At 43.8% G+C, this 60,948-nt stretch overlaps 4 protein-coding genes across 5 annotated transcripts in view; 1 reads left to right on the top strand and 3 right to left on the bottom strand.

The window, feature by feature from the left end:
• The first annotated feature begins 1,055 nt into the window (after nt 1–1,055).
• LOC121607125 (L-serine dehydratase/L-threonine deaminase-like) lies at nt 1,056–3,378 on the top strand. The gene is made up of 8 exons (XM_041937813.1): nt 1,056–1,100; nt 1,181–1,337; nt 1,469–1,508; nt 1,603–1,742; nt 2,074–2,165; nt 2,665–2,892; nt 2,978–3,102; nt 3,185–3,378. Exons 2-8 carry the CDS (start codon nt 1,185–1,187, stop codon nt 3,376–3,378), a joined length of 972 nt encoding a protein of 323 aa, XP_041793747.1. The 5' UTR covers nt 1,056–1,100; nt 1,181–1,184.
• A 2,107-nt stretch (nt 3,379–5,485) lies between these two features.
• Nucleotides 5,486–43,075, bottom strand: LOC121606402 (probable E3 ubiquitin-protein ligase HECTD4). 2 transcript variants are annotated; one of them, XM_041936701.1, is made up of 76 exons: nt 42,518–43,075; nt 37,703–38,256; nt 35,743–35,832; nt 35,526–35,653; nt 34,743–34,851; nt 33,853–33,991; nt 33,335–33,505; nt 33,036–33,228; nt 32,755–32,916; nt 32,243–32,356; nt 31,988–32,128; nt 31,663–31,898; nt 31,417–31,559; nt 31,242–31,312; nt 31,024–31,129; nt 30,742–30,862; nt 30,506–30,634; nt 29,998–30,122; nt 29,413–29,566; nt 29,195–29,298; nt 28,780–28,978; nt 28,556–28,675; nt 28,361–28,465; nt 28,087–28,250; nt 27,675–27,920; nt 26,922–27,114; nt 26,332–26,436; nt 26,132–26,220; nt 25,860–26,032; nt 25,431–25,566; nt 25,202–25,346; nt 24,932–25,098; nt 24,694–24,840; nt 24,409–24,593; nt 24,031–24,184; nt 23,630–23,910; nt 23,359–23,545; nt 23,184–23,265; nt 22,874–23,076; nt 22,589–22,724; nt 22,231–22,413; nt 21,940–22,104; nt 21,669–21,838; nt 21,342–21,457; nt 21,112–21,215; nt 20,533–20,694; nt 20,257–20,405; nt 20,043–20,122; nt 19,587–19,750; nt 19,149–19,386; nt 18,873–19,009; nt 18,648–18,774; nt 18,064–18,201; nt 17,770–17,906; nt 16,956–17,116; nt 16,684–16,865; nt 16,377–16,582; nt 16,145–16,275; nt 15,827–16,032; nt 15,550–15,729; nt 13,730–15,129; nt 13,431–13,638; nt 13,119–13,342; nt 12,783–12,928; nt 12,589–12,692; nt 12,075–12,198; nt 10,996–11,186; nt 10,636–10,782; nt 10,371–10,490; nt 9,779–9,934; nt 9,564–9,667; nt 9,168–9,389; nt 8,912–9,078; nt 8,566–8,761; nt 8,072–8,294; nt 5,486–7,680 (listed from the first exon to the last, which is right to left on the bottom strand). In XM_041936701.1, the coding sequence occupies exons 1-76, from the start codon at nt 42,662–42,664 to the stop codon at nt 7,544–7,546; spliced, it is 13,359 nt and encodes a 4,452-aa protein (XP_041792635.1). In that variant the 5' UTR covers nt 42,665–43,075; the 3' UTR covers nt 5,486–7,543. The 2 variants fall into 2 exon arrangements, with proteins under 2 accessions (XP_041792635.1, XP_041792636.1); XM_041936702.1 differs by having other exon boundaries at nt 30,512–30,634.
• A 1,329-nt stretch (nt 43,076–44,404) lies between these two features.
• Nucleotides 44,405–51,478, bottom strand: LOC121607209 (group 3 secretory phospholipase A2-like). The gene is made up of 7 exons (XM_041937924.1): nt 50,875–51,478; nt 49,906–50,038; nt 49,118–49,252; nt 47,579–48,558; nt 46,980–47,109; nt 44,874–44,993; nt 44,405–44,715 (listed from the first exon to the last, which is right to left on the bottom strand). Exons 1-7 carry the CDS (start codon nt 51,380–51,382, stop codon nt 44,535–44,537), a joined length of 2,187 nt encoding a protein of 728 aa, XP_041793858.1. The 5' UTR covers nt 51,383–51,478; the 3' UTR covers nt 44,405–44,534.
• Nucleotides 51,479–54,075: 2,597 nt separating this feature from the next.
• Nucleotides 54,076–60,948, bottom strand: part of LOC121606888 (rabphilin-3A-like) — a 7,236-nt gene continuing 363 nt past the window's right edge. The window contains exons 3-17 of the mRNA XM_041937485.1: nt 60,780–60,905; nt 60,516–60,645; nt 60,286–60,369; nt 60,030–60,198; nt 58,472–58,663; nt 58,171–58,347; nt 56,198–56,277; nt 55,977–56,051; nt 55,396–55,505; nt 55,141–55,267; nt 54,993–55,049; nt 54,725–54,879; nt 54,559–54,640; nt 54,303–54,399; nt 54,076–54,206 (exon numbers count right to left, since the gene is read on the bottom strand). Of these exons, the coding sequence (XP_041793419.1) occupies nt 54,076–54,206; nt 54,303–54,399; nt 54,559–54,640; nt 54,725–54,879; nt 54,993–55,049; nt 55,141–55,267; nt 55,396–55,505; nt 55,977–56,051; nt 56,198–56,277; nt 58,171–58,347; nt 58,472–58,663; nt 60,030–60,198; nt 60,286–60,369; nt 60,516–60,645; nt 60,780–60,905 (1,792 nt within the window). The remainder of the gene's footprint in view (nt 54,207–54,302; nt 54,400–54,558; nt 54,641–54,724; nt 54,880–54,992; nt 55,050–55,140; nt 55,268–55,395; nt 55,506–55,976; nt 56,052–56,197; nt 56,278–58,170; nt 58,348–58,471; nt 58,664–60,029; nt 60,199–60,285; nt 60,370–60,515; nt 60,646–60,779; nt 60,906–60,948) is intronic.

Here is a 60,948-nt window from a genome sequence, read left to right as displayed (position 1 = left end):
GCAGCTTCCACTGTCAGACTGATCTACATTCAGTGGTGGAAGAAGTACTCAAGTAAAGTGTAGAGATACTCTATTACAAGTAAAAGTCCTGAATACAAAATCAATAAAGTGTGCAGCAGACAGGTACTGGTTTGTAATTGTTGAAGCTGGTGGGGCTCATTTTAATTTCTTTATATATTGTGTAACGTCATATTTCTAAATGAATTTCATTAAAATCTGCAATAACTCTAATGATGAGTGTAATGGAGTAAAAAAAAATCCACCTGCAATATTTCCGATGAAGAATCAGAAAACTGAAAGAATCGAGTTACTCACTGACGTTCCTTTGAGTAACGAGATACTCAGTTACATTCCACCACTTACAGGCTATTTCAGGGCTTTTGGTGGCTCATTTTGAACATATTCCCACTTCCACTGACAGACGGTAGCCTGGCCGTGCAGCTCCGGATCAGTCAGGTTTGAACCGTCCGCCGGAGGCTGCTGCTGAGCCCGCTTTTGGTATTTGGCCACCGGAGCGAAAATAGGAGCGACTCTTTTGGTAATGCCGGCGGGGTGAGACACTCCTTTAGAGGGGAGAGGAACACGCGACGGACAGCGTGTAAAAATGTCATGGAGGTCACAAAGGAGGCGAGAAGAGGGTGAAATTATGTAATGATGGCCGGGGAGACATGTCTTTACACGCTCTCTGTCGCATAAACATCAAAATATTCATTATTTATTACAACAGCAGCAGCTGGAAATCTTGTTTTTGTTTTTTTTTTCTCATTATGTCTCCCCATTTAGCTTCCAGTCCTTCCAGTCACACCAGTACAGACCCCAGTTCACATCAGACCCTGACTCATCCTTGAAATTTGTTTCCCTCTCAAAGAAAACGGGCTGAAATTCAATGGGAACCATTTGTTCATCCTCAAGCTGCTTCTTACTCACTGTCCCTGGGAGGGTCTGCTGCCTGGACGCCTCATGCTGATTGGCTGACAAGTGGGCCTCCTCTGACAAGCCCAGGGCACAAGGAGGTATATATGCACTTGAGATGCAACAGCCAGAGGAAAAAGGAAGTTTTGGATCATCCATATCCGTTATCCTGTCATCATCTGAGACCGGTAAGATGAAGCATAAAGTCACGTTTGACTTGAGAAGAGAGGAAACAGCCCATTAACGTTTCTTTACTGGTGTTCCACAGTGAGATGAAGACCCAGCAGACTCTTCATGTGGCCACTCCAGTGAGGCAGAGCCTTGCCCTGACTAAAGTAGCTGGGACCTCTGTTTACCTCAAGCTGGATTCATCCCAGCCCACAGGATCCTTCAAGATCCGGGGCATCGGACACCTCTGCAGAACTGTGAGTAATTCGGTCCTCTTCGGCTCTGGAATGATGTTGGCTGGGTTAGGGTTAGTTAGTGTGGTCTTGTTGGGATGATCTGCTGACATCCTGCAGCATTCTTTTCTCTAATGTCTGTTTTTTCCTTGTAGTGGGCAGAGCGAGGATGTGAGCGCTTTGTCTGCTGTTCAGGTGAGCGCTGGAGACAGTACCTCTGTTTGAGCATCGTCCCTGCCTCTGGTGGTGTGTCTGACTGTGCAATCTTTGATGCTTTTCCACCCAACAGGTGGAAACGCTGGAATGGCAGCGGCTTATTCTGCCCGTCAGCTTGGGGTGCCTGCAACCATCGTAGTTCCAAGTGTTACACCGAACCCAACAGTGGAGAGGCTGAAGGACGAAGGCGCCACTGTGGTCATTCATGGCAAGGTTGGTTCCTTTAACATGTTTCCTACATTCCTTTTTTTAGATTAAATGCTAATAAATGTAAGTAATGGTGGATTCTGGTTCAATTTTGTGCACAGTGAATGCAAAGTGATGAGAAGACACAAGCAGACAAGTGACAAATTAAAATGGTTTTATAGATTCATGCACGGAGGCAGAAATCTAACCCAAATAGAGAATAACTGATGAGTAATCTATGATCTGCTGAGAGAAGACACTGCAGCAGAAAGATGCACAACACGCTCTGACAGTTGTTGTTGCTTCAGATGATTTTGAACTCATCAGATGAAATGAAGTTGCGTCTGATCTTTTTCAGGCTCTGAATGAAAGCATCGAGTACGGACAGCAGCTTGTGGCAAACAACCCCGGCTGGATCTTCATCTCACCCTTTGATGATCCCCTCATCTGGTAAGAGAAGCAGTCTGTCCGTCCTGTGGCGGCAGTAACATTAGCATGCAGGCGAGTCAGTGCAGAAAGACGTGCAGCGTGGTCTATCTTCAGAAGATAGAGAGGGGGGGGGCGATAAGATTCCTCCTAAAGGAAATGAAATTGTTTCCAAATGTGCAAGTGACTGATGGCAACACCTGTCTTATCACGTGCTGTCGCTCACGCTTGGAGCTGCTCAGGGGCTGGACGAGCTGTTATGTCAGATACACGGCATCTTATCACAGTGCTAACTTTGAGAGGGTGTCAGATAATTCATTTACGCGTTGAACGTCACAGTCGAAGTGTTAAACACGGCCATAAATCACTGACATCATCAGCTGCGTGTGATATGATCAGCATTTTACTACATACTCACATTTATGGACGTGTTGTCTCAGTTTCCTTTTTCACATTGTGCTGAAATCAATTGAACTTCCAGGAAACTGACTCTGTGTGTGTGTGTGTGTGTGTGTGTGTGCAGGGAAGGTCACACGTCTCTGGTGAAAGAGCTGGAGCAAGACCTGAGGGAGAAGCCTGGAGCGGTAGTGCTGTCGGTGGGAGGCGGAGGCCTGCTGAACGGAGTGGTGGAGGGGCTGCGTCGTGCCGACTGGGCTGACGTGCCCATTGTAGCCATGGAAACCTTGGGAGCACATAGCCTCAGTGCAGCGATGAAGGCCGGGGAGCTGGTCACTTTACCTGAAATCACCAGGTACAAAAACCTCATGATGGATATTATACCAGGATAATATTAACCCGCATTTTTCTAAAGAGTGACTTTTCTTTTTGCTCTCTAGTGTTGCAACCACCCTGGGCCTGACAAGAGTGTCTGCACAGACTCTGAAACTGGTGAACGAGCACACGGTTTTCTCACAGGTCGTCACAGACCAGGAGGCCGTAAAAGCTGTGGAACGCTTTGTAGGTGAGTACGACCTGAGCGCTTGCACAACGGGGCTAAAATGGCACCGAATCAGCCGTGAGACTGATCTGTCGTCTCTGTGCAGATGATGAGAAGGTCCTGGTGGAGCCCGCCTGCGGCGCCGCCCTGGCAGCCATCTACAGCGGCATCATCAAAAGGCTGCAGGAAGAGGGCAAGCTGGCTCAGCGCCTGGGCCCGGTGGTCATCGTGGTGTGTGGCGGCAACAACATCAGCATGGAGCAGCTAAAGAGGCTGAAGAAGCAGCTCAGTATTATCTAGAGTGGCCGACCGCCTCGGCTCTGCCTGACCCTTCCTCCATCGGCTGGTCTCAACCCATGAACCCTGTCATTCATGTGCTTTATCGATCGAATCATTCCAGACTGTGAAACCCTCCTGAGCACTGAGACTAATGTGTGAGGGAGCTGCTGGAGGGACTTCTCTTCTTCTTGTGTAAACGTGATTGTGATGCTGCTCTGGCAGAGGTCGTTTTTGACTGGGTTGCATTTGCTTGCTTTGTAAAAGTGCTTATTGTTCCTCTGCTTTTGTACTTTGGGATGTATTTAAAAATGAATAAAGTATGTTTCTGAATATTGTGTCTGAAGAACTGCCTCCCTGTCTTGACAGTGTCTTATTCCTGCCTGCAGATGGGATGTAAATACAGATCAAACCACTTCCTCACAACATGAGCTTTAACCAACAGGCAAACAATACACGAATGGGCCTGTTTTCCTAAGAAATGTCTATAAGCATTGTTTTCATATTGATGCTAGAGTACTAAATAAGTCAGGCCAGCATTAGCTTATTGCAGATATATTATTATTGGTGCATCATTATCAGATTTCCTATCTAAATCGCCCCAATTATTGATAAGTTTGACCTCAAAAACTCCTGTTCTTGCTGTTTACATTCTGCAGTATATCTTTATAGATCTCACATATTGTATTTACATACCAAGTTTTTATTTTACTCTTCAAAACATGCATCCAAAGAAGAAATACTTCAGTGTATGTCTGTGCTGCATGTCTACATGCTGTATACTGTATTTGCTGTAAAGCCCTTTGATATAACTACTGATGAAGGGATGTTTAAACAGTGCTAATGTAAAGTTATTATTTGGGCTACGGCTTCACTAAAGTCTCTCCACTGCTATTAAACTATTCATTTTGCAACAATTCATTATTAGCCCTGTGATCTCAGTAGCTCACTGTCTAATTAAACTCCTCTCTCCTCAGTGAGTGCTTTGGAAAGATGCATTCAGAGTTTCATCCTCCAGCAGCTGCGATCCCTCGTGAATGAATGAGTCAATCACAAAGTTTTAAATTTGACCTACAATTCAAAGCAGTAAGTAAGTTCAGTGAACACAGGAAAACATGTTTTCATGCCCCGCACACTTCCCAGAAGGACTTGATTGAGCTCACACAGCAGCGATTTCCAGCCGGGTCAAGCGGCCTCACTGCCTCAAAGGTCTTTGGGTCAGTCGGCTGTCGCACGACCACAGCAGATGTCTCCACGCCTTTTGAACACGCTCAGCCTCCCGGCGTTCAATTGGCTGGATTGCTGGGGGATGTGGTGCCTTTCCTTGCTGCTCATTGGTCAGGGGAGGGTCATTAAAGCAAGGGCTGAGGGCCCTTATGTCAGAAAGAGGGCGGACAGTTGATTGGTTGCTTTGAAACCAAGCAGTCAACATGCTGCAGACATTCCTAGAATTCCTCCTGGGTAACCTTGTAGTTTTTTATATGAGAGATGGGAAATTTATATACAAACACAAGGAAAAGTCATCCGATAAAAGTGTTAGACTGATGTTCACTGCTGTTGTGACAGCATAGCTCAGCTCTGGGAGTGATATATCAATAATACTCTTATTAACTGAGTGGGCAGTGTAACACAGAAATAATCACAATTACTTCAGATTTTTGCTGATGCAACCTTTTTTTTTTTTTGCTTCTACGGTTGCAGATGGTTCCTTTTGAAAATAGCATACAATGAAGCTGAAGGGACAGTGACAGTGACCAGAGATCCAGCTGGAACTGGCCTGGCCCAGCACTCACTGCTTTGAAAAGGTGTCCGGTTTACAGGCCGTGGTGACATAACCAGTCGGTCGCGAGGCCTTGCATGAAAAGCATGTCCTAACACATAGCGAAAAAAAAAAAAGGGGGCTCACATGCATCATCCATCACCATCAGCAGTCATTATCATGTAGCAGGCATGTCTGCTTCTCCAAAACAACTACGACTACTCAGTCAGTTCGAGCGTGCGAATAGAAAACATCCATTTATGAAACATGTTTGCCCAACCAGGGTTTATCTGAGTAACATCTTACAGAAAAATCAACCGAAACACATAAAATACACGTAAAAGACAAACAATGAAACCGTTTGTACATGAAGACATTTCTTTATTGTGACACAGAAATCTCAAATGCCATCTGATTCTTTACATCTGTATAATCCATTTTAGATATGTTAAGTTTCTGATGTGCAGAGGTAAGACAGTAAAAGTTAAGTTAATGCAACCATAAATAATTGTAATAAATATCAAGTAAATGTACAGCACACATTTTTATCGCAACACCTCTTTGTATGGATATGTCCTTTTTATAACCTTGTCTACTCCCCCGGAGGAGCAGGAAGTAGAAGAGAGAGCGTCCCTGTTAGCAGCGGCATAATCACCCTTCAAAAGAACTGAACCGAAACTCGCAAGCAATTCAACAATCCAATCTGCGTCAAATATCAATCCCGTTGTGTTTTTCAGTTCTATCCAAGTAAAATGGCGATTTTACTCACACAAGAAAACATGTTTCACCATGAGTAGAAGAATCCATCTGAGTACAAGACGAAGGTGATAAGATTACTGGTATTTCCAAAATTCATAAAAAATAACAACACAACAAACCGGATATCCAACAGACATCACCTAGTTTGCTCATTTTAGAATCTTTTCTTGGAAGAGTAGTGCAAACCAAAAACAAAAATTATAAGGTGAAGTGAATTAGCAATTAATAAAAACTGCCATCAGACATAATGTCAGGCTATTTACACTTTTTTTACTATTTTGTTTTTACATAGCTAAACATTTGGTTATGGGTAAAATGAACAAAAAAAACAAAACAACAACAGCAGAATCCTGATCTTCTCTTATTAAAGAAAACTATGAAAAGGCAGAACTCAAGATAATCCGCCGCCCCTCCCCCAGTGTGTGTGTGTGTGTGTGTGTGTGGATTGTGTATGTTTGGGAGTGTGTGTGTGTGTGGGGGGGGGGTGTTGCACATTCAGTAGCAGTAGCACACAAACAATGTGGGAGAGCAGATCATGAGAACATCATCTCCTTCCCGTTTTCACAAAGCAACACAGGTTTCACCTTCCAAACCTGAAATGCAGTAAATCAGAATGTCTCCAATCTATCCGACCTACCATGCCGCCAAAGCTACTCGGAGATTCCAAAAATCACAGAGCAATTTCATAAACTAATAGATTAATATGACTTTTTACACGACTTAAATACCCTCTCTTCGGAGACTTGGATAAAATGTATTCAGTTTATATAGCCGTAAGTTAGTTTGTCCATTAGCGGTTCATATTTTTTAAACAGGCAGTAAACTACATAATATCCTGTACAGCACTTGTTCACATTTTCTGCCTGCTCATAGCTGACGTGGTCAAAAATAGGCAGCATCAAACATTTCCATTTTCTAGTAGTAGTCGTACCTCCGCCTCAAATGTAAGATTATGGAAATCATTTGAACACACAACCAGCATTGCCCTCCAGAGAGAGGCTCCTACAGCAAAGGCATGTTCCAGACCATCACCCCCACAGAGGGGAGGCAGAGGGAGGCAGCTAGGTTAAGCATTAGGACTTTTTTTTCCTTCACAGATATGCAAAGTTCAACAACTCTGAGCAGAGCTCGTGTTGCTGAGACCAAGCGTCCAATACTTAAAGTGTTACCGCAGACAGCGGGTTCAGAAATCCTGAACTGTACTCGCGACTGTAAAGTGCTGATCTGAAGTCATCCCATTAAATTGTTAGCTTCACAGAACTCGACTGAACCTCTTTAAACCCTCTGTCAAAGGTAGAAGAAGGGAAAAGGACGAAATACTGTGTCACAGTTGTTTCACCTCAGCCAGAACAGACACTCGTCACCGTTGTCGGCGCTAGTTCAGATTATCTTCCCTGAATTCCTCACAGAAATATGCATCAAACAAAATCATGTAATGGAGTTTTTGTGCAAATTGTGATACACAAAGCAGGGATAAACATGCAAAGCAGAAAAAAACTTAATTTAATTTATAGTTTTGTTGGAGCAGGGGAGCATAAAGGACTGTGGTCTGTCTCAGAGGAAGGTCCAGGAGTTTGTCGAGGGGGCTCGAGGGAGGCTGGGGTCAAAAGTAAAACTGGCAAGGGGGGTTCCAGGTATATGTGCTTGGGAACATTGGGTTGTCAAGACTTCTTAGCCGCTGAGAGGGTCCTCACGGTAGTGGATGGCGTATCGCAGTTTCTCCAGCATCACATCCAGGGAGGTGTACTGGGGCAGTTTCACCATGAACATGCAGGTCTCCACGCGAATGTAGCGTGAGTCTGGCTGACCTGGAGACAAGAAAGACAGGAGGGAGCATTAGAACAAAACCACACAAAACGTCTCTTACATAATGAGTTTTGTTACATAGGTTTACCACTGGAGCTTTTCATGGACCTGCAGAAGGCCAACGAGTTGCTGTGAAGCGTTGGCGATAATGAGCTTGGTGATAAAAGTGAGCGTTCATCTTATCTGTGACAAACCCGAGTGCACTGTCTGTTTTAGCCTGTGGTTTGAAATACTGACACAGGACATGTTCAAGTCTGTCTAAGGTTGCAAAACAGGACGAGCCGCTGTGGTCGTCACTATCAGTAGTTTCTGCACCGACAGCACTACGAAGACTGTCTCACAGAGATAGCAGCCCGGCTGTGTGCCCGGCTCTGAAACCTTGTTAGCCATTACCTGCAGCTCCGTCAGGAGGGGCGATCTTCATGGGGTATGGGGGAACGTGGGCGGTGTCGGGCCCGCCGTCCTTGCACGGGCAGGTGAACGGTATGCGCTCCTGGTTGCAGGCAAACTTGATGAACTTGCAGAGCTCCTCTTGAGTGAACATCTCCAGGGCGGTCCAGAAGAACTCGATGTGCTGGTCGGTCTCCATCAGACCCACCTGATACATGGTGTGAGCCTACAGAGGGAGGGAGCAGGGCAGAAATGATGAGATTCGATGAATACTAATCTGTAGGAACAAGTGCTTCTCAGAGAAACTGTTGAAGCACCTTTATAATGCATCTCTCTAATTCCTCTATCGACAGTAACAACACTGACAAGGCAGAGGGAGGTGTTACGATTGCAGCTGACACTGACATATGTGGGGGCATATGTGGGGGCCAGCCATTGCTTTGTAATGGAGCATAAACAGATTTCAACAGGCACTTTCACACAAACACATTTATCACCTTAAGGAACTCCAGGTTGATGTAAGGCAGGCCGCAGGTGCGCAGCTCCATCTCGAGGGGGATGAGCATGGTGAGCAGCTGCAGGGGAATGATGGAGCTGAGCCCTGCACGCACTGCTGTCATACACTCCACGTTCTGCAGCTCCCTCAGACGGAGGCTCCTCACCGCTCGCGCATACACGTCCTTATTCTCCCAGCTTAACATACAAACAAGCACAAGATATACAAACGAGGAAGACATCAGACTACACTGAGCTGGGTCTTACACATTAATGACTGCCGTTTAAAAGAGTTGATAATGACAAGAAACACCACACTGCATAGAGACATCTACAAGTTTGCTGTACCTGACAGTGAGGCTGCGACCTCCCGGACAAAGCTCCACCTCCTCGCCTGTCATTGTGACGTACGTGAAGGTGCAGCAGGGCCGGCTGGGGGAGTCGGGGCTTTCTCCCGAGTGGTGCTGGGAGGAGATCTCAGCACACAGGGCCTCCAGCTCCGTCTCATCACTCACCTGCAGGGTCATAGAACAGAGGTCTCGTTAAGGTCATGAGACACTGGGTAACAGATAAAGACATGAGATACACGCAGCTGGTCTCTTACATTTTCAAACTTCTTGACATAGTTGTAGGTGAGCACATCGGCTTCCTGCAGGTCCTGCTCTGGGTCGAGGGACTCACCCACCAGACCCTTCCAAAAGGAGCCCAGTAGGTCCAAAGGAAGTGGCACATCTGCGCGGATGGCTATGCCCAGAAGCTGACCAAAGAAGTGCAGCAACTGTTCCTCTGCATAGCTGATAGGGCAAGGTGTCAGGATGTACTTCCCCTGAGGAAAGCAACAAAACATCAATGATTCATGTAACAATATCTGTGATTAACTCTGTTGTGCCAGATATGATTCTTAGAGCCGATCCAGACTGGGATAAATATGCCTCGCTGGGAAGAACAAGTGTCAAAAACAGGACATACTGAGAGCATGTCAGATACTGAAAAAGCTTACCTTGTTACGGTTGGCTGCAGCACTGGGACAGGGGAGCAGCAGGGAGAGAGCAGAGCTCTGTAACTCCTTACACACCTGCCATAAGAAATGTCTGAAGGAGCCACCTGGAGACAGATTCAACAAAGCAGTTACAGTTAGCTTTGGAAAAAAAAAAATCTTGACAAGTAAAAGACTGCAAGGCAGCACAGAAAAAGATGTAAAGGAGAAAGTCTAACTTGTGCCATGAACTTCCTCTCCAGTGAAGCGGATGTTAAAGGCATAGGTCGGGTCTCCTCCGCTGGCCAGTTTCACACACAGCTGAGACGACGGCACGGACGACAGCTGCCGGGCAGCCTGGCAGAAATATGTGTTCTCTGATGACCTGATCTCACCTGAGGGGCAAATTCCACAAATACAGAAGAATGTGTGCAAAGATCCAGTAAAGAAGAGATTTATTCATGTTAAAACAAGTACGAGTAAAAAAATAAAACAAGAAAAAACAATAAAATTAACTCTCAACTAAATTAAGAAGTAAAACACTTATCTGCTCCTACTTTTCTATAATGAATCCATGTTTATTATAAATAGTTCAACTATACACCCTGTGTCCATGATACACAACTTAGATAATGACCTGCAATTGTTTAGATTGTTTAAGAAATTATTATTGAAGGTCAATTTTTTGTTTAAATTCAGAAATAATATGTTAAAGTGTATTGGAAAGTTTTGAGATTGAAAGCATCACTCTTTCCATATAAACCTTCCAGACCCCTGCAACTGACCTGCAAACAAACAATAAACATGTGAACAAGTGAAACGAAATCATACCTCCCACAATCTCAAGAGGGTCAAGTGTAATCTCTGGGGCAGCATGGTCAGCTGTCCGCTGCACTGTGGCATTCAGCACTCTGTTCATTACAGTGACCTTAGTGTCGTAGAAGATCAGACCTGTAACCAGCAGAGACAGAAGCTGAGCTGGCGAGTGTAAAACATAAGATCTGGTCAATCTGGTCAGATTCACTGACACAGTCATGGTTGGCTTTGTCTCCTTGACCTGGATCTGGATCCAGATCTGTGCCGAGATTCTGCTCACCTTTGGCCTCACATAACAGTGCTGCTATGCTGTTCTGATAGGTCTGCGTCTGTCGCAGCTCCACCAGTGGCAGGAAGAAACTCTCCAGGGTGTTGTTGAGGGACTGCAGCAGAGCAAAGCGCAAACGCAGGCTCTCCACAGGCACACCTGAAAACAATACACACAAAAAGTTTAATAGATACACGGCAAAGCAACCAGGCAAGTGTGATGGGCTGTACGTAGTGACTGCATGTTACACTATAGATGACAATATGTGCACTGGATTCAAACAATATCACTGAAAGAGGAAGAAGAGAAAAGTAGGGTTTCGGCCTTTTTGACCCTCTTTACTACACAGACAGTAACGAGTGGTTTATTTACTGAGCAGGCAGGCCACACGAGGATCAGCAGTATCACTGGGGTCCAGGTACACTTCATGGGGGTGTAGTCTCGCTGGTGTGATAGCCAGGTGACGGCAGAGCCTGTTGATGTACTGGACCAATGCCACGTCCATTTCCAAGCTCCATTTCCTACAGGCCTTCTGGGCGTGACGAGTGTCTATACAGGTGCACCTGTGTGCAGAGGACAGCTGCTGTTCACTAGAGACCTCCCATAACAGCAGTTTATCAAAGATGAAAGGGCATCTGAAAGTGAGATACACTGAAATATTCTGTGATCAGTGCTCACCTATGAATATTACCATAAATCTAGTATGTGTAGAACTCCAGTTACAATACATAATTCAACAGCATACATACAGATGTACGGACAACCTGAAAACACAACAACCTCTGCTTTGGCTATCGCCAGCGTGGATGTATGAAAAGAGTTATACAGCAATTGAACTGCTAATGTCTGTTAAATGTTATCCTTTTTTTGTTTGTTTTTTTACTATTTACTATTTTTAATACTTTTTACTATACTGGCTTCACACATTTTAACACTGGGCAGAGTGAACATTGTGTGAGCCATCAGATTCACTATAAGCAGATACTAGTTATACTATCATTGAATAAATATAATAAATAAAGCAATGGTTTACTGAAGCTTGCTACTACAGTTACTGAAACGATTTCATTTGTGTTCATAGTTATAAGGTCCAATAAATCAAAAATCAGAGAACTGTCCAGAATTCAGTGATAGATTGGTGGGTTGGTGGCTGTATGATGCTGAATTTTTTATGAAGTACAGAAAATAGCAAAAATAAGTCAATGTCATGCTGCATTGCAATTAGATGAGCAGTGTGAAAATGAAAGGCCACTAATTCAGACAGGATTCTATGCATGGAAAATTTCATATAACAAAAAGTGACATATTAATTTAGAATAATTCTAATAACTTCATTTAATGAAGGTTTGAAGAGAACACATTTTGTCACAACATGTTCCTGGAGAGCTCGTGTATGTGACAGTGTTAGAGTGACACCAGTCTGACTGCTGGTTATTGGGGTGTGATGTCACCTTTCAAAGTGAAGATCATATCCACAAGCCAAAATCGCCCTCCAGACGCTACGGATGTCCTGCTTGGCACGGTCAACAGCAAATTTGTGGAAGCCTTCCAGTGTCAGGTACTTCTCCTCTGGAACTAAAGAAAACATGAGTGCTATGTGAAACAGTTAAAAACAGGACTCGTACAGGTTTATTGTTGTAGGGCAGCAGAACATCACAGTAGAGCCACAAGTTACCAGAGTGCAAAGTCATATCTTCAAGCTGCTAACTTTGTCTGAATATCAATAACAGCATACCTAGATTAATTTCCAATTATATAAACACAAGCAGAAAATCTTTACTTTTCTGTCAGTGGTTTGATCAGTTAATTGACTGTTTCATTATTAAACTCAAATGTAAGCAAGGGGACTAGAGCGCCATCGTTTTTCCACACATCTAATGGCATTTGTCCATGACTTTGAACCATCCATCAGCTAATGTATTCAGTGATGTGTTTAGTCAAAGTGTGTGTGTGGTTACTGCTGACCTTCAGTTTTCTTAGCAGGAGATTTCTCCACATCTTTCTCATCAGGCCTGGATTTCTCAGGAGATTTCGGCTTCAGAACTGTCTTCTTCTCACTCAGTGCAGTCCTGGCAGACGCAACAGACCAGCAAATTTAATTTAATTTAATTAGTGTCAAAGTGTAAATGTATCTAAACATGTGCTTAGTCAGAATTTACCTGACACTGTTGAGCACAGACTTTTCCTTGGTGGGGGGTTTGGTGATGGGCCTCTTGGTGCTAACAACCTTGCCTTGGTGCTGCTCTTTTCCTGCTTTGCTGTATTTGTTCTTATTGGGCTTGGGAGTGCCATACTTTCTTAGAATCTGATACAAACAAATAGTTATGACACACATGAATGCACATACAGTATGAAGAGTTCACAGTTCATTTCTGGTGGTGACCCCAGAGCAAAGCAGGGGGGAGTTTCAACAAGTAACACTTAAAAAATGGTATCATTGAACAAAACAGTAAACCAACGCATTTTTCAACATCCCCTGCTAATGCCTGATATACCTGAGTGAGCTGGTCCTCGAGTACTTTCTTTGGAGGCCTAACATTGGTGAAGAAAGTATGCAGAAGGTTTCCAGGAGTCTGAGCGTTGATCTGCTCCTTGCTGAGGTAAATGTCAGACACTTTCACAGGCTTGGCCGGTGTGAGGCTGAGCATCTGCTCTGAGTGCACACAGCTCTTAAAAATATCTGTGAGGACATCCCGCGCTCCGGGTACAAGCTTGTCACCTTGAAGCACGGAAAGTAAAGATTTCAAGCTGGCAGAACTAACGTCATTGTGTAAAAGTGGAAAATATCAAACCGGTCAAACACCAACCTCTGACGGACTTGTCCAGGAAGTAGTCTTCAAGAGCGGAGCTTCCTTGTGTGTCAAACAGGCTTTGATTTACACTGGAGGCTGTCAGGATCTCCTCGTTGGTCAACTCCATTAGCTCCTCTTCACCTTCCAGACTGGATAAGCCAATCAGATCACTGCTGTTGAAAAGACTGGCACGGATTTTCTCCACTTTGGCCCGAGAACGAACCTAGAATTAATGAAAACAGACAAGTGTTTTTCCTAAGAACAAAACCAAATCAAACAGCTCAGATCTATTATTGTGTTCTCGATCGACCCACCTCAATGACAGCATAACCCTTGATGGGCCTAGCCATGACTGCATTGCTCTCCAGCGAGGTGACTGTGTGCACAGAGCCCCCATCTGACACCGACGGAGTTTCTGCACTGTCGAGAGGCTCCCCCAAGCTGCCAAGACTCCCCAGGCTTCCTGTGCTACACAGGGACGTATCTAGACTCTCCTGACTAGAAACAGTCTGGGGGTCTTGGGGGCCCTGCTGGGGGTATGTAACAGCCGAAGCTGCGGCAGCAGGTGTGGGAGGTGGAACGGCTAACAGCTCCTGATCGACAGAAAGTTCACTGGCAGTGCGGGACACTCCCTGAGAGGAGCTGCAGATTGATGTCTGGCTGGTAGAAGCTGAAGCGCTCACACTCATAGCTGGAGTCACACTGCTGGAGCTGTCGGGACTCTCAGGCCCTCCACTGTTGGGGAAGTGGCGCTCAAGTTCAGGGCCCGCTTTGCCATCCTGAGGACTAGCAACCCCAGCTCCAGCTTTTGGCTTCTTGGGGTCCTCTTCCTGCAGAGGGATGAAGACTTCATCTTTGAAGAGCCCTCCATGTGCGTTGCAAGCCCTGCGGATAGCATTTCGAACCACGGCCTCCTCCAGGTGCGTGGGGATACCTGAGAGCACCAGCAGGCGACTGTGGGCAGTGGGGCCCACCAAGGCCTGGCAGGCATCTGTCACTGCATCGCTGGTCACACTTAATCCCTGCGGGTCCTTGTTAGCAAGATGTCGCAGGATCATCAGGAGAGTGAGGCAGCGGTGGAACCACAGCATGTCCTCAGGTTTACTGCCTGCCATGTTCAGCAGGGCACTGTCACTCTCTGACAACCGTGCACCTCCACTTCCCCGTTTCCCAGAGACCGCTGCTGCCACTGCAGCTGCTGCTCTCTCACGCTTCATCTTCACCTTCTTACGTTTGGACAGCAGACTGGGGCTCTGTGGTGTCTGGCCTGGGGACGATGACGAAGATGAAGAGGAGTCACTCAGGTTAGGGGCACTAGTGGAGGTCAGAGCTCCCACTGTAGAGCCGCCAACGTTTAGGGGCAGTGTCACCTCTGCCACTGCTAGACACACCTCCATCAGAGCGTGGAAATAGGTGGAGAACCGGCTCTGCTCCGCCCCAAGAGCCAACGCAATGCCTCCAGATGATGACCCCCCTGCTCCTGCCCCCCCAGCAGTCCATCCCTGAGTCTCCCGGTCATACAGCTTTCGGAGTTCTGTCTGCAGGGCCATGAGCACTGCGAGGCAGGGGTTAAGCAGCAGAGCAATGGAGCTGGAGAGACCGGCAGGGCTCTTGCGCTGCTCCAAGTGGTGGATCTTCCGCAAAAGCTCAGCCAGCAAGTGAAAGATGAGCTCTTTGATGGAGGCGGCCAGATCAGTGGTCCAAAGCAAACCACCTAAAACAACAAGAACAATGACATAGAAAAACGAAAAACACTGAAAGTTGGGATTTGGGGAAATCTGTACTAGTGCTTGGTATACTTTGCCTTGCAAGCTCTCAAAGTTCTATGATTTATGGAGCTAATAGTGAAGAATAATGCATGTGTAGCTTTAACTGACTCATAAACTCTGACATTTTATGACCTTTTAAGTAATGCACATGGCTCTTTCTGAGTTCAGAGTAATTTTAACTAACCAACCAAGCATAAAATAATATCTAAAGGTACTAAAACAAAGTCAGGACCAAACAGAATAATTTGAACAAACAATTTAAGTTTAACATGTAAAAGCCACCTTTGTGCTTGTTGGGTGATTGTGGAGAAGGGTTTTACTTCCTTTGAATTCCACTAACGTGTACAGCAGCGTGTTCAACCTACCTAGTAGTTCTACCACCTGCAACAGCACAGACGAGGGCACTGTGTCCAGCTCATCCTCTGATCGCTCATTGCTTTCTCCCAGCTTCCATGTCAACAGCTGTTCTGCAAATGCCATGGCCAGAGGAAACTCCAGCGGCAAGGAGTGCAGCACCAGTACAGCACCAGGAGGGGGCGACACCCCTACAATCAAGACAATGGGATATTTAATCCCATTTTATCCTCTAACAGACCGTTTCACCAGTGAGTATGAATTTATTTTTGGGAGTTAGATACTCACCCAGTTTGATGTGCACTTTGTCAGTGGGTATGATAACAGAGGGATATTGGTTGGTGGTGGGAGGGGGAGTAAGGCCTGTGTTGGTAGGTGAGGCATCCAGTGGATAGCACACTGCCTCCATCAGATTTAGCTGACCATTTCTACGCACTTTGTGACCCAGGCCATACACCATGACTCGAGCCCAGGGAGCCTTGTAAAGGCTGGAGCTAACGGAGTGGAAAAGACAGGAGCAAAGTTTAAACATTTAACAGGAAATGGATGGCAAGAAATTTGAGTTCATTCCAAATTGCTGAAGTTGAGCACTTCTGAGGAACTCACTCTTTGCGGCAGCCTAGCTGGCTCTCCTTGCAGGATACGATCACAAATGCGGCGCCTGGAAAGCTGACATCCATGCTAACCTTTGACTCTGTCACAGGAAACTCCTCTGATGTAAACTGCTCTGGTGCATTCTGTCAAAGTAAACAGAATTACAAGAGAAGGTTAGCAACAATACAGGGGCTGGTATTCAGAGACAAGCTTACTAAGTCAAGCGCTGATCGGCAGAGCTGACCTGCAGGAAGCAGCAGATCTGCTTTGTGAGCTCCAGCAGGCTTTCCTCTCCTTGATGCAAGGCACGGGTGATGGCCACTGTCAGCCACTCCCGGATGGGCTGAGCATTGCCCTGGTAGAATAGTTCTGAGGGAGAGCAGCTTTGGTCCTGGAGGTTGTGAAGCACCGACTGGGCCAGTAGGATAGAGCTAGAACTAATAGTGCCATCTGCAGAAAGAACAACATCAGAGCAATCAGCACACAAACACAAAGGGTCGTTAACACCACACCGAGAGGTCCGCTTATTCACAGCGACCGTTAATACTCACCAGGGAGGGGTGGAGCCAGCAGCTGATTAGACAGCAGCTGCAGGTGTTCTAAGGTGATGTCACGGATTGCAGGTATGTGGAAAAGACGAGTGAAGGTGTGGGGATTCTTGGGGGCGAAGATGTTGAGCAAGGCCATGCGGCAGTATAACCGAGCCAGTGCACTCTCGCAGCGAAGCAGCTCCCTACACAAAAGCAGTAAAGCACATTTCATTTTGAGCCCTGGTGTAAGATGCATTTACATTATGTACATTCATATATGGTTCATACATTACCTATGAATCTGAATGTTGCTACTGTCTAATGAGACTAAGCCATTAGCCGCAGTACGTCGTGATCCAGCAGGCGGGCGCTCCAACATCTCAATAGGGTACCAATATCTCACCAGCACCCCCTCGCTGCGCAGGTAGGTCTCCACCTGTACCAGCTCATTCACCTGGATGAGTTGAACGTAACAAAGACATACAGATATTTGAGACCTGGCTAACAGACATGTATCACGTGTTTTGTTGTGTATTACATGAGTATTTATAAGAATTTATGTTCTTTTTAATTTAATAAGCTGCTTTAGAAGCAGAATGTCTAATTTGTCCAGTTTGATTTAGGGGAAACGGAAAATGAGTATCATTTACTTTTTACTATCCTTTGTACTGGAAACTTTCTCATGTTTTATTTAATGATAAGAGATATATAACTGAGATGATGGATATAAATGGTTTACAGTGACTAGAATGGTTGTTTGGACAAGATAATTTAAACTGACTTCTTATTTAAGGACTGCGTGGGAGCTCAGGGACAGAACCTTGTGTCAGTGATGAATGGGTGATGACAATGATAATGATTCATTTATGTTTCTAGATATTTCTTTTCTTATATTGGACTGACTATTTGAATTAATATGTGACCATCATGCTGGAAGTTGTTTCTTTGTGGGAAGGAGTCTGTGTGTTGTTAGTGTTTGATGTTAAGGTGTTCCCATGAGGGACACTTAAATAAAATGCATTTAATTCACACTAAAATGAGTCAGAGTTCATCGATTACAGCTCCAATAATGACTCAAATCACTGAAGCATCAAGTTTTGTACTTACAGAGTCCACATCCAGCACTACGCCATGCAAGCCAAAGGTCTTCAACATGCCCCGGATAGCAAACTTCGGCAGAGCTGTCCCTCCCGTGGTGCTGTTGGTGTTGTTGCTGTCCGGACAGCGGATGACCACAGTCAAGCCTGTGTTGAGTCAGCAAATTATCACACAGGTCAATTATTTTATAGAAGCAGAGTACAAGGAACAGTTTTAATACTGGACTTATTTACAATGTACCCTGAAGCTGGCTCATTTTAACTTGAAGTGTGTACTATTTATAGTGATGCAGGTGAACGTTACCTTTGCGAACTTTGTCAATCGTGAACTTGTTGGCCTCATCCTTGATATCCTCAATGGTTGGCAGGTAGAGGTCACGAGGAATGCCGCCGTTCTCTTCATACAGGAACTCCACTGTCTGTCTTGCAATGTCAACCATGCCTGTTGTCAGCAAAATACAATACGAGATGTCAAAGCTGTCCTTGTTTAACCTATATTAACTAAATGTGTGCAAAAAATCAAAGCTTATTATTAGAACAGGTACGGCCTGGCCAATAATAAACTTCATTTCACGTCAGATTTAACTGTAGCACTCTAACTACTCCGCCCTGTTCTGATTTGTTCAGGGAAAATAAAATTCTATTTACAGCCCTCCTTGTAAGTTACATGAGTGCACATGAACTATTAGCAATAAAGCAACAAAGCATTGTAGAGCAATATTCAGCTGGACATTAACGGATGCAGTTAATGTTCATGACCCCTGTGCATCTCCTTGTCTTGATCAAATTCTGTTGAATGGGTTGAAGAGTTTTATGTCGTGGTACCTTGCTATGTGGACCTTAACTGGACTGGAGGTTTTGTATTAATAATATCCCTTCACTCCTTACCTAGCTGCAGAGCTCCTTTGATTTGGTCCAGGCCAGATTTCCTCTCAGCCTCATTGCGGAAGCGTCTACGAATGGTAGGGAACACTTTGGTCTCCCAGGCCTTAACCAGCAAGGCATAATGGTCCTCCTGACAAAACCAAACAAACATCAAAAATAAAGTTAGCACAAACCTAAATTTCATTTGGAAGCCATTATTAGAGGATGAGAAGTGAAGGCCCCACTCACTCTAGGGACATCATCATCATCCTCATCATCACTCTCTTCATCTGCGATAGGAGGAGGATGTGGATCAGGCCCAGAGGTGACCAGGTTCTCGTAGCTCAGCTCGACTTTGTAATGGCACGACAGGTCACTGTTGTACTCTGCACCAACAGGAAAGGACAAACCAAAAATGCAAAAGTGGGAGACAAAATGAATGATTGTATCAGTGTTGTGCCCTCCCTGTATGTCTTTGCAGGATATTTGATGAGGATAAGGCTGAAATGAAGGTGATAAACATACGTTGTTGGGCAACTGCCACAGCTGCAATCCGACAAGGGGGTCCATGGGAGCCAGAGTCAGAGGTTACACTTGCACCTGCATCATTATCACTGTCTGAGGCCATAGCAAAGGGCAGTGCTTCAAAATTTGCACTTATTTCCTCTGCAAGGTCCACACACAGGTCAGCCGCATTTCTGTGTGCTTGGCCTTCTGCGTATGCAAATGGCCGGCTTCCAAAGTTGGCACGGATCTTTGAGTTCTACAAAATTCATAAATAAAAATAAAAAAGGAAAAAAATGGATTAAGTGCATAAATCCTGAGCGGAATTGGCTGAAGCAGCAAAGAAAAGGATACATATTACAATTCATATATAATAAAGGTCACTGATGAATCAAATTATAGCTTATCAACAGTTCAAATATAAATGTTTCAAGGTCACTTTAGTCAACAGAATCCCACCTTTTTTTGAATGTGTACCAGGGGCCACATTCCCCCAGCAACATCCTCCAGGATGGGGCTGAGCCGCTGGCCGCAGTAGGTAAAGTAGACCCTGCCTTTAGGGGCCTGACCAGGAGGTGGAGGAGTGCCCTCAGAACGCTCCCAGCCTATTCCAGCCACATCGCCTGCATTTATACAAACACAGGTCTCAGTCTTAGTCATGACTCAATGCTGACAGGTAGTGACATAAATTAAAACATGATAACACTCGACACAGCTTTAGTCAAAGAGGCAAGATGTGCTTGCAAAAGAGCTTTTTTTTTTAATAGCAGGCAGATAAGATACAATGCTTTTAAGGAGTTTAGTACAAATCCATATCATACAGTATATTGCTGTATGGATTTCTATGCTGACTAAATCAAACAAAAGAGATGGTAGATTGTACACAAAGAAAGACATGTTTGTCTCCTGTCTCACCAGGAAGTAGAGCCACATCCAGCCTGACACTCTTCCACTGCAGCAGACTGGAGCCATTATAATGCACTGCCCTACCATTACTGACACACACAGACAGACAGGAGACAGACGCACAGAGGAACCACACAAAGGAGAAAGATAGCAGTCAGCACTCAAGTCAGAGACAGAGCAGTGGGAAAAGGGTCTATCAGAGTTAACATGCAGGTGAACATACTTATGAAACAGGCAGGTGCCGACAGGGTTGGTCCACGCTCCGTCTCTCTTCTCTGCCTCGGTGGCAAAACCAAAGGACACAATCGGGCCACTGTCCTCCTCAGAGTCTCCATAGGAGACAATTTCTATCTCCCAATAAAAGGATGGGGCCTGCAGGAAGAAAGAGAAGTAAATGCAAGGCTGCAAGCAGGCTGCAGCATCAGCGCACTATTTTTATCTCACTAATACATGTTCAAACAAACTGAGATGATAAAACATTCCACTGTGATGTGCCCACCTGGATTGGTACAGGACAGGTGGCGTAGATGAAGGTGCCTCTCGGCAGCCCTCCTCCAGCGCTCGGATCGGCCAGGAAGGTGACAGAGGTCAGACGGGATGAGAACATGCAGGCCCGGACTGGAGGAAACACTCTGGATGGACACCAAGTGATCTCCTTGGGCTGATGAGACAAGCACATCAAAGGGATGAGGAGAAAAGTGGGACCAACCAATCTGACTGCATAACTTATCAAAATGTCTTTGAAGTTTTTTTTGGTGCATTTTGATTTGACGCTTGCAGCAATATATGAAATTCTTACCATAATTATCTTGCCTTCAGCTGTCCATCAACTAAAACATGTTCAGATTTTAACGGTTTTCCATCAACACTTCTTTGATAAGAGAGAAGCTCAGTTGCTTTCTCTGTCTCTGCAAACAAGGTTGTTTTTCCACGTTCTGACGTGATAAATTCATATTTTCAGCTGCATCCAGTCCACATGTATGTTAGAAAAGAGGGGATCGCCTGTGTTTGTTGTTGGTTACTGCAAAAATTAAAGTAATAAAAGCAAAAATTATACTATTAATTTGGTAACTCCTACCTGGCGTCTGTCTGTCTGCAATGGTGGAGGAGGAGGCCGAGCGCAGTCCCGGTACAGCATTCTCACTCTTTCACACTGAGCTTCAACCATGCCGAGACGCTCCCCTGCAAGGGATGACAGAAATTGTGACATGTTCACAACAGTGATTGGTAAATCATACCACTATATTGTAAGTAATACGCTCCGGGTGCTCAAATGCTCTGACATGGCAGTATGTACAGTATGCTCACCAGGGCTGCATTCCTGAGCAACCAGGTTGAGAACCTCAACAGCAGCAGGACACTGCTGGATGAACTCCTCACAAAAGGAACTATCCTCTAGCAGCTGTGCCATCACCAGGCAAGCCCTGAAAACCATTAACAACCTTGTGATTTTTGTCCTCTCTCCGATTTTGATGTGAAACTTCCACTGCATAGTAAATAAAGTTGATTAAACACACTACTCAAGCTTTGACCATCAATAAAACCAAGTTCAAACTGATGAAAACTTTAAAATGTTAACAGAAAAGCAGACCATTTCAGAAGCAGAAGTGTGCATTTACATGAATGTTTGCTAACCTGGTTCTGATTTCAGCCAGCAAGCGTACTGCAGCCATTACCGGGCTGGAGCCATCTCCTGTAGCTGGTAGAGAAGTGTGAATGGAGAGACTGCCCTCCTGTGGCAGAAGCATGGACTGCACTGCTTGTACCACCTTTTCTGTGATTGAGAGTTTGTAGAGGGGGAGAGCCTATTGGGGGTGGGGAAAAGGTGAAAGGGAGAGACAAGTGAGATTGAAGCTGATATTGCTAAAAATGAGGACTATGTTGTGTTTGAACCTGAAACTTTTACCTCGGATCTGGGTGTGCAGAGGCGTGATATTGGTACTGTGAGGATGTCTGAGGCTTTGCAAGCTCTCCTGTACTCGCAAGAAGGGAACTTGACCGTAGCGATGCCCTCCTGCTCATTGATGGACATAACAATGCCCACACTGCCCAGCACTCCTTTACCTACCACCTGCAGAGCAAAGATCATTTAAGGTTTAAAACTTCAGAGGGCAAAGGTGATGCTTTTTTATAGGATGCCGATTACGGCCAGAGTGGAAAGTATAGCATTTTCAGCAATTTCTCTCCCTTTACCAACCTGGACCTCAGAGCCGATTTTAATGGTTTCTTTGAAGCCCCCGAGGGCGCAGAGTGCAGCAACAGCTTGTCTGCCAATGGCCTGCAGCTTAGCCAGTTTTCTGCCACTGCTGCTCCCATTCTCCAGAATACTCTCAGCATACTTCCCCAGCTGAGGGATAAACATCAGAGCCCGGGAGAGAACCTACCACAAACCCCAGAGGACAAAGAATTAGCCAGACACAGGATCACATAGAATCACCTCCATGTCAGTCTAGATTCTCATTATTAATTATTTTTAATTAAACAACCCTACAGTAAGTAACAATCGGTTATGTGCATAAACATTGCGATAAAGTCAGACACATAATAGTCTTTACTTTTTCAGCAGTGCTGGTCCAGATCTGAGCAGTGTTGGACTCGGGGGCAGTGAGCAGGCTGTGCAGCAGGGCAATAACCTCAGCAGCCATGCTGTTGGCAACATGGCCACTGATGAACGGCCTGACAGGGTCTGACCTGTTCAAGGCAAATTTAGAAGTCAGAACAATTCTGTCACAAATAGTTTCACCAGATAAACACACACACAAGGAAAAAATCATATCACAGGAAAGTGGGAGTGAACAAATCTAATAATCACACCACTGCAGGTATTCTTATTTGGTTACCTGGCCAGCTCAGCATTCCTGTCCCTACAAACAGCCGTCTGAGCAGTTTTCTTCTTGTCACCAGTGGTGATGCCTCCAGCAGTCTCTTGGGCAAGAGTCTCTACAGGTGGACCAACACTCACTATCAGACCAGACTGGGCCCACTTGTTGGCCTTCCTCAGGGCAGCAGATGCCTCTTCTGTGATCACCTCACAGCTGCCGCTCTATGGAAGATTTAAAATGGGACAGCAGAGGTAAGGAAGGCACTTGGAATACAGTTTTTAAAACTTTGGGCAAATTGGGGTTTCTTTCAGTTGAACTCTTACTTTACCTTTGTCATGTCTCTGTCCATCTTTACCACCTTTTCCATGTTTGCTCCAGTGCCAAGCCGAAAAGGACGTCCCTCTGAGCTGCTGCATTTTGGAATAGAGAGAGAACAGACATGTCATAGAAACCCAGACGATGCTGATGTGACATAAAAAGAAAGATATTAGGGGCAACCTCACCTGAGAAGTGGTTGTAGAACTTCATGAGATGACTGGTCCTCTCTCTTGTGGATAAAGATTGATAACTTGCCATCAACCGCCTCTCCCTCCTCCCCAACATCATCAGACTTCAGAGCGCCTTTGGAACTGGCACGGGACAGACAAGTGTCTGGCTCAGAGGAGCTGGGGGACAGCAGGGTCTGACAGCCTGGCAAAGTGTAAATATTGAGAATTAGCATTAGAAAGTAACTTCATGACTATCCAGTTGCTTATCCAGCTAAAAGAGACTAACCTGGTACTACATAGTCTGCCAGCTTGGCTAGCAGCAAGGCAGCAATACGTGAAGCAGGGTCATTAGCATCTTGTTGTTCAGCATCTAGTGTGTTAATGGAGTAGCTCCACGAGGGCAGGGCCACGTTACCACAGTCCTCCACACTCATGAGAGGCAGCGCAGCTCGGCATAGCTGCAGGATGATGAGTACCAGCTTTGGAGAAGGTCGCTGGTCAAGCAGCAGAGACAAGAGCTTAGAAACACAGGCTGGCTGGCTCAGGATAGCTTTGCCAATGTGGCTCCTGGAATACAAAATAGAAGAACATACACAAACACTGGATAAATGCACACGCATATACACAAATACATCATGATATACATACAAAACATAAGAGACATACAGGCATGACAAAACATTTTACCTGGAAAGGTCGTTGAGCAGACTGAGCACATCCTGTAAGGCATCATTGCCAGCTGCCTGATTCCCACAGCACTCTGTGGCTCTGGCCAGGTGATTGGTCAACAGGCTGGACACCTGCCGTGCTAGACCAGAGTGCACTGCATCTGTGGAACCACCTTGAAAGGAGAACAAAAAACATTAAAATATACTGCTAACTTTCTTTTGTGCCACCATTTAGTCTGACCATGTGAACAAAGCATTAAACATTCTTCATGTGCACTTCAGGGCAACTTCTTCTTCTTCTTCCCTGCCCCAGCACACGAGCAGCTTTTCGCGACACAAATATATTGAGTTTGATAGCTGTTCACAGAATAAGCAACCACTACTAAGCTTGACATACCTTCCACCTTCTCCCACTCGATGCAGCGGTTAGCCAGCACCTGGAAAGCAGCCCAGGCCATGGTGGCCACCTTCTGCTTTTTGGTCTGCTTCTCGTTTGAGCTGCATTCCCTCTGACCACTTAAACTGCACAGGCTGTCCATGAGCTGGACCAGACCACTCCGAACTAGGCACTGCTCCTCGCTCCTATCACAACACAGATCAGGAATGAGAGCAAGGAATTTGACAGTTTATTAGTTTAGAGTAAAATCAAAAGAGAGATATGATTCAAGATGAATTCTCTTGCCTGGTGTAGGGGATTGTGCAAAGCAAGCCAATACTGTTGGCACAAGCAATGGGGTAGCGAGCACATAGTGACACTACAGACGTCATGGTCTCCCCAAAGGCCTCCTGCACCTGCTCTACCATTCCACCACAGGTCAGCTCCTCAATCCTGCACAGGAGGCACACAAACACAGATTTATAGAGGTGTATGTGTGTAGAGTAGGGTGGGATTGTTGTGCTTATAGCCCCCCTTCTCTCACCTTGGGCCACCTTGCAGTACCATAGTGACAGGCCCCACCAGGTGGGTGACGCCGCCAACTCTGACAGCAGCAGTGAGCAACTCCCTCATATGAACAAGTGCCTGCTTCCGCGTGCTGCCACGTCTCCAGCGTGTCTGCGCGGCAGACAGGAAACTGCTGCTCGACACCTACACAAATTAGCAGTACAGACCTCCATGTCAGACCAGAATTCATCGAGTGAGTCTCATGCAGCTATGGCAACACACAAGTCAATTAAAAAGGGAGACTTACAGCCTGATCCGGTGTGGTTCCAATAAAGGCGAAGAGCTGTCCCAGCAGCACACTGTAAGTTGGTTTGTCACGGTTGTCCTCTATGGCCAGAGACTGCAGCAGCGTAAACGAGCTGCTGCGGTGACTCGTAGGGTGGTGTCGCCTCCTAAAGGTAAGACAACAAGTAAAGGAATAACTTCATTCCCCTGTCACTTATATGACTCTTGAACGTACGAAGACAGAAAAATACCTTTGGGGCGCGTGTGTAAACTCCAAGTCCTGGTTGGCAATCATCTCCAAGTCAGAGGGTGCAGACATGCTGCGTAGAAAGACTGGCTGCTTCACCATGGGCATCACTGTCTTTGCATCTGACACTGACTTAGAGGCTAGCACAGAAAATCAACAAGAAATAGATGAGAATCAAACTCACTGACATTATGTCTAAAACACCTATCAATCATGCAGCAATTACTGAAAAACACTGACAAATTCAAATATCAATTCACAGAAATAAAGCTGTGACAAAATGTATTCTTTAAAGTCAGACTCCTGTGTAAGTGATGTAACTTTACAAGTACATTTATTAAGGACAGCAGCTCATGGACATTTAAATACTGCCCAACAAGATTTCACTCAGTAACCAATCAATGACTTGAGAAGACAAAAAAAACATATGTACCTGGACCTGGTGTGCCAGCAGGTGTGGTGGTTAGGCTTCTGCAATGTGGAGCAATGGTAACATGGAGCAGCAGCTCAGTGCGGTTCATCAGACTCTTCACCAGTGCCTTAGTTTTGGCCAGTGAGGTGCTACTTCTCAGGTGCATGGTGTTAACCTCCTGAAAGAACTTCTCCCTGTTGGTCCAGACACAAAATGTTACTGCATGAACAGACGCATGACAGCTGAGGTAACATCATCTGTTCTAAGAGCTGGGATGATTTCTAATGACTTGCCTCAGTGTAAGGACAACGTTTTCCAAATCACTAAAATCAAGTGGGACCTCCTTCAGGGAGCAAAGGAGCTCCAGCTCCTTTATTTTGTTCTAGTACAAAAAAAAAAACAAAAAAAAAATATGAATATCGGAGCAAATAGTGGTGGTAATGGTACTTTATCTGGAACAAAAGTTGTAAATTGTGTGTGTGGAGCAGGGCACCTCAAAGAAGTGGTAGTCGTGAAAGAAAGGAGTGTTGTTCTCCAGCTTTCCCTGATGGGCCTCCTCTACCTCATTCTGCCACTTCTGTTCCAATTCTGCGACGCTCTGAAAGCAACACAGGAGATAATTAGACAGAGTGAGACTCACACTTCTGCTTCTGTTCAGGTGAACAGCCAGATTTCGCTTTTTTTAAATTCAACTCAGATCTTCTGGTCAGCTTCAACCTTATTTTAATATTATTCTTATATCTCAAGGCTGTATTTTAATATACAATATCTCTCCAATTTGTGGTCGCATCAGCAGCATCCTGGTGATTGGAGATATAATAAGGTAGTGTAAATATGCCCACTATAGCAACCTCCTGGCTGCAAGTAAATATGGTTTTACAACACCATGCAGAAGTAATTCCTCATAATCGTACTCCCTGCAGCCAACAGGAAGAACTTTATTAAACTATCTAATGTACAACTTTCTTGAATAGCCTAATTAAAAACTGACAAAATGAGAAACATGGACGGTTTGCACAGTGTGCCTTTAACTAACAACAAACAAACATCATTTAAAAACTTTCCTGTGTAACAGAAGCTCACCTGCAGCTGGCGCTCCATAGCATTGATCTTCTTGAAGGTCTCAGCCATGATCTTACAGACCAGGTCATACTCCTCTGCATGATCCTCTCGGTACTGGTAGTTCACAAGTGACTGAAGCGCATCCACCAGGCTAAGATGTTTTATGACACAAGATACTATGACCTCCTCCATTACATCTGGCCTGATCACCTCCCTTACAGACAAAGAAATGGGTGAGTAAAAAAAGTGGTGCTAAATAAAACAAGTAGTTTTACTTTACAGAGGGTATGCAGTGAAACCATTATCTACAGTATCTATCACCATTTTAAAGCAACATTGATCTCCTTATCCAATAAACATACAAAAACTAAGCAACTGTGGCTAATAGGAATGGGAGAGATATAATACAGAGAGGAAAACAAAAAGCTTGAAAACAGGCATCAGAAATTGATCAAAGCACTGTTTGAAGCCAGAAGACACACAAAAGCCTAGATGTTCTATTTTAAAGCAGACTGTGTCAGCCTTTCATTACATAATTCCTTTACAAAGCCGTCGGCTGGGTTCTTTACAATTAAACCGTCTTAAAAGTGTTGCTTTAAGTTGCTTCACCTCTTTAGTCTGCGGTAGTCTGTAAAATCTTCTGCTTGGATTTCTGAACGCCTGAATGACAATACTTCATCATTCTAGCAACGTTTTTATTCTTTCGGGGTTTTTTTCTGTGTATAGTGATGACACGTGCACACCCTCTGTGCTGCGACAGCACGACCCTCTTACTTGATGCTCGGACGGAATTGTGGTCGAGCCCTTCCGGACACCTCTCGTAGCCTTCCCATGATGCCCGGAGGGAGGCGGATTCGAGGCAAGTCGAAGTAGGTGCCAGGCATGAGGCCTGGGGGTGGGATGAGCACATCGGAGGGGTAGGTGAACTCCCGGTCCTCCTCAATAGTGAGTGGCAGAGGTGAAGGGCTGGGCGTGAGGGCAGGAGAGATCGCACCATTTGCTTCCACCTGCCACTGACACCTAAGGAAAAAACAAAGCCTGTCAACAGTCTGTCATCTGACCTGCCAGCAGTTTTGCTGTATTCAACTACATAGCTCTGAAAATGTGCACCAGTTGTTACATTTATCACATGGGCAATCAATTTCAGCGGGAGACATTTTGTGGCATTTTTATTTAGCTGTGTCACCTTTGCAGCAGCTTTGAGCAGAGCAAATCGTGGCAGGCTTCCTCCTCTCTGGTCACCTCTGGACCGTTATATAGGATGCGGAGCATCGAGCAGGCCAGCACTGACAGACCCAGTGCAAGGTCTGCCAAGAAGGGGAGGCCTCCAGAAACGTCCTCTGATGATTCCTGAAAACAGAAACAAATAGCATTTTCGGAATCAGCGGTCGTACCTCGTGCTCCACACTGCCAGCACGATTAAACATGATTTGGCACATGCCAGTGTTCCCGTGTTCTACCTGAGCTCTGACAGTGCAGGAGAACCCCCACATGGCTTTATCGGGGGTGTTGTGTTCACGTCCACTCCTCATCTCAAAGGAGAACGTCACAGTGTCTCCTTCAACCTAAAACAGGACACAGACTAAATCTAGCTCTTCCAGACTGTACATGCACTGTGTTCACTGTGTATGTTTGTGCACAGTAATTTCTTTTACCTTAACAAGGTCTTTGGGCCACCCTGTCCCCAAGACACTGCGACTGCCATATCCCAGAGTGTTCCCTCCATACTCTGTGACTTTACGACTGTTGGTGTTGGGACCAGCATAGATAACCAACTGAAACATCAGAGAATATATTTAGTGTAAGATACCTCCAACCACAGTTTTTCTATGCTTGAAAAATGGCATTCATTATATGTAAGAGCTAAGAGAGTCAGTACCTTGTCATAGTCGTACTGTGAGGAGCAGCGAGAGTCAAAGCGAAGGTACAGGCAGCGGGCTCCTGGGATGTGTACCGTCTCCTTGAACTTGTAATTGTCCCTCACAGGGTGCACCGTCTCTACTGTCTTCCCAGCAGCCCACGGGGCAGGGATCTTCAGTCCAGTCAGGAAACCGGGCTCCTCGCGTTCATCAAGAATTCTAATATCAAGGATACAAACAAATTGCTGGCTTTAGAAAACTGAGCTTATGACAGTGCTTAAGTTACGATATGTCCTTCTGTAACAGTGATGAAATAAGACTTTCCTCATAAAAATGTTAAATTCGGTAGCAAAGCAATCCAATACTAATGCCTGATGGATTAATTGTGAATTATTTACATTTAACATTCTTAAGTTGGACCTTCAGAAAACTTACTTGTCATCTGCAGCACATGCCTTTGACCCCTGCCCTAGAGAGCCGCCCACAAGTGCAGGCTCTTCAGTGAAAAGTGGAGACTGAGTCTTTAGCAACAGGGCAGTCTGGGAAGAAGGGAGAGAAAATAAATAATGATGACTGTTTTTTTTTTTGTCCACTCAAGGAACAAACTTTTAATTTAATGTAAGAATTGACTTTTGGACTGGCAAGACTCTAACCTGGCTGGTGTAGAGGACCAGCTGCACCAACTGAGGCATGAGGGCGTCAGCGAGAGTGAGGGTCTGCAGGTTGGGGTGCATCAAAGTGGTGAGCAACACTGGCAGAAGGTGACCAAGCATGGTGGCCTTGGTTACCTGTTCCAAGCCTTTCAACCTGAACAACAAGAGAGAAGAATAAAATGCAATGGTGATGGAGCCTAGGCAGAAAAACAAGATACGAAATGGTGGAAATTGAAGAGGTAAAACAAAGAGCAACTGTGATTTAAAAAACCTGCATCCATAAATGATTTCTCATGCACTTTTTATTCTTTTTAAAAGGAGGCTGCAGCATTACTCAGGTTTAGCTATATCTTGTTTCACGGTGAAATAGTGCATTAGAGCCAAGCAATCATGTCTGGTTTTATTTTTCTCAGCTACATTACAGTGTTATAGTAATAGAGACTGGCTAGTCTGCTCATGCAATATAATAAAATAAGTGGCTAGTAGATTTGAAAGGCATCCAGCAGCCACAGTGGCCGGCTGACCAAAGGCTTATTTTCCCAACCCGAAAGAATACTTTTTAAAAAGACGCAGTTAAAAGTTTACCTGGTTTCTCTGTCAGGGATATCGCTGTTAATGAGAGCTGTGGTCACCTGCTGCAGGGTCTCCAGCACTTCATCACAGCCCACTAGGATTTTGGTTGCTAGGGACAGGATACTGCTTTGCAACTCCTGAGGACCAAACACAACATAGGCCCACACTTACGTAACCTCTGCTTCCAAGATTTTCACTGATCATACAGTATATTTTACGAAAAATGGAAAGTCTACACACATACTGTAATTTCCTTACTTTTATGTCTACAGATTATAAACTCTATATATTAGCACAATCTGAACTGTTTTACAGATGAGACTATTATTAGTAACTACAAATAGTGATATTTAGAAACAACACATCCTTAGTTAATATAACTCTGTTAACTGACATCATTAAAACTACAATGAGAACAAATTACTATGCAGTGCTATATAAAAACATTAATCTCTCACTGCCAGACACAAAAACAGACTCCACATGCACAAAGGTAGGGGTATTTAAAGGGGATGTTTACCTGTACCTTCATTGTTTCCCCTTGTAGGGAGCTGTCACTGTCGTCATTATCATCCGGACGGATAAGAATGGTGTTACTAAGGAGGTGGTTCTGAACAGCCATGAGGTAGCGCAGACTAGGTGAGACCACCTATGGAGAGGGAAAACCGTATCAAGTTTATAAAAGCGCAATCTCACAAAACATGTGCTCCCATTTGCCACAGATGGCATTTTGTTCAGCTGAACTGATATCCGTACTGGCACAGTGGAGAGCAGCTTCTGGAAATCGTCTCGGGCGACAGTCTGACATTTGGTAATGAGGAGGCAGGATTCCCGGACTACAGTCTTGAGGATGCAGTGCAGCAGCTCATCGCTTAATCTGTAAAAGAGGAAGATTTCTATCACTTTAAAGTACATACCAATGCCAAAACTACAGGAAGCCACCTTCAGTGTTTAAGCTAAGACGTGGCATTGTTCTGTGCTGTTATTAAAGGCTATGGGTGATGATATTGCACCCTATATTTAAAGAAAAGGGCTTACCTGTAATGGTCATCTTCTTCACTCCCAAATCTATTCTTTTGAAGTTGGTCTGCCAAGTTGGTAAGGATGACATCACGCAGTTGTGACAAGCCACTGTTCCTTTCACCTGAGTGTCACACATGATTAACATAATATTATATGATTCTTTGGTGATAATATTATCACCAATAAACAGTTATCGTGCCAGTTATATTAAAATGAGTGTTTTTCATAATCACCTTCAGTTAGAACCAGTTTCAGTAGTTTATTAAGTTCAGCCTCCCCCTGATATAAAGTATTCAGGCCTGAGCTACAGAGGAAGAGAGGAGGTAAATAAAGATTAAAGCATTATTACAAACACTGATTATACATAATACCACTTTAACTGTTATTTCTGTTGTATATATGACTTACCTGATGGCCAGGCACACCTCTCTCTGAATCTCAGATCCTATCTGATCCACTGGAGCCATGAGTAGCTGCCACAGAAGTAGACCTGAACGACGCACACTCTCCCTATTCTGCTCCGACTGAGGATTGAAAAACCTAAACACCACCTGGAAAGGACAGACAAAAAAGAAAAATTTAAATAAATAAATAAATAAATAAAAACACAAAACAGCTGAGTCATTTTGTGCAAAAGCTACACCTCAACCTGACCTGGAACACCACCAAGATGCAGCGGATGATGCAGGTATCTCCATTGACCATGGCCTTCTCCATTATGTCACAGATGCTGCTAAAGTGACGGGCCTCGATGGGATGTTGTTTACCCAGCAGGGCCCCCAGGGGCAGGCTGTTGCTGCTGGCTGCCAGCAGGTTGAGCTGGTGGATACACATAGCACCTACGTGATGAAGTAGCTGGTTGATCACCTCACCAGTGGCCACCGTTTCCTCTGTGGAATGAAAAGTTTTGCAGATGATCAAATTTCTGACCTCATACAAATAGCATCTGGTGGCTTCACTGCATTTTTTTTAAATCTACCTTTGGGTTCTTTGATGACATGGCTGACACCGAGCCTATGGCACACATGATGAAAGGCTTGGTTCCCAGGATTGCACCACTGATCTATGTAATCACTGGAGCAGGTCCAGATCAAGTTGTTCAGTGCATCATAACATGCTCCTATGAAACCAAAGATTACAGAAGTAAATGTCACTTAACATCGGCAATGCATTGTGTAGGTATCCTCTGTGAGTTCCGCACATCACTGCAGAGTGTGACGAAAGTTGAGCTCACCTAGCCCTGCAACCTGGGCCCCCCTGCCGAGGGAACTGCCCGGAGCATCAATGAGGTCTGCGCGGCTGCTGAACTGACCATCCGCCAGGTTAAAAACCAGGCTGGAGGCTAATACTGACAAAAAATAAAAGTTAAGTTCAGTGAATAACCTCGTCATTGGCGACACTATTTAGTATACAGCTCTGGGATTTCTCTTTAGTTTTTTTTGGCATGTTTCAGTCAGAAATAATTCAGTTTATAAATGTGTATATTCAAATGTTCAAATACAACGCTAACGATCATCCTTATTTAGAACTTCAAACTGTTTTCAGACTATAATCAGAACATTTGTTATCCACCATGATGTACAATGTTTGGTTTATTTCTTGACTTTTCCAGAGTCTTTGTGATGTATCTTCACATTTAATCAGATCTCTAACTGTTTGACAAACCAAAATCACAGCAAAACTGATGAAGTTTAAGGGCAAAATTCAACACAATGAGGATTTCTAATTGTCTGTGCGTGTTCTTACTTTTGAGAGAGGACAGGCTGCTTGTACCCCCGAACAGGGAGCGTGTGGCAGAGCTCCCCGATACACCAGGAGGTGAGACCAGCATCACTAGATAGGTTCCGCACACATACATAGGGGTCTTTCTCAGTGTCTTAAGAGGGAGTCCACAGCTAGTATTGACAGCTATAAAAGAGTTACAACAGAGAGCTGTTACCAGAAAGTATTCTGATTATCATATGATCCACATGAATCGCACATTAAAACATGAAGTATTTTTGGATGAAGTTTAGCTGACGAATTACCAGACTGTTCCTCTTTGACAGTGTTTGTGATCGCGGAGCCTGTTAGAGCAGCCAATGTGGCAGAATGGGAGGCTCGGAAGCGTGACATTCGACTCAAGAGAAGCTCGTTCAAGCACTTTGAAGACTCGCCTTCCTTGCGAGTAAGAATAACCCTCTCCTGCAAGATGTCTGCAACGCACAGCCCCGTCTGTGTCTGTGCCATGGACGGGGGAAAAGAAGAAAATTACAGATCGAACACATCCATAAATAAACTGAACACAGCGGAAACTATTGTACAGGGCAGGGCATATAGAACTCACAGACAGGTGAAAGACATCCATGAAGACAGAATGGCCTTTCTGTGTCTTCTCATTGAGACTGGCTGGGGACCAGACCCAGTACAGGTATGTTCCATCTGAGCATAGGTGCAGCGTGGTCATGCTGCTGCCCACAGGGAAGTGATGGGCTGGCATGGGCACAATCTGGCACACCTGAAAATGGCACAGTGACCATTAGCCGTGGCGATGGCATTTCAGCTGAATTTTTAAGAGCTGGTTGGCCACAGTTGAACTCAACATAGCTCTTCCGTCTTTGTATGAATTCAAATATTTGTATGTTCATTTCTCTTCCACCCCCTGCCTCTTCATATCTTATATGTATTTGCATTGAGGCCTTATTGCATGTTTAATAGAGAGAAATGCTGCCCCACTGTGAGCTTTCGTGCCTTATTTATACGTGAGAATCGTGTCAAAAATGAAATGCTACAAGACTTAGAATATGAAGTGTACTGAATCATTCAGCATCAAATTGAAAATAATGGAATGAGACTGCACAGTACCTGGAGGGTGAAGGGGTCAATGACCTGGCACAGCTGATGAGGCTTGGCATCAAAGGAGGAAGGCCGGTGGAGGAGGCGACCACTGCTGAACACCACCCAGCCAGGCTCCAACTCTTCATTTCGACAGTACACAAACCCCCTGCACAAACACAAACACAGTGCATCTATTTCTGTGTTCCGTACTGTATTCTACTGAACACTAAAACAGCTTAAAACTTGGACGCAAAATCGGCCTAGTAGTGACAATATCCCATCACATGTATACATTATATAAAAACTGATTGTGTTGAAATTCACTGCAGACATTAAAATCCCAAAGTCTTTTCACAAAATTGAGAGTATGTCCTCCAAGAAAAGCGGTGTGCTATTTCAAAGCTTGTTTACAAAGCTAGTTGTTTGCATGCCATGGCTAAGAGCTGTGCTATTGGCTGTATGTTTTTGCTGTAGCGTGGTTCATTTAAGTCTTCTTTCCCTACAGAAACTGAGATGCTGCTAGCATACAATTAGCTAACTTAAAGGCCTAAATCTGGCACATACACCTTTTTGCAAGGGGACAAAAATGATTTCTGGGCCCTTTGAATTCTAAAAACACATTGTGGAAGGATATTGCCTTCTGCTTGCAAATTGGGTAATTTGCTACCACAGCATGGAATTAAGATGCAGAGCACACGCCTATTTGTCCCTTTTAAAATTCACCTACATCAATCAAAAGACAGTTAGGGAGGATGTGATGGTGTACTGCAGATATTGGTTTAAAAATGTCCAGGAAGTAACCATTGTTTCATTGGGATGGGTAAATGATAAAGGATATTTTTAGAATCTCCCTCCCTCTTTCGGTTCTCTGAATGCTGTGGATGAAGAAAGGCAGGCAGGAAGGAGTGTCACATTACCTCAGTGTCCCATGTAAACCAGAGCCCAGCTTGCTGAGTCCTCTCCCAGAGGAGTTAGTGGTATACAGATAGAGCCCGTCTGTGGCTAGACAGCGACCCAGGTCAGTGTCTGTAAGACACAGGGACAAAAGAATTTAATATAAGGTTAATGACAGACAGATGACAGATAATCAGAATGAAAAGTCAGGGAGATATGAACAGGGGAATGGGCGCCGAGTGGGAGTGGAGAATTAGGATGCTGAGTAAGGTCAGGCATCTGTTTGCTTTGCTAAATTTTTCATTTGTGAGGACTGCGATGCCTCCAGAGAGCCGAGACTCAATACTGATCTGGTGTAAGGTTAGCTTCAAATGTAAATATGCAAACCTGTCTATGGATATATACCCTGATCAGCTTTCATCACTCCACAAGGTCAGCTGATGGATTGCTTGATCTGCTTTATTCCTAAACCTCTCACAGTCACAGCTCTTGTCTCTACTTTCAACATAGGCCTTTATCTCTTCACTACACATATACAGTAAAATCAGGGCAAAGGAGCCAGGCAATGCACTCTCCACCCTCCATTTTGGATGGGATTTTACACACTTCCTGTATTTCAGACAAAGGACATTATAAATAATCAAAAGGTGAATAAATAAATCAGAAAGCAGGGCAGTATTATGATGGAAGGAATATGACATGCACAGTCCTCTAGATGTGTGTAAAAGACATCATTCAGCACAACCACATGAAAGCGCTGCATCTACTCTGACCAATTATTCAGATTTTTAAAAAGGGGTTTTTACCTTTGCTCTCTGCTCCTCCAGCAGAATTATCAGGTGTGGGCAGCATGTCCTCAAAACCCCAGGACACACTGTGTTTGCCCCCGAGGAGGCAGGATGGAGAGCCTGGGCCTCCTTCCAGGAGTAAGAGTCTAAAGCAGGGGAGATACAGTGGTTACACATGGGGAAAGTCACCAATAACAGCAGGGTCCTTTCAGGTCAACTAAAGTACGGCACTCACCTGTACAGGACATCTGACACAGGGAGCTGGCCCAGATCAGTTTGTTTCTGCAGCAGGTGAACTGTGTGGATGAAGGTCTTCAGAGATCCCCTGGAGAGAAGTTTGGCAGATTAGTCAGGAGGCCTCAGCATGAAACACAAGGAAAAGTTCATTGTTACGCAGCTGTGAAGCTGTAAATGAAATAATACTTGGCTTGATTTATGGAGGGGATCCAATGTAATGTGCCGGGAATTAAAACCCAATCTTTTTTGAATCTGAATAAAAGTTGTTTTTTTCCATTTGAGTGCAGCAGGGAGATTGTTTTACCCTGCGACTCTGCGGGGTGTAATGAGCAACCTACTTAAGCTTGTGCAGTGTTCATTTACTGCTGCGCCTCATCCAAGACTGAACTATTAACTGAATACAGTCAAGTAATTCTATATTCAGGGAGAAGATCTGTGCGAGAAGACTGAACGGCTATTCTGGCAGTCTCTAATACAAAAGACACAAGGCTTGTAACAGCAGCTTTGGAAAACGTCTTCAAGAATACAATGATATTGATTACTATTGATTGATACTATTGATGTCTATGGTGATGACATACTTTTTACGGTTAACCACCTCACATGTCACCAAATAAGTGTGTCAGCGAAGATGCCACAGTGTCACTGGGAGACTGGAATAATCCGGGGACATCCTGCCATGAGCTGTGCAGGAATGTGTGTCTGAGTTACTGTTTAAATGTTCCACAGGCGTCAGACAACACAGATGAGTCATATTAGTGCCCCCTTCTCCACCTCACTATGTAAACATGGCAGTCTTTTTGCTTACTTACCCCTCCCACATAGTGAATTTACTAACCGACCCCATCGTTGGTGAGGGGGAGTAAAGCTGATAGCTCTTTAATTAGCTCCCGGTGTCGGTGAAAAGGCACCAGGGCTGGATGGTTCCCCGCAACAAAGAGCTCTCAGCCTCAACAGAGGCTGAACAAAGAATGGAGAGTTCTGGTTTTGACAAGTCAAGATCAGTTGTCACCAGCAGAAGTCAGAGTTCAGACACATGCAACAAAAAAAAAACAAGCACATTCTGCTCTTCTGTGGGCTAGGTGACAAACATACAAAACATCCAACCAATTCTATTCGATTTCAGTTTAACTTCTTTTGTTACTGTTCTTTGCATGTGGGCAAAAGGCAATGCAAATATTGGTTATAAAAAGATTCTGCACCACCCCTTCCTCAGCTCTGTCTATCCCAGGGGCCCTCTGCTGCTGCCCCATGGATTTCACAAACTGCAGAATGATGGCTGAAGCTACAGCAGGAGGCAACACAGCACATTTTTCTTCTGTTCAAGCATCACTTTCAAACAGCTTAAGTAGCTCATGTTAATAAAGCACAGTCACAGCCACGGCAAGCTCCAACTGTGAATACTAGTTTGAGTTCAGAGCATCAGAGCACATTAACTCTTAACTGACCGAGAGCAGGAAGCCTCTGTATGCCCATAAGTTTAATGATATATACAAACAACAATCACTCCTTTTTGTAATAGTGAAAACATCAAAGTGAGACTGCTACAGTGTATGTTGGATTGTGGTGTTGAGTACCGAATCAGGCATGATCATCCCTGTGGCATGTACACTGAAGAGAGAGGGGAGAGAAACTAATCAGTTGGTCAGTTATGTGCTTATTTTAGCTTTGGCTGCCAGGAATAACTGACCTGCTTGTGAGTAGAGTTACTGACCAAGTAACTCAGGAGTATTTTCACTAAGATGCTTTCTTAATCACGTTATATTCACTGCTTTTACCTCTCAATGACTTTGTCTTTGTACTCATAAAGTAACAACAGGCCTTCTTCAAACTATATGGCCACTCTAAAAGAACCACTTACTGAATACCAGGGGTCAAATACATTGTCCACAGGAGCCAACAGAGGAATCCTGAGAAATGTGAAAGTGGGACAGCAAGGAGAAAATGTATGAGCTCACCTGGCACAGGCAAGTGCCACAAGTGCAGCAGCAGCGTTTTCCCTCTGTCTGTGTGTGTGAAGGATCTGCGTCTGAGCCTGCCCCTGCTGTTGGCCTGACTCCTGGGCACCATCTTCCAGCCAGGAGCAGAGCAGCCCCTCCAGGCCATTGAGGCAGTCGGCGGGCTCTTTGCTGAGGCTGAGCGGCTGGCAGTCCCGGAGGCAGGCTAGCAGTACCTCTGCCGTGACCCCGCAGAGCGCCGGGTCACTGCGAGTCTGGGACTGCAAAAGGGGGAAGACCAGCAGCAGACCGACACGGGAGGTGAAGGGCGCCTGCTCGGGTTGCTGGAGCAGACCTTGTCTTTTGAGCAAGGCCAAGGTCTCCTCATCAGCCCCTCCAGTTCCCTCTCGCTCCTGCTGCTCCTCCAGGGCCAGCTGCCGCTGCGCCCCCCACAGGCCACGCAGAGCATTGAGGCGGTACTCCAGCAGGCGAGCATATGCATTGCTCTGATTCCCACAGACAGCACGTAGACGCTCAGCAAGCTCTACCGGGTTCTTCGTCTCAAATGTTAGTATCTGTAAGACAGGGGTCGACAGCAAGGAAGTAAAGCAGGAAAAACATAAGTTTACATTAAAGTGGAAAAAGACGACTTTTCAACTTCCCTCTTCCCTCTAGCCAAGTGGTATTATTGTTGGCATCACCATTGCAAACACAATCAGATCGCTTTCTGTTCTCCTCAGAACCAAGCAACTACCAACACATGACACACTGCATTTGTTTCCAAATGTCTGTGAGGAAATGATCAACAGCACTTTGGAAATAAGAGAGAAGAGAGAAGCATGTTCTCTGAGGAGGGAAAGCAAGATTTTCATAATCTTATATGGAGTAATAACGTAGTTTGAATTTTTCTTCATGCAAACAAGCAACTACAGCAGGGGTTGGTGTCGGGGTGGAGGGGGGGTAGCGGAAAACATTTGGTGAAAAAGTGTGAGTTTATTGCTTCATTTAGATTATAATGGAGCCATGAAAGAAGATAGAAATTCTATATATGTGTTGAGAAAAAGCGAACTGGGTTGGTATGGTGATAACATATTTTCTGTTAATTTTCTGCCTGTTAATTTTCATATGAAGTTCATGGATCCAGTGAACCTTGATATTCCCAGGAGTTGGTACACGGTGGCAGACAGTACTGCATAGTGAAAGTGAGGTTTATAGGGAAACGAAACGCTGATGGAGTCATTAATCTACAGCCATTAAGTTGTACTTACTTCATAATGATTTCTTAAAGCAAAAAAAAACTTTTTCTATTGCCAATTAAACAGCAGCTTTTAGAGAAGAATAAACTTAAATAGCAGATGGTGTCTTCCACATCAGAGGGAATATGAAGTCAGAAATAATGAATTAAAATATAGAAGATCACCACAGTGGAGAATTTATATCCTGTAAATTAATATTCCAAGGATTTTAATTTAGGATTGTAAAAATACCTGTTCAACTTCACTTCAATCAATCAAACTTTATTTCTATAGCGCCTTCCATCATCCAAAAGGAGCACAAGGCGCTTAACAAAGAAAAATATTAACAACAGATAAATAAAATAAAACTTGAGTCCAAAATTTTACCTGAGAATAATTTTCCAGGACATTTGGCTTTATCCATAGTATCTTACACAGCAAGATGATAAAAAATAACTTTTGTAAACTGGGATCTTAAAACAATGAGTCTGGCTGGTCTCCTTGTCAGCAAAGTCAAAAACAACAAGTTTGTCCACAGTCTGTATGACACTGTTGGCTAATATGCAGCCAACATTCTTGTTTAAAACTAAGCTAATAATTTCAATCATGCCTGTGATTTATCTGTAGAACTTGCAGCATTTCCGCTGCACAACTATGAATCATTTCCATAGAATAAAGCCTTGTGTCTACAGTTCCTTGGTCTATAACATAATGGTCAAGGATAGCAACACACATTTAGGATAGCCTATCACAAGTGAAACAATGTGCTTCATGTGCACTTAGGCAGCATTTCAGATATTGATTACACTCTGTGGCCCACGAATCATGGACTAGAAAAAAATCCATTATGCCATTTAGCAGGCACAATTTGTATTGATTCAATTTCAGAAATGCTGCTAATGTTACAGTAACACTCCTTAACTGGATGCCGGGCCTTCTCCACCTTTCTCTGAAAAACACTGCTGCAAGTGGATAAAAATAGTCAGCATCACAACACCTACGAAAGCAGCACTGAATGACCCAGTCAGTCTCAGAGATGGACTCCAGAAATGTAGAGAATCAGAATATAACCCAGGATAACAAGACAGGCCTTTGTCTTGGTATGCAGCAGTTTGACACCAACAAACATGGCTACTCTTTTTTTAGCTGCTTTATAAATGTGAAAATTTTACAACAGATTTTACAATGAAATATTGAATGTAGCTTGTTTTGTCGAAGACTCTTCATCTGTATGTGCACCAGCCCATTTCCAAAAAAGCTTAAAGTAACATGTCAACCTAATGAGTCTCACCCACATACATGTTGCCATTTTGGCACGGGTTAAATTATCCTAGGGATCCTTGGGACATTATCCTGGGCATAAAGCAACCGTACTTTTTATTTAATACCATAGGCCCCAAATCTATGGTATATATGAAAGAGGGAAAAACTGAGTCCATAAAATGTCCACATAGAAAGACACAACAGCTGTCTGTTGTCAGTCCAGCTGTCAGTTACCATGCCTTCACCAGCATGTCCACATTCTTTCTTCTTGTTGTAGAGCAGTTTAAACAAAAAGCATACGTTCAGAAGCTGGGTCACTGCATGTCTGTTGCTGAGCTTTACACAATGCTAAAACAGGGCGAGGACTCAAATTCAAACCCGGCCCTTCCCACTCATTAATTAACCAGTAGTCTGTCATCTGTCTGAGCTGCTGATTTAACATATGTTTTATACAAAGTTAAATCAGCCAAAACAAACTGCATGTGGCTGATGCCTGAATAGTAAAGGAGCCATCTGCAGCTGCTATGTGTCAAGCACTATAACTACTCTAGCTAATAATGTGATAGATTTTTGATTACAGTACTAATACTTGTCCTGAATATAATCTGGTACTGGACAGATAACAAACTGGTCGTGTACAGCACCAGTTAAAAACTGAGGTTAGGACTTAGGTTAGAATTATTCAACTGAATTTGTACAGTTCAATGAACCTAACTGTACATTGTAAGAGTTTACTCAAGCAGGCAGTGTCTGCTGTTGAGCACAAAAGCCTTACACCAATCTCAGCATACTCCCGCTGTAAAAAACATTTCCCACTATGAAGTGTGGAACTGTGCCAACACACCACTTCTTCCATCATACAGCTATGAGCTTCACATATAACATACTCTAAATCAAACACATGCTGGGGTACTAAACAATTAATATGAATTTCTTTGGGATTTTAAACTGAATTTAAATATATTTTGCATGTTTCTTTTTTTTTAGCTTGCTATATGTTGTTGACCAAATAAATATAATTTCTATATTTTAGATTTGTGCATCTAATACACAAATTTGCAAGCATTCAGTTTTGTTGAAATTTAATAGATGCAAAACATTGGAACTGTTTTAGAAATTAGGAATGGTTGATTGTAGGTGAGACTCGTGCATCTGTTGTATGAACTTCAGGTTATTTCATTAAAAAAATGGTTAAAAAGCGAATGCTAACCTAAATGGAACGTGTAGCCATGACAATAATTCACGCGGTACTGCCCATAGTGTGACTAACATAAGTATTCCGGAAAATGTACCCTACAGACTGATGGATACTACAAGTTCTAGCTTTATTGCATGGTAGAGTGCCGAAATATCGAGGTTGTAACATTGTTAGGTCGAAGTTTCCATCCGCATCACTGTAAAGTCTCCGCAACCACACAACATAGCCACGTCCTGTTTCGAGGTTTTACCTTCAAAATAAAAGCCTATTTTCTAGTCAAAAACATTTACCGCACTGTTATAGCAAATTTGACCTAAACGCTTCATAAATACCCACTGACTACCATGCTTCCCTGTGTTTAGAGAACAAAAATAGTCATAAGTCATGACAGCAATTGTTAAATTATCACTGTTGAGTATGCTACACCTGACACTCGAGATTAAGTGATGTAGCTGTTGTTTCACTAATCAAACAACACAAGAGCTAAATGAACTTCAGTTATCAAAAGCCTGTGGATTAAACACAAATAAACAATTTCCACAAACCTAGATGTTGTAACAGGAAACAGTCCTCCACACTGCCATTTGTGGACCCAAAGAAATGTTTACAGTTTGATGCAATTTGAGAAGTTGCCTGCATGGGAAAGCTGCTGCACTGGCGTTGCTAATAAAGTTGAGGCGGTGCAACTAGACACCTGAGGTACAGAAGCGAAATGTGTGCGCCACCTCATAGGCACATTGACTTATTTAAATACATATTTAGACAACAAATCAGCATAACACCACTTGAGCTTGCCTTTAAAAGAAACACTGTGGCCAAATTTTAACAGCTACACATAGTTGCATTCCTGATTAACTTGCTACCGTTCAGTTCGCATGGCTTAAATTTTGAAGGACATGACAGGAAGTGAGTCGTCAACGGTTCCTTATTTGACACTGAGTCAATAACATGTATCGTTAGGGCAGGAAACTTGCAAACGTTAGCGCTACCGTTATCAGTAAGGGTGGTGATGCAGCTTACAGTGAAAACACACTTCAAAATTAAAGGAAACAAAAAGACACCCTTATCGTCGCTGTAAGCGTGTGTTTCTATATATGAACCTTTGTGTGTGAACGTGTGTGTGAGATGGCTTTCACCCACCTCTTGCTCGGTGTCCCCCTGCTCCGACACTCCAATTTCACTGGGCAGTTCGGCCAGATCTGTGACCCGAATGAGTCCGTCGTGGAGGAAAATGGTTTCCTCCTTCACCGAAAGCCACTGGGACGAATCTACAGCCCCGGAGCCCATCGCTCTCTCCCCCAACAGTGATGCCAAAGGGGTCGAACATTAAAAATTCAGTGGCAGAATGACAGAAACGCCCTAGCTAGCCTGCTAGCGAGCTACAATAACATAACTGCCGTTACAGTCGACGTTTTGTCTGACGACGGTGTTTGGCAGATCAGACTGGAGTACTAAGGTGCAAGCAAACAGAAGACAGCCAAGCGGTGAACAGACAGCAGTGGCAGGTCCTCTTCACATAACATGGGTGGTCGTGTCGTGGTAACAGTAGCTGCTAGCTGTCTGGCTTCGTTAGCTGTAAGCGGAGCTAACTTACCGTACGGTATCGTTATAACGTTACCGAGCAGAGTGGGCGTGACACCCGTACAAAATCCGTTATTGCACCGCACCGTTAACACGGCAGTCTTTTCAGGACGAAGACTGCATCTGTAGAGAGCTCATTTCACAGTTAAATTCAGGACGCAGACAGCTCCGCTAACGGCCCAGCCGGTGTGTCAGTGGCTGGTGAAGATAATGAGAGTCTCCCAGCTGTCAGTGCGACGCCATGTTTCCAAGGCCAACGAGCAGCTCCCAGCATGCACCGCGGCCCAGAATAACAGCTGTCAAGAATACATGAGTTCATTCTAACAAAACAAGATGTCACTATGATAATGAGACAAGTGACAATCATCATGTGGTTTAGAGGATATGTTGTGCAAATTTATAACAAAGTTCAAGGTGAGTAGGAGGTTAGGAGTAAGAGTTTAAATAGTCACCTGTATCTTTACTGTATTTACTGTATGTCAGACTACAATGGGATAAATCTTGCACCTAACTGTTCCATCTCTGACATGTAGATGTGTGTGATTTGATGTTTCTCTTCTTTAATGTCAAATTAATTGAGCGTTTAAGGTGCACATGAAAATCAGGAGTCTACTTTGGCCTATCTCTGATCTACTTTACTATTATAATCCTATATAAACATATTGAAAAAAAACAAGTGAAGAAAAACATTTTAAAATTCTTCAACCTCAGATTATGCATTTTTTATGGAGTCACTGACAACAATAATTCCATAAATTTGGTACCATTATTTCCTGAAACCTAAACCTGGTGGCATTTTTGGGGAGGAATAGGTCTAAAGGTTGTCTAGTCGAACGGGAACTGATTTATTTCAAACAACCTAAAATTCCATCTCTCATACCTTGTAAATCAGAATGCATGTCTAAAAAAACACTGATGCAACACACTGTAAGAACTGGAGTTTATGAAATGAAAGGGCAGATGGCGAGCACATGGAACCGGCTGCAGTCCTCACAACATTTTTTTTGGATCAGGGATGTATTACAAACACTGTAAAATATATTCTTCTGTATGATGCAAAATGAGATGCAGGCATAGATAACACTACGCCAAAGTGTAACATGCAAATGTTTGTTTGCAATAATTAATAATTATTCATATTGTTGTAAAGTAAACCAAGAATTTGTTGTTGAACTTTTTTCATAGGATTAAATTACTGGCAGGCTGTGGGTTGTTTTGGAAATACTGTCTCATTATTTTTCCTTTCTTAATCAATATCCGGTGCAGATAATGGAATGCCATCCTGTGATCATTTGTGAAAATGCCCTTGACATAATTGTAAATCAATTACTAGATCCAAACAGAGACAAAAAATAAATGGTTTATTACATTTTCAGTGCACAGTCTGATGGCTCGCAGCCCTGTATTACAGTTCTTTATAAATATGTCAAATTTACATCTGTGGCATTACAGTGTTTGAGGGTTTGAGTGAATATTTTCCACACCGCCGTTTTACACCATCAGAGAGAAACAGAAAATGCTGCATGAATCTTAAAGCTTAATTCTTTGTTGCTGCATATAGCAGTTTAGTCTATAATCATGTGAGCGGTGCCATTATATCGGCTTCTCTTTCCAGCCTTAGGCATCGCTTATAAAAGCGAACAGGAATCCCTCTTTTTCTACCATTGCGTGAATTTCGCACCCCAGCTGAGTCTTTTTCCTCCATCTTCTTAAGTGCTCCAAGTAGGTCAGAGGCTTTAGTGAAGCCTCCAGAACAGCTAGAAAAGAAACACATGAAAAAATATTAAAAGCAGAAACCCGGCCTAATAATCTGTCATACAAGCAAACTGAATTAACACATTTGACAGGAGACTGGCACTGCTGTAACCAAACGCTGCCTGAGATTAACATGAATAATCGTATCAGAGCTTTAAACCTTTTTCTGCCGTGGCATTTTTTCTCCTTCGGCAGTTTAAAGCAGTATTGAGAGACGAAATCCACCAGCAGCTTGGGGACACTTCTGGGTTGCTTTGAGCTTTCAATCTGAACCGCCAAGCTGTAAAATTGACAAAAAGACAAGCAGAGGCCATTTAAAACCTTACAGATAAAGTGGGAAACAAGGCAGGAACGAAACAATATAATGTGATATATACGCATTTGTGAGTGACTCAGAGAGAGGCACAGACAAAGACAGAGAGAGCTGCCTGTGGGGGCAGGACTTCCTTTCTTTACAGCATGCTGTACACAGAGATGAGTAATCGTAGCGTACATGTGATGCTGCAGCCTAAGTGTGAGTGTTGCATACAGTCAGGAGTCATAATCCATAGTTTGAGTTATAAAGGGAAAAAAAGGTGCAATTATTAAGATTAATAATGGATGAATTTGCTGCTTCAGTTTCAGGTTCTACTGCAGACGCTTTGACTTGTATTTAAATGAGCAGACACACAGGTGAAGCCAGTTACATGAAGGATTGGTCAGTGCCATTTAAAGGATAGGTTCACAGTTTTAAAGCAATACTCAGGCACATATATAGACAGTGAAACAGGGTTTACCTGCTGTAATCATTCCTCCTGTTCATATCAGCCACTATGGGATCCCTCCCCAATGTGCTTTCAGTATAAGTGATAAGGGACAAAATTAATTCTAAAATGTATTTAAAACAGACAAAGTGAATATCCTTCAGTTTCCTTTTCAGTATAAAATTGCCTCTTTTTGTTAATATTCCTCCACTGCTGCTCACCAGGGAAACACAAAGAGTGAATCTTGCTCTAAAACATACTGTAACTTTGCAGGATACTCACTTGATTTGTTTGACTCAGTGTGCTGAAACCTCACATTAAATTCAGATCATCTGTGGAATACATTTTTGACCTCCATCACTTACATTTAAAGCACTTTGGGAAAAGATCTCTTATTGGCCAGAGTGAACAGGAGGAATGGTCACAGCAAGCAGAACCTGTTTGAGCGTTTGTGTGTGTACCTGACTATTGTTCCAAGACAGATGACAAATTATGAACCTATCCTTTAACGGTTCCAGTTATTTAATTGAGGCAGCTGCCGCAGCTTTTCCTGCTGTGACATGTCAACATATCTGCTGTGAAAAGGTGCACTCGGCATGCTGGATCACTGTAGTAGTTTACAGGTACACTTGATTGAATTAAGCCATCATGAAGCAACCGTGGGATCCTACTAGGACAAGTCCAGTGTGTGCTGTGAAAAAGGCCTATTTTCGTTTAATAGGTGCAAGCAGACACAACAAAAGTGAAGTTATTAAAAGAAAATTCAGTTCTTTTATAACCTCGGTCCTTCGTCCTGCTGGAAGCAGCTTTAGAATTCCAATGGCGCCACCACAGTAAGAGCCTTAACAATGTTCTTTCGAGAAAAAGAAAAAAATCCTCCTGTGCTTCACTGCGACCTTCTACATGACTCCTCATTTTGCTGAAAGTTGCCGTGGTTACTTCATCTCACTGTAGCCTGCAGGTTGAACCTTGAAGTAGCTCAGGAATGTAAAATAAAGTCATAATGGATTATTGGGGGAATAGCTTTTAGTTTGCTTCAAAAGCTCTGTAAGGCTTGTACTTCCCTGGCCTCGGTGGACTATGTTGTGAAGCTGTTTCTATGGGTAAGAATAACGTTATGTGGAGGGAACGTGGCCAAAACACACAAGAGAGCACAAAACACGAGATCCCAAGGTGTATATTTTCGGATGTTCTGACACTGTCCAAAAAAATCGATTATTCTTTCATATCTAACCCTGCTTTGCAACCGTAAACACAGCCGTAGAATAGAGCCCTGTCAAATAAGTTATGAGAACCAATTTGTCTGAGTAAAACTCAGAGCCCTTTTAATTTAAAACATGGTTTGAGGAAAAGAATGTTCCAGGCTTCTCTCAGAGCGGTTATGCAGCAACCATCCTCTGTGAAACCGCCCCTGGTATTTATTTAATGATTCTAAATTCAGAAATAAATGTCATCAGTGAGACTGCATCTGTGAATATACAAATATGGAAAAATGACAATATGCAAACACGCTGTTCGGTTACCGGCTGGTGCAGTCACAGTGGTAGACAGTCTTTGACTCCACGTTCTGCAGGTTATACTTCTTCTCCAAAGGAGGGATTTTGTATTTACATTCATCCAGATGTTTGAGGCTTCTGCACAGGAGCTGATTGTCTGCAGGAGCCGAAATAAACACAGGTCATCTCACAAATGATCTAAGTGTACCAACATTTCTCCAGATGACTGAGCAGCTTCACCCGCGCCGGCGCCACAATCTTATTTCTCTTTCACAGTTTTTCATTAAGCTATGATCCATGGTCAAAATGTGTATTACTCTGTCCCACCTATAGGGGGTATAGTGAGGTTACACCTCTGCATAGTGGCAGCATTTCTCACTTACTCATAGGCTTATAAAATGTTTGTAATTCACTGTTACAGGTGTTGCAAATTATCATTAAATGCAGAATTCAAATGATAAATTTCATTTTGATGAATTCAAACATCATCAGCTCAGATGGTACCAGCCAGTGTCAGGTGACTCTGACTGATTTTACAGACACTGCTTAAACATTTAGTTTAGTTATACTGAAGAGAGCCCTCTTATGTTGCAAAAGGCCCCAGCAGAGATGATGCATACACTCACCTGTCATGTTATGTAACCCAATATTGAGTTTCAGGCCTCTCTCTGCATGTGAGTTTGGGGCTTTGGCTCTACCCATGGGCTCCTGGCTTGTGTTATTCCACAGGAGATGTGGCACCATCTGCTTTCGTGGCTTGCCATCTTTATGAACGGAGGCTGTTGTCTTTGCTTGAGTTGTGGCCGGCGCAGCAGAAGGAGCTTCACTCCAAGTGTCTCGCTGGGGTGTTTCCGTTGACTGTTTGAGCCGCGCCCTCTCAATTGTTGTCGCTTTGATCGGTAATCCATATGCAGCTGTTGAGGGTGTAACAGCTGTCATGTGAGATGTCGTTGTTTGTTCTGGACAACTTTTGCAATGAGGCTGAAAATTGTCACCTCTCAGAGTAATCCTGACTGCACAGCAGCGACTTTGTTTTGAGCCTTTTTTGTGACTTATGGTGGTTTCGGTCACGGCTGTGACGGCTGTCGGTAAATGTAGCTGAAGTGCTGGCTTCTGAGCTGTAGATGGGGCGCCTTGTGTTGTAGATGTTGTTTGTGGATATGAGCTTGTGGTCACCTGTGGTGGAACTTGGTTTCTCTGTTTGGGGTATGTCGACAGGCCCTTTCTGGTGCTCTTCTTTTTGCCAGCTCTTTTCTTATTTGACATCGATGTGATACTTGTAGAGGCATGTAAACGACTGGTTTCCTTTGAAGAAGTTGTGTTGTGTGCCCGAGAGGGTGCTGCTGTGTACAGTTTCCAGTATCTTTTACATCCTTTCCCTTTTGTCCGCCTGTGGTAGAAAGTGTCTCCTCTGGGTGGGTCTTTGGAGCTACATGTATGTCTGCTTTCAGGTGACTTTGTGTTGATCACGGGGCTTTCGGTTACATGCTGCCTCTCAATACTTGCTGAGCTGTCGTCATCCCCATACTGGCTTGTAAAATCAGTGGTGTTGTAGGGGAGGGGCTTTTTTAAGACAGCATATGGAGCCTCTTTTACTACTTTGCACCTATCCAGAGTAAACATGCATGTTAAAACCAAGACAAGGAAAAGAGAACATTTTTTAAAAACTGCATATGCTATATTCATATCATATCACATTCATTGCATATTTATTTAACTAAGAAGAAAGACACTTTCAATTACTATTGCTCTGTAATTTCAAGCACTTAAAACTGGTACTTTCCTTGAAAGATAATCACAGTAACATAGTGGAAATTCAAGAATGTCTCACTAACACACAACTCTTAAATTAGAGTTTGTCAATGCAATGCTATCAATGCTAGAGAAAGGTTAACCATTAATTATACCTTGTTTGTAAGAGCATTTTTAGCAACCTCATAGATAAAGTTGTGGAAACAGAGCGGAGGTATGGCATAGTGCCTCTCATGATTTTGGGAGGTTTGGCACTGTGTCAGACATGTCATTACAAGCAGCGCTCTAGCTTCCCACTGAACCCTACCTGCACTTTCCACTAAACAAAAGTCTTGTTTTATGGGTTGCACCTCCTGTTTCATCGGACAATATGCAGTTAAAGCTTCAAGCAACAATGTCAGTGTTTCGCTTACATTCCCCACCAGTATATCTCAGTGCAATGCCTCTGCAGTATGAGCTCAAAGCAGGGAACCTGCAGGATGCTGAAGAAGCTGTAACCCACCATACTGGAAATGGTGTCATTCACACCAAGAAGACACTGTCGAAACCTGGTAAGAGGCAGGAAAGGGACAGGCCAAGGTCAAGCAACAGTCTAGTCAAAATTAACAAACATGTATCATTGGCAGATATCCTTGACTGCTGCCTCATTTTGTCTACACCAAAACAGCCAAAACAGTTGGTAGCGTTGGATAACTGCTGCACACTGGGAGCTGGGAGGTGAATTCTTAAAATGTGTGTCAGTTACTTGTGCATGAACATATTACACATGCACCTGTCACCACTAGATAACATAGTGGAACTGGAATGCCTTGCAAACATAAAAATTGGAGCAACATGTTCACTCTTGACATCAAAAGTGTATCTGGAGGGCTGATTGCAGTGATGTATTTATTACTCCTTGATGAGTAGTATTACCATACGGCCCCAGGTTCTTTAAATCGGTTTATATTTATTGCCATAGTGACAAATTGACATGATACTAGCATTCCAGGAGCACACTTTCATTAGTAAGAAGTGTTGGGCATGAAATAAGCCTTCGAGCAGGTCTATCCTTACTTGACTGTCCATGCTAGCCAGAGCATTATGTGAATGGGTCGGAGGGAGGTGTGAATTACGGGTTGCAGGAGTTTCCCTGGAGGCGATGAATATTTGGAATCCCGATTGAGTGTCAGATGCATGGGGTGTGCATTCTGGGACTCACCTTTGGTCACAGTCACAGTGTGAGACAGTGTAGAGTTTGGTGTTGAAGACTCCATAATTCACCGTGAAAGCTGGGATGACATGCAGGCACTGGTCGTGCTCTCGGCAGCATCTGTCTGTGCTCTCAAACATCCCTGTGCAGGAGAACGAGATCTGAGTTCAGTGGGACTCTTTGCATGGAAGCAAACCCTGTGACGAACATCACTCACCAGATTCAGAATCGCAAAACTCCAAAGACAGTTATTTGAAGATAGAGTTTTTATTTAAAGAACCTACTGAAATGTGTCTTTTTGATGTGACCATAAATGTCCAACAGACCTTTGTTACTTTTATGATATATTAGCTTAATTTCTCTTGAAATAATGTGCACAAATGTCACAGACAAACCCCAAAGACTCTGAGGCACGCTTTCTACATCAGAACTAACACAAATTCATATCATTCAGTTCAGTTCAATTTAAGTAAATTCAGCACACACTTATCGTTAAAAGTCATCTTTATATATTCTATCTGAAACATTTTAATCGCTCTAAAATGTCTACGATCTATGTTTATCTAATACATCTATATATAATATTTATCTAATGTAAATGTGAGTGAAATTTGTCTGATATGCTTGTAGGACCTTCAGTATTGTACTCACCACAGTGAAGTTCATACGGGATGTTAGACGTATAATAAATAGGCTGCTTTATAACAATTGTATGGCCTTTGGTATTAAGCTGTGGAGGAAGTGCTGCTGAACTAGTGGTAATGGACGCACAGCTGCCGGGGGGCACAAATCTCCTCAGGTCTATATTTTACATTTTTTCAGGGGGCCCAGACTTCCTGTGACTGGTAGCATACTTTAAAGCCCGTACTGAAGTGACACGTTGATGTTCGTACCCACTAACCATTCATCACTACAATATAGGCCCAAACATCACAACAACAAAATAATGGTAATAAAATTAGCGTGTACCATCCTCACCTAGCTGTTCGTATCCGACCGCTTTGCTTCCAGTGCCGCACCACAGCGTCCCTGGAAATATCCAGGCGCGTTTCCTGCGCGCTTTCCCCCCTGTGCCATCTCCTCTTGTGCGCCCTGGAAAGTGTGGCGCGCTGGAGGAGACGAGCGCGCAGGGAGCATCCGGAGCCAACACCAAACTGATATTAAACCTCTGGCTGACTCCTTGACCCTGCGTGCCGCTTCCTTCGCAAAAGGCGCGGTATCTTTCCGTGAGGAGCGGGCTTGTGTTGACTCGGCATGTCACCGGGCGCAGATCCTCGGACCACAGGGTGAGGTACAGGGAGCGCACGCCGGCCGCGTCCTCTCGCAGAAACGTGACGCGCGTCAGTCCGTCGTCCGCCGGACTCGAGCTGAGACAGGAGAGACCTGATCCCACCACGTCTTCTGCTTTTGACAAGATGAGTGATGATACGGCATAAAGAAGTTGTAGTAGGCATCTGTTTTGCATCTCAACGTAAAATGGGTGCATAACCAATCCAGTTCAAGACCAGCTGACGGGTTAAAGTGGACGAATTATTCCACCTTCATTGCAGCTTCTGTGTACTTCTATAGAAACGCGCCGGTCTCTGCTTTAGGGAAGCATGTGTGCCTCCTGAGCAAACGGTTGTGACTGGTTCTTCAGAAATACGACACTCCTCAGTGTGTCGTGTTTGTGGGTGTGTGTGGTCTGACTCAGCAGGGCTCAGTTCATGCATTTAACGGAATTTCTATATTCCAAATTTAAACAAAATCAGCGCCCATAGGTGACAGAGTGACGCATGTCTGATCATGCGCATCAATCAACCTGAAAGGAAATTAGGCAACCCGACCAAGATTTACGACCACAGCTGTAGAGATGTCTTAACCTGTACAACATCGGTGCAGGTGAATAAGATGCCAAACGCGCGTGCAAAGGTGTGGCTAAATATAATGTATGCAACTCTGACTGAAGAAAGCGCTACAGAGGTTAAAAATGTGAATTTAAAGAAATGTTGCGTGCAATAGTCGCCTTAAAACCAGTAAAACAGCCAAGCATTCATCTGTTTTTTTTTAATATTGTTATCCAATGAAAATATTTGCTTCCTTTTCCTTAGACTTCATCTTCTGTGATGATCTTCATCACCTTGACTCTGAATAAGTTCTTACACACACAGAGCGTGTCAGTTTTCATTAGATTTTATTGATCTGTGTAAACTCTCTGCAAAATCTTTACATGCAAAGTTATATGCAAACATACATCTTTCCAGTGCATGCACTATCTATGTACAAATACAGAGATGAACCGAAACATTCCACTGAACTGGCAGAATGGAGGAGGAGACAGCTATGCGTTTAGCTCAGACAGAAGCCCGTTTTCTAAAAAAGGACTGTTGATCGTAGTTTATGTTGATCATCATGATGATCAGCGCAGCTGAAGTAGCACAACATAGGACGGTGTGTGATGCTACCGGTGGGTGTTTGAATCTGCCACAGGGCAGGAGAGCGGCTGTGCAGAGAAAACGAGACACTGGAGAGATTTGAGCGTGTATGTACAGAAAGTCCCAGTCAAAGAATGAGATTCACCTCATTGTCTGCTACTGATCGAGCTGAATAGCCTTTTGTCGATGTGCTCAGTTGATCATCGGTCTATCCTGTGGGTGCTATCAGACCATTTTATTCAGATCACACCATAGTCATGCAGAATATGGCCTCTTCTATATAAACTATTAACAGGAATGTTATGGGGAAGAGGTGTAAACATTAATGGAATTACAATAGCATTAATTTCTTACAAAGAATATATATCTTGGACCACAAGACATTTCATGCATAGGATTTTCTGTTTTCGTCTTTGTTTTGACATTGGAATAACTTGCAAACAGCGTTATAAATTGAGGTCATTCCACTTTGTGAGGTGTGCTTTCCTTGGTTTGCTGTGATTAGTGAACAAACACACACTAAAGCCTTGAATGTTTGGGGTGTGGCAGAGGGTAAAAAGCCCTGCTTTGTGCAAAGGGTGCATTGGGGTAAAAGCAGGCCACGACTGCCCCAGGCGCACCAGAGTCACGAGCACAGTGCATGCAGGTAAAGCTGCATATACTTATGACATAACCTGTTCCACCGTCGTTCCTCGTCAAGTGGAACAGCTAAATTTTGTTCGGGAAACCTGTGAGAGACCTGGCCATGTGCATTCAGTGTAAACGCTACAGTAGAAAACCTCTGAGTGAACCGCGGGCTTCAGAAGAGTAGAGGTAGCAGGAGGAAAATCCTTTTTTCCTGCCAATTCTCACCGTAACTCAGAAAGAAAAAGAATGTCTTAACTTTTCCATTTCTCTAATCACAGTTAATACTTCCAACAAATCAAAATTCACAGTTTGACTAACCATACATATAACTCCTAATGTTAACTAGGTGTGCTATAATTTTAAAATTAACAGCAACTGCTGAAAGATTCATCTAGCTCATGGTCCACTGATTTATGAATCATCTGTACATCAGATGTCTATCCTAACCTGAGCAATGTGTCAGTATGTAAACATTTCTTCATGGAAATATACAATATGTTCAGGACAGCGGGCACAGGTGAAATATTTAAAGGTGCAGCTGCGTGTTTCCTTATGTCTGTGGCTTGGCATGCTTATACAGTTCAAGTGTTACACTACAGCATGATGTAACCGCATGAGAAATTAAAAAAAAGACACCCTGACAGTCTAAAGAATTTCAGGCATGAGCTCAATCAAGGATTTTATGACTTTGAATGATGGTTTTGACCTCAGATGACATAACATATTGCTTTTCTTGTCCTGTGCCAGTGCAATTCAAACCTTAATTTTCTTCAGCAAAGAATGTGTCAGGTTCAGCACACTACATAACGTCACTGACAGGCATGATGGTCCTTGTGCAGCTGATTGCTGACAGATGTCTTGGTTACATGAGTGAAATCTCTAATTCATTTACGCCATGATTTGTCCCAGAGGCAGATTAAGTATCAGCACAGGCAGAGAAATTGTTAATAGGAGGACATGAAAGAGGAGATATACTACATCAGGGAAGAGGAGGTGAGTAAGCCTGTGTGAGGGGCAGGTAGTGAAAGTTTAGATAAAACAATACAAATGGGGAAAAGTGCATTAGGACATGAATGCAAACCAACTTTGAAGGAAGTGGGGGGGTTAGCTCATGCTGTATGAAGGAGGGGACAAGTGGTTAATCACTTGCAACGTGATTCTCGTTATACAAGGTGTGCCAGCGCTCAATCTTCTTGTCCTTGTTCTTCAAACACTCATACCAGTGCTTCAGCCGCTCTCCTTTGGCAGTGATACCCAGCTGACACCCACCTGTCAGGGAGGATGTGAGGTGTGAAAGGCAGGTGGTGAACAGGTGAGAATTTCAGGTTTATCGAATCCGAGCAATGAGACTTCTCAAATACCTACCGATGTAGTCGTTGGACTTGCCGATATCGTAATCCCACACAGAGATATCTAAAGTCTTCTTGGCCAATTCGCTGTGTTTGATGTCATAGCTGAATTCCTGGAATTTAATCAAGATATTAATTCATCTTTCCCAAAGCCACTTCCCAACATTTCCATACTTGAGTTGCAAAGAATAAAAACACAGGAGTTCAATAATCATTTGAGGTTAACTCATTTTTACTAATTGCTGCCTTCAACCCTCAGCTGTCTTACAAACCTCATTAAACTCTGGGTTCAAAGTCCTCTTCTTGATTTGTGTTTTGCACTTGCCCTTCTTCCCCATGTCAGGTTTCAGACATCTGTGAATTGTACATGTATAGAATTTATACCATTTCTGGACTCATGCATTAATCTGAATGTGCTTCTCATCCTGCTCTACCTACATTTTGACATATGGGTCAGAGTAGCCATTAGCATCCATGGCAGCCAGGTGAACGCAGCGCACCACACCCACAATGAGACGGTTGGTCTGGGTGCTGTACATGAGGGACATCAGAATCCGGCCGCGCTCCTCCACCTCTCCGCCATCTTTCCCCGGCTAAGACAGAGCAGAGGGGGGAAAAAACAGTTCAGTGGGATTCATGATGAGATTTGTGTGAACTTCTGGAGGAATGTGTCATGTTTAGACATGCTTGGAAATAAAAGCTTTGCCTCATCTTCGTAGAGAGCGATGCCTCTGGCTCCCCCGGCTGTCGCAGTTCTCTTCGTCTGTGAGGGGGGTCAAGATGGCAGCAGGTCAGTAAGAGATTCAGACAAGGAGAACAAAGAATTGTTTTGGATGTAACCGAGTTTCACCCACAGGGACAACTCTCTCAAGGCACACGTTGAAGTTTTTCTTTTGGTTCATCTTCAGTTTCTTCAGTGCCACCCGGGTTTCCCCAATAAACTCATTATGCCCGAACTTGTCTTCATCGCAGACAGACAGCCTGTGGAAATCAAAAGAGAATCTAAATCAGACAGACCTGTTGCACCTTTAAAAGAGTCAAATGAGGGCAGATTAACTTTGAAACATGCATAAAGGGCTGTTGCAACTAAATGAGTGATTCAAGTTGACCTGAGGGTCTTGCGCTGCATGTCCTCATCTGTCAGGCCGTGGTAGGTGAGGGTCTCGTTCCATGCAGGGTTGCGGGTGTTTCTCAGGGTCTTTGTGCGCAGTTTGTTAGACTGTTAAATGCAGGGTAGATCAAGATGAGGAAATGGAAATATCTCGAGGCAAGTTACCACAACACAAGATCCCTCACATCCGTGGTTTGTGCTATTTTATCACAGGAATCTACATGGTGCTACTTCCCATGAAAAGGTGTTTCTGCAACTGAGACATGCCCCCTTCTTCACTACTACACAGTGTAATTCACCACACTAAAAATGCACCTTCACTACAACTTGTATTTTATTCGTAATCTATAATATCTTGATAATCTGTAATCATTTATTTCAAGATATCATCCTTAATGCCAATTATAGGCTTTTGTGAATTCACACCACCAGGTGTCAGGCTTGAGCTTGTAGAGAGGCCTCTAATCAAACCACGGGGATCTAAAATCTCCACGTTTCCTTTTTTGCTTAGCAGGATATTAAGGTAATAAATCTTTAAAAGGAAGTAAAAGCTTGATGTAAGAAAGGTGCGTCTTTTACCTTACTAGCCCCTGGCAGCAGATGAAGCTTGACATAAGGATCTGCCAGTCCGTTTGAGTCCATGGGCTTCAGTCCCTGAGGAGAGACAGAGCACCGTGTCCATCATACCATCGTGCACTGCAGAGAGCAATTAAGCTAAAGTGCCATTCAGGAGCATTTTACCATAAACCACTTGATTGTAACAGTCCCTTTGTGTGAGAGAATGAGGAGAATAGTGGTACCTTTGCTTTTAGGATGCTACAGTGGAGGCTGTTGCTTTCCTGTTCATAGAGCAGACTGAACTCTAGAGAACCCAGAGTGGCTGAAAGAGACCCAGATCAGTCATTACATGAGACAGCTCGTCTGTTTTTGAATAATTATGAGTATAAATACAGGGAAAGACAATCCTGTAATTAAACAACGCTCAACTTGTGAATAGAAGTGAGAAGCACCAGGCCAGGCTGGACAGAAAGGGTGGACAAAAAAAAATTCTACGGATAATTCTTGACTTTCAGTCTTGAAACAATCCCAGCCTCCTTTTTACCTTAAGTAAACAGCACAGAAATCTCATTACAAAGCAGGGGCGTATAATATAAAAGAAATCAAATAAACACACAAATCTCAAAGGAAGACATTCAGAAAATAAGGTTCTGGGTAAAAAAAAAAAAAAACTAGAGTGAAATGCTGCCCACACACATTTTCTTTGGAGGAGTTTCATTGCTAGCACAACTGTTGGGGGACAAAATGATCAAATGTCATTTGTTAATTTTTCTTATGCAACTGTTAACTTGTCTGGCCTAAAAAAATCAACTTGTGGCTCCAACAGCGCTCTTATAACTTAACTCTCTGCAAGGCCATACATGTGCTAAACATAACATGCTGTTGGCATAATGTTTAACATGTTAAACATTTAGCATGTTAGCATGCTAACATTTGACTTGGCAAGAAACACATTTTACAGCCAAAACTGATGGGAATTTTTTTGAAACATAAATCAAAGTATTAAACAAGTGAAATTTTCAGCTGATGATAGTGTTAGATGAAAAGTGCAAAAGAAAAAAGTAGGTGCAAAATTTCATATAGTGAATAATGTTGGGACGTTTCAGTCGGACAGTAGCATAGAGCCACACTTGCATGGCTAAGAACAAGCAGCACTATCTCATCCACCTTTATTTTATGATCAGACATATTTATAGATTTGATTGGTTGTTGCTTGCATCAAACACACACACACTTGTAGAGATAAGACTTCAAATTATGATTATCAAACTATATCACGCTAAAAAAATAGCATCAAGTGCTGTTTAACTCTGGCAAATGACACTCTTTATTACTCTTGCTGTATATTACTTTTATTAAGTTGAAACAATCAGCACACGTAGATCGATAATACTAAAGAAGTCACAACCACTGAAACCAGTTAACAGCTACCAGTTCGCACCGTCACATCCCTACAGAGAACAGGCACATGAAACCATTGCTATTTCTGCCATTTTCACTCCCAACACAGGGGATTGGGTCAAACACAAGGGGAATCTATATCCTGTTAGCCCTGTTGTATCTCAAACTATTTGCACAGCTCCGTATTCCCGGACCTCAATAAAATAAATTAACACCCAATCCCCCAAGGAGAGAATAAAGGCCGTTTGACGCTGCAGGCGCAGAACATGAATGGCATGGCACCATTCTCGCATTAACATGGGATATATGAGGAAAAAGAAACTGAGCGATTACACAGTAAGCTGTGCAATTGCTCAGTTTCTGTGTCACTATTGATTTAGTGATTCTCATCTTTTTTTGCTTTAGTTCCTCAGATATTGATTATCGTGCTTCGATAACAAATGACGCTTATCATTTGTCATTTTCTACCCATCTTAATATACGCTGCCAGAATGATATTTGCTGTTTGTTGGGATTTGTGGGTAATTTAAAGATATGAATTATAACTAAAAGGCAGAAATCAAGAATCAACACAATATGACTCAGAATCCCTAAGGCGAACAGAGAAGCCTGCAAATTAAGGCATCAGCGCCAAATACTGTATGCTGCATGACAATATGTTTTCCTTTATGAAGACAAAGACACCCCATCTGGTGCCATTTACCTGAAACGAGTGAAAAGAAATCACTAATGTCAAACTGTACATGAGGTGAAATCGAAGCCGACACATCAGCCACCTCACTGTATGAGAAGAGTGAGCAGATGGTGTACTCACTGGCTTCATCAGAGTCATAGTCGTTGGCTTCCTCCTCCTCCTCAGCTGGGGGAGGTTGCTGTCGGGCGGGAGGAGCGTTGTAGGCAGCAGGCTGTTTCCTGTCCTCTCTTACTGCAGGAGGCGCTCTCTGCTCTGGAGGAGCTGCACCAGAAGAGTAAGCACCCCCATCTCCTGCTACTGGACCCACAACCACATTTAATTATCTGAGAGTGCACAAAACGACACCACTGGGGATGCAATGTTTGGTTAATGCTTGGGACTCTATTTAAGGACATTAGCTAAGGATTGTGTCCCAGCTGACTCTTACCTTGCTGGGCCAGCGTGGTCGATGCAGCAGGCTGAGGTCTGGAGCTCTGGACGGGCACCATCTTCTTCATCACCACGGGGCTGCCCTGCCCTGCCTCCTCAGGGCCGGCCCCACCCGTGGCCATGCGCCCAACTGATGGTTTAGGGGCCACAGGTGGGTAACCAGCACGACCCTGAGGCTCTGGTCCTAAAAATAAGCATGAATAGCATCATACATTAAACACACAGACGCACACTATACATAAGGGAGACACGCATAATCACGCCACTTCAGGCTCCTACTGCAGTGGAATCTGTAATACTCCCTAGTCTCTCTGGATACTTTTGATGTTGCAGCTTTTTCGTTGCAAAGGCATTGACCTACATACACTACAACAAGCTGTGGCAGTCGACTACTGTACATGCAGTGGCTATATAGTCTGCCTGTCTGCTCGAGCTGCCCCTTTCTTTTATGGGGAAATCGCATTGCTCAGGCAATCGCACTGAAAGTGTGAAATAATGCAATGTGGCCCATCATGGCAGCACCACCTGCAGGCTCATCCCATGTCACAGCATGCACCTTCCGATAGCTTAATTGAGCTCTTCATCCCCCTCTTCTGCAACAGTGGGCGGTGCTGCCAAATTTGGGAAGCAGATAAAAGGTTTGATGGTTTGGAAAAGAGCAATGAGAGGCAGGGTTGCAAGAGGACTCGTGTGCAGATGCTGATCTGAAGATACAGAAGAAGCTTTGAAAAACTGTTCAGTCAGACTGAAATTTTATATATACATATATAGTATCCTCAGTAGCCTCTGTGTTTGTTTTTACTTTAGGCATGTATTTTCAACTGAACATGTTGGTACTGGTAATTTCATTGGTGTAATATCTGGGTGGGCATCTAACATAGTCAACCAGCTGGGGGGGTGCTATGCACTTCCTGTTACTCCATGATTACAGGTGACACTCTGATTTGAGTCGGTGCTGAATTTGTTGGGTCATTTGTCATCTGTCATGACATCTGGAGCTGGTAGCTGCTAACTAGACTCCCCCCTTGTATAATGTGGGACAAACACAAGCATGAATGTGTCTTAGCTGATGAATCAGCATGTGTTGAAATAACGATGAAAATATCATACTAACAAGCCAGGCTAACAAGCTAGCACCTTCCAAGCGGAAGCTAGGTAGCCTACCTTGCTAGCATTGCATGTGAATACAAAAGCACAATGGTATTTTCCCAAATGCTAAATGTTGTAAAGTGACTGATAGCTTAAATCACTAATAATGTGGATTTGTTGAAAATGGGGGAGGAGTAAAAACATGTATTAATGTTTGTAGTCTATACAGTGTTCTCCACTCAGGAGCACACCACTGAAATGATTAGCATATCCTGTAGCAATGTAGCAGCATCAGTCTGGCATGGGAAGCAGCCACCCAACGTTACATGTTCAAAAATGATTTTATGCAAATATACCAAAACCAGCTGTCAAGACCTGCAAAGCCCCTGAAGTAAAAATTCACGGTGACAGAAAAAAGACTGCAAACTAAAGCTGCAGGGGCGGCTCTTGGCTGTGTCTACCTGGTGCTTGTGGTTGGGTTACTGCCTGTCTGGGATCAGGGGCTGGTGGCCCCTGGGGCTCATATGCATCCTGGGCACCCATCTCTTTTTGTTTAGATAATGGCATGGGCGATGGGAGGAAATGCTTAGGAAAACCTTTGAAGAACCAGGCGCCAGACCTCTTCCACACCTGAGAAAACAGAAGAAATACATGCCTCACAGGCTTTCCAACACTAGATCTAATTCTTTTATTTGTTCACAGGTGTAAAGCACTCACCTCTCGCTGTTCTCTGCAAATTTTGCATAGCCACACAGCGCGTGGCCGGCTGCCACACTGTGTACCACACTTGGTGCACATGTTCTACACGACAGGAGAAAATAGAGATTTCCAGCTGCTTGCCATTTACAATGTTATTACAAGTGCACAGCTCACAGACCATGACCTATTATGTTTTTGCAACTTTTGTGTGAATTGCAGCAGAGTGGTGTGTCTGTCTCATTACCTACCTTTTTGCAGTCCTCACACACCACTGAGCTGACCCCAGGTGAGCCCAGCTGCTCCCCACACAGCAAACAGCGGGACATTCCATCCCCACACACAGTTTTCTTCATGTCGTCCAGGCGGTTTATCAAGCGCCTGCAGCAGCACAGGGGGAAATCTTACTTAAAATGTCACCGTTAATTATCCCAGGTCAAAATATACACATCAGTCTCAGCAGGCGATTTTGTGTCGATATACACATAACCACTGCACGTTTTAAAATCTCTTACCCAATTCTCTCCTGCTCCATGGCCTCCATTTTCTCAGCACGAGCAATTACACTGTTTATAATCTCTTTCTCTTCATCTGTCAGGTCTGGACCTGGACCAGGGCCTGGCTGCATGGTCCAGTTGCCCCTGTCAGCCAAACATATTCTCCAGTTGCTTCCATGATTTTACT

Source organism: Chelmon rostratus, chromosome 5, assembly GCF_017976325.1.
Source record: "Chelmon rostratus isolate fCheRos1 chromosome 5, fCheRos1.pri, whole genome shotgun sequence".
NCBI lineage: Eukaryota > Metazoa > Chordata > Actinopteri > Chaetodontiformes > Chaetodontidae > Chelmon > Chelmon rostratus.
This window is presented reverse-complemented; position numbering and strand designations above follow the sequence as displayed.

What these genes read in the sequence shown, in the direction of transcription:
- LOC121607125 (XM_041937813.1), top strand. Translation starts at nt 1,185, where the DNA reads ATGAAGACCCAGCAGACTCTTCATGTGGCCACTCCAGTGAGGCAGAGC. An exon ending in CTGTGGTCATTCATGGCAAG is followed by an intron (nt 1,743 to 2,073) that starts GTTGGTTCCTTT and finishes GATCTTTTTCAG; the next exon opens with GCTCTGAATGAAAGCATCGA. An exon ending in AGCTGTGGAACGCTTTGTAG is followed by an intron (nt 3,103 to 3,184) that starts GTGAGTACGACC and finishes GTCTCTGTGCAG; the next exon opens with ATGATGAGAAGGTCCTGGTG.
- LOC121606402 (XM_041936701.1), bottom strand. Translation starts at nt 42,664, where the DNA reads ATGGGCTCCGGGGCTGTAGATTCGTCCCAGTGGCTTTCGGTGAAGGAG. An exon ending in TGGTCCTCTACACCAGCCAG is followed by an intron (nt 29,299 to 29,412) that starts GTTAGAGTCTTG and finishes CCTTCTTCCCAG; the next exon opens with ACTGCCCTGTTGCTAAAGAC. An exon ending in TGCACAATCCCCTACACCAG is followed by an intron (nt 24,594 to 24,693) that starts GCAAGAGAATTC and finishes GTGTTGTGATAG; the next exon opens with GAGCGAGGAGCAGTGCCTAG.
- LOC121607209 (XM_041937924.1), bottom strand. Translation starts at nt 51,382, where the DNA reads ATGCACCCATTTTACGTTGAGATGCAAAACAGATGCCTACTACAACTT. An exon ending in GGTCGGATACGAACAGCTAG is followed by an intron (nt 50,039 to 50,874) that starts GTGAGGATGGTA and finishes TCTCCTGCACAG; the next exon opens with GGATGTTTGAGAGCACAGAC. An exon ending in AAATGCCACGGCAGAAAAAG is followed by an intron (nt 44,716 to 44,873) that starts GTTTAAAGCTCT and finishes TTTCTTTTCTAG; the next exon opens with CTGTTCTGGAGGCTTCACTA.